The 72089-nt window shown below is 46.3% G+C and overlaps 1 protein-coding gene and 1 long non-coding RNA gene across 3 annotated transcripts in view; both read right to left on the bottom strand.

Moving 5' to 3' along the window:
- Window positions 1-30033: 30033 nt before the first annotated feature.
- Window positions 30034-53657, bottom strand: LOC146209931 (uncharacterized). Its single transcript, XR_014707724.1, has 3 exons — window positions 53588-53657; window positions 52837-53220; window positions 30034-30574 (listed from the first exon to the last, which is right to left on the bottom strand). It is a non-coding gene; the product is annotated as an uncharacterized LOC146209931 (long non-coding RNA).
- Window positions 53658-59164: 5507 nt separating this feature from the next.
- LOC146209930 (uncharacterized) overlaps window positions 59165-72089 on the bottom strand; it is a 21711-nt gene continuing 8786 nt past the window's right edge. The window contains exons 2-3 of one of the 2 annotated variants that reach the window (XM_084605263.1): window positions 68945-68983; window positions 59165-59571 (exon numbers count right to left, since the gene is read on the bottom strand). In XM_084605263.1, the coding sequence (XP_084461389.1) occupies window positions 59180-59571; window positions 68945-68983 (431 nt within the window). In that variant the 3' untranslated portion in view covers window positions 59165-59179. Of the gene's footprint in view, window positions 59572-68929; window positions 68984-72089 lie in introns of both variants that reach the window. The other variant, XM_084605258.1, reaches the window with a different exon arrangement.

Raw genomic sequence — 72089 nt, 5'->3', positions numbered from 1 at the left:
CTGGTCATCATAACTACATGGGGTGCATAGGCCTGTACAACTTTCAGCTTTTACCGCTTATTAAGCCTAATTACGATGCCTGCCACCCTCTCATTAATACTATAAAATTCATTTATATTACCCGCTACATACTTATTGACAAGGAAACCTACTCCTAGTTCTCGCCTCTCCGGTAAACCTCGATAGCACAGTATATGCCTGTCCTTCAGTAAAGTATATGCCTCATTCGGCTTCCTAAACTCACTAAGCCCTATGACATCCCATTTCATACCATCTAATTCCTCTAACAGCACTGCCAAACTAGCTTCACTAGCTAGGGTTCTAGCGTTAAACGTTGCCAGGGTTAGTTTAAAATGGCGGCCTGTCCAGCGGAGCCAGGATAGATAGATGGATTTATTGAAAGGAAAAGGCAGAGAGGTTGGCCCGAATAATTCAAATCTGGCCTGCTACTCTGCACTGGGGAAGGGGAAGGAGAGAAGAAAGAAGGTCATGATGGGTGACGATGTGGGAGAAGGCATATAAAATATATATATAGACACAGCAGCTTGCTTTACAAACGTGAATCAAGTCCGCTGGCGCTCATATAACGGCAAAGAGCGCGCACTGCCTGGACACCCTTCCCCTTGTCCTGCCAAGCGCCCAGCAGCAGTTCCTCTGACAGATGCCTCTTGTCTAAACGCTTCAAGGAAGCAGCTAGCACATTTCTTTCGTTCGCATACTCTGGGCACACCAATAATACATGGTCCACAGTCTCTGGGATGCCACAAGTTCAACATTCCGGTTAGCCCATCTGTCCAATTAAATGTAAGTACTTGCGCGTGAAAGTCACGTTTAAACGAAGTCTATGTATCAGGCATGTCTGATGACGCGGAATATCACGCGGAACATTAAATTTAAATGTTCGATCGAGCCTTCTTAGACGGATGTGTCGGGCGTCTGGTTGAGCCCAGTAAGCTGCTGTAGCAATATTCACATAACTCTTTAGAAGACACGTCGTATCCGCTCTTGAAAAAGGCACAGCTGTTTGGAAGCCATTGATGAGTACGTTTTTCGCTTCAACATCGGCCTGCTCATTACAATGGAGGCCGCAGTGGGCAGGGATCCATAGAAACATTATCATGTGGCCTTGCAGCTGGGCAGATGTGATGAGCTCCATAATGTTTAGTGCCAGGGACTGATAGGCACTGTGGCGTAAGAAGTTTTCCAAAATTTGTAATGCAGTCTTCGAGTCCGTCAATATACACCATTTTTGAGGTGGTTCCCCACATATATAGCGAATAGATTCCCGAATGGCTACAAGTTCTGCAGCGGTTGATGTAGAGGTATGTCCCAAAAGGAAATGCAGAGTCGTTTTCTGAGCTGGTATGACCACAGCTGCAGCGGATGCCTGTGCTGACACAGATCCATCGGTGTATACGTGAATATAATTGGGATATTCTGACCAGATGTGTGCCAGAGTAAGTTGTTTGAGTTCACTAATTGGTACCATTGATTTCTTTAGTATTCCGGGAACACGAAGGTGCACCAAAGGTTTATCCATCATCCATGGTGGTTGGGTGGGACGATATGGGAGGGCATATCCTGTCGGTACTTGCGACTGATGGCAGCGGAGTGCACTTGTAAAACTGCAGTCCGGCCTCTCATCCAGAATCTTGCTGAGTGGGTGAAAACGGTGTCTTGTAAGTGCTCGTAAATATACACGAACTGGTTCGTGTGACAAGCATATTGACATTGGGCGAGCGTGTGCATCTTCAATTGTGCCTTTGTTAGAGGTGCATCTCGGCAGTCCAAGGCATATTTTCAGTGCCTGCGCTTGCACGCTCTCTAAAGTCCGCAAACAGGAAATGCTCATACTAGAGAGTGCTGGGAGACTGTACCGGATGTAGCCAACAAACAGAGCCTCGTAAAGCCGTATTAAGGAGCGCTCAGCTGGACCCCATTTGATGCCAGCTATGTAACGAAGTACATGGAAAAAATTAATTAGCCTCTTCTTCACCATAGCAATATGTTTCGACCAAGATAGTCGGTGGTCAATAATTACTCCCAAGAATCTGTGCCTGGAGACGTATGGTATTACGACTCCATGAAGGGTAATCGGGTAGCGGCTGACACATTTTCCCGTAAACGCGATCACTGCACACTTTTCTGTCGTTAAAAATAAACCTTGACGCCGTAAGTACATCGATGTTGATGACACAGCTCTTTGCAGTCTCGCACGTAGTTCTGGGCGCGTCGAACCAGAGGCCCAGATGCAGATGTCGTCAGCATATGCACTTATGTGGATGTTAGTTGGCAGTTCACTCACCAAGCCAATTAGCGCAACATTAAATAAAGTTGGGCTGAGAACTCCTCCCTGTGGAACTCCACGACCGACCTGAAAGCGGGTAGTATCTCCTTTAGGCGTAGTCATGTAAACAGAGCGGCCGCTGAGTTAGCTTACAATCCACAAGTACAACCGGCCACCAACTCCCACGTCGTCAAGTCCATCAAGAATAGCTTCATGGAGGACGTTGTCGTAAGCTCCCTTTATATCTAAAAATGCAGCAGCTACTAGTCGACGGTGACGCTTTTCGTGTTGTACTGTCGCCACAAGGTCGATGACGCTGTCAATGGAAGAGCGTCCGCGGTGAAATCCAGTCATCATATTCGGATAAAGATCATTACTCTCTAGATACCACTCAAGTCTTGCCAGCACCATGCGCTCCATAACTTTTCCAACACAGCTTGCTAACGCAACTGGCCGGTATGAGGTAAGTTCGAGAAGAGGCTTTCCAGGCTTCAAAAGAGCAACCAGGCGGCTAATTTTCCAGTGTTCAGGAACAGTACTAGAAGCCCATATATCATTGAAATAATTAAGTAGTGCAGTTCTACCATCCTTGCCTAGGTTCGATAAAGTTGAATAAGTAATCCCGTCAGGACCAGGTGCAGATGAATGCCGACAAGAAGCAAGAGCGGCGTCTAATTCAGCTGTTGTAAAGGGCATGTCGTATTGATCATTCGGCGAAGGTGGTGCAAAAACCTCTGAAATTGGTAACTGTGCCTGGTTTGTGCCCACAACCATTTTACAAAAATCTTCAGCTACGTCAACTTCATTGCGGCGTTGGTAAAGGGCCAGGGCACGAAAAGGGTGCCTTTCTTGCGGAGGTGTGCGCAAGCTTCTCGCAACATGCCAGATACGCGACAGGGGCTTACGGGGATCCAGCGATGAGCAGAACTGTCTCCAACGTTGTCGTCCTAACCTCTCCAGGTGGCGCAAAACTTGTCGTTTAGCTCGGCGAGAAAGTGCGAGATCTTGCGCGGATTTCGTTCTTCTGTACTTCCTTTCAGCCCGCCGACGGATCGCGCGAAGCCGCTCGAATTCCACGTCAATGCTGGACACTGACACCGGCACACTAACATAGCGAGTGTTCTCACTGAGAGAGGAAGCAATGAGTCCCTCTATTTGAGATGGTGACTGGAGGTCCACGCTGGAAGTCTCCACCGCTGCCCTAAAGGCGGGCCAGTCTGTGTATTGCACAGGAGGTGAAATGGCAGGTGCAAACCACTTGATGCATATGTACGTTGGTATGTGATCACTCCCATGTGTTTCCACATCACTACACCAAGAAACGGAGGGATGGAGGCTTCTGGAAACAAACGCCATATCCAAGCAGCTGCTGTAGGTTGTTCCGCGTAGAAACGTCGGTGAGCCGTCGTTTATACTGACGAGATCTTTCGTATGCATAAAGTCTGCCAGGTCTCTTCCTCTATTGCTCATTATTGCACTACCCCATTGAGGGTGGGGTAGTGCAATACCCCACAATAATACGAGGAGCTGCACAACACTGGATTGTTGAAAATAGATATGATTTGTCCAAGCCCTCCCTCGGTGGAATATAAGCGCCAATTACAGAACATACTCGTCCTTTCAGGGTTAACGTCAAACAAATGTAGTGGTTCGTGTTGTGAGCTGCAGAGCATGGCGGACGTGTGCAATGCCTTGGCGTACACATACCAGCACTTTGCTTGTTTCGTTTGCTTCTCTAGTCCATACCAGAACATATCCAGAAAGGCGAAAAGCAGCCGGCATGTTGGGCTCACAGATCACAATCACAGGAAAGCGGTACTTCTGTACCCGCGGTCGGAAGTCACTCAGCCGACCACGCAGGCCTCGGGCATTCCATTGCATCACTACACTGCGGCGCAAGTGCATCGTCACAGAGGTGGGGTTAGTTTGTTGCGCCATTGTGAATTATTGCATGCCGCCAAGAGCGGCTCAAATGCGTCCAAAAGCTGAACAGCAAACTTTGCTGTTTGCGTGTTGATGCTGGAGAGCAGCACCCGCATTGAACGAACCAGCTGTTTCAGCATTTCTTTTACCTGCTGGCTGTCGGGGTTGTCGGAATTTTCAGTACGTGTGGCAACCAAACTGGGATGAGGCCTGGCGTTGGCTTTTGATGGTAGAGCTGGCCACTCAGCATCAGAGGCGGTAGGTAATACAACAGCCTCTGTCTGATCCTTGGCCTGTGACACTGTCTGCGACATTACAGCAAGAGTGCTCTTAACAGGATTAGACCTAATGTGTTTTGGCACCTGAGCTGACGTTAACTCTGAAGTTGACTTATCCAGGCTACGCTTGCCTTCCGATTCCTTGTGTCGGCGTCAGGAACGGTGCTTGCGACGACGAATAGATGCGGCCGCTTCTTGATGAGTCGAGTTATCTCTCACCATCTTTTTTAGTATACGTTTTTCAATCCGAATTTTAGGACAGTCCTTAGCCGTCGCTTCATGGGCACCCGAGCAGTTCGCACACTTGACAGTCTCCGTCTGGCATGCGTCATGAGGATGCGTACCGCCGCATCGACGGTAGGATACCTCGTTTCGACAAACGGCGCTCACATGTCCGATCTTGTGGCATTTGTGGCACTGAACAGGTCTTGGAACATGCATCCGAACTGGGTGTATCACATAGCCCACTTTAACGTGGGATGGGAGGGATTCAGTTTCAAAGACTAATTTAACGCACTTTGAGCGGCCGAATCGATGAACATCCACAATGCGCGCCGTAGATTTGATCAGCGTGCAGAGATCGCTTTCACTTATCTCGAGGTCAACGTCGGTGATTACACATGCAGTCGTCTTTTTCCCATGTGCAAGAAAGGAACGGACCGGCATGTTGCCTAGCGCACCAATTCCTTTCAGCTTGTCCACTGTAGACTGGAATTTGACATCCACGGTCAGGACATTCTTCCAGGGATTAATTCTGACTTCGTCAACTTCACCGGGAACCAGCTGGTCGAAAAACTGGGCCAGGTGCTGTCTGTTTATCACATTCAGATTCGCCGTTGCCGTTGTTGGTACGAAGGCCACGGAAAAGATCCCTTGCTTTTCAGCATTCTTCTTTGGTGTCTCACTCATTACTGATGTTCGGCGCAGCTTCCTTTTCAGGCGGCGCGACTGTACAGGCGTGTAGCTGTTGTCGGAATCCATCTCAGTCACTGTGGAGTCATCTGCCGAGTCTGGAAGCTCCACGTCCGCGACGTCGAGGTGACCCGTCGAGTACGCTGTAGCCTGTTCGATGGTGGCGGGTGGGCGCAGGGGTCGTGCGGCCGCCATCCCGAAGGATGTCGAGATCACAAATAGCTCACAGCGATATAAAATCCAGAAAAGTGGAAGAGCGCTAGCTTCAGACGTTCGGAAACCTCCCAGGAATTCTTAGCATCTCCTGCTGCGTCACAGATCTGACCGCCGCCGTGGTCAGTTGTTCCGCAGCCGCTGGTGACTTAGGGCCGGGGTTTTATGGATTTTATGACAATCAACGTTATTCTATTTTTTGTCTCTACATAAGTGCTGTTTATCGCGTTGTGTATTTTTATTTCTCTGTACTGTGCACATGGCCTAATGTGTGCCAAGTTTTGTCAATGGATCCGTCGACATCTGGTGCATCTCTTATGGGTTTTATATGCAACAAAATAAATTTTAATTTCACAAAACACTTGGCGTCTTTTCCGCAATACTTTTTGCAATGGCTGTGGCGCTTCTGCGTTGATGGCCAATTTAGAAAACTGGGAATCTATTTTTCGCGTTGATGCTGAAAGTAAATACAAACACTAGCCGACCATGTAAAACCAAAATAATGCGCCAAAAGGGCAGGGCGCAGCGCATGCTAGCATTCAAATCGCGTACCTTTTAGCAAGACCGGAAGTAGTTGCCGCCGGCCGCTTGGTGCGCTACAGTCAAATGGGCCGCTGGACCCTATGGGAGTGTCCGCTCTTTACCAATCTCTTTCGCTATGCCACGCCGGCTGAGAGAGAGGGGGCTTGAGCTTGAAAAGCCCACAAAACGGCGTCGCGCTCCCCGGAAGACTGGGGTTCGGCGCTCCGACTGGGCCGAGGCTTGAATGTCGGGTTTCTTGGCCGGAACGGCCGAGGAGCGTGTAGTCTTTCGGAGTCGCTTTGCTCATGATGCGACGATTGGAAGGCCCGGGCATCGGGCACCGTGCATTTCCTTTTTTTTAGGTTACCAAAGCGGCGCGCCAGGGTGGGAGCGCGTTCATCGCACAGCTCAAAGCTCGGCTACTGACCATGAGGGAGTGAAATCGACGCCGGCGCGGGCGTCGGGCGTGCGACGCGTTTAACCGTGCAAAAAACGCTCCATGCGGGCCACGCTTTACTGGTCGTCGGCGAAGGACGAACTTTGTTTTTTCGCCGTTTAGAAACCTCACCTCCAATGGTTGCTGCGTTTAGGTTCTCCCCTGCGGGGGCTTGAGGACCTTCCGCGCAGAGTGTCATCGTAGTAACTGCCAGGAGATTCTAAGCGGGCCCTGTACGGTGATGGGGACCTGAACCAACGGCTTGGTGGCGCAATGTCACCGCTACGTAGATAGTTGTTGATATCGTGCCGTGGTTCACCTGGGCTTGGTCGTGGAGCGTCGACTGCAAATCCGCGGAAACCGATTCGTCGGTACGGGCAGTCGCGCAGAACCTGCTCGGCCTCACCGCAATGGAAGCACAATGAGGGGTTGTTCGCAGTCCTCCAGGCGTCACACTTCCTGGTATGGGGAGGTCGTTGGACGGCTTGGCGGGCGGGAGCCAACGGGTGGTTTTCAGGAACAGGACGGTAGCTGCAAGGGCTTGGAAAGACATCACGTCGGCTCGCAGGGCGACGTAATGCAGCAGCGTAGTTCATTCTGTACTGAAACCTTCACAGCCGTCGCTTGAGGAATGCACAGCGCCTGCTCCAGCAGGCGCTGTGCATTCTTCACGAACGATGTCCAAGAGTGTTGCCACCTGAGGTTGTTGAGATGATGCCAGCAATCGGCGGGGCTCCTCTCGCACGATCTCTGTGATGACGCCCTAAAGGCTTCGTCCGCTCGCAGATGCGCTGGGGTAGTTACTTGAGTTGTCAGGTTCGAGCGATCGTTCGTAGCCGCGCATACGGGTGTCTATCGTCTTCTAGATGGTTGTCACCTGTTAATAATCAGAGGGTATTATTAACGATGCGCCCTTAACGGTGCGCACACTCCCAGACACCCTTAGAGTGAGTGGGGGTAGCTGTTCCGGTCGCGAAGGAGATGCCCTCGACCTGCGTGGCAAGCTCAGCCGAAATTCAACTACCTTGTAGTGACAGAAGGGGGTGGCCGTTTGGTGCCCAGCTGTCGCCGGTTCAAGCCAGAGTAAGGATCGAAGTCAGATGTAACAAACAAAACACAATTTATGCACAGCAAGAGACGATACAAATGATTACACAAGATCAATTGAAATGCACAGAGGAGAGGTTCACAGAATAACAAACGCTAAGCATGCAATTACAGAGGTATTCAATAACATAGAGGCTTTACAACACAGATGAAAGACAAGAGAGGTACATAAACAAACGCCACATTGTTCAACGGGCACTGTTGCAGTCCGACGCCTCAAGAGTCACGATGTGGCCGCCATACAAGACGAGCGCCGCTGCCTTGCAGGTCCGTGGGCTTGCCAGCAGCGGGTGATCCCCGGGAGTCCAGACGAAGCACTTGCGAACACGTCGCAACCACTGACCGACTGCCTGACTACACAAGCGGCGCGGTCTCTTTAAATAGGGCGGGTCGCGTCTGTCTATTAAAACGCGGCAAAGCTAGCCCGCACACCCACTTAGCTTCGCTGGTTAGAGCGCTCTCTTCTCCCGTCGAGCCGTCCGTCATCATTGGCCAGGTCCCATAGAAAGTTCTGGAGGTTTCTGGCATATTCCAGCTGGATGAGTCCGCGTGATCGCCGGGTGATGGGAAAGAGGGCGGCGGCGACGCGTACAAAGCTACGCGCTCTCTCGCGCGGGGAGGGAGGCTTTTCTCGAGCTTTCCATGCGACGCCGCGCGGGCCTCGCGCCATGCCGGCTTTATAAAAATGTGCGCCGATTTCGTGACACTGCCCCTCCCGTAAAGAATATTGTCCTAGAATATTCACAACAGCAGCCAGTTTGCCGCGATTCTCAAGAAGGTTTTGACGCCGTGGGCTGGCACACACGTTCGCACGGCGGGTGGTCATCTGGTAACTCCTCCAGGAATGTGCACGGCCAGGGTTCAAATTCAAGAGTCGACATTTGTGGTAAGCTGCCTCGTTCTGAAAAGCTGCTCACGTGACCTTATTCTGGGCTTAGATTTGACCTCCGGGATTTTAAGGTCTCGTTTTCTACTGAGAAAGCAGTGGCCCTCAGCAGTACACAGCGACCATTCAATGTGCTTCGAGTTTATGCGGACGGTGTCACGCTGCCACCCTGAACCAGCACCTTCGTTAATGTCAAATGCAATGCAATTCACGATGGTGACGCAATAGCCGAAACTAACCTCTCGTTACTGTTGACGCAGGAAGTCTGCGTGTCTCTCAGTTTGATCCATCTTAACTGTGGTCAGTCCAAGGTACTGGTTACCAATTTTTCGCACGAGTATCGACACCTTTTTCGGAATACTTCCGTAGCTTTCGCGGAACGCATATCTGAAGTCTCCGAGTGCTTGTCCACAGATACCGTCCCTCGACAACCTCAATATTAGCTCAGAGCTATCGGTGAGCCAGCGTGAACAGCTGTTTTCATTGTTACTCGAATTCAGAGAGTGTTTTGCATCATCGTCAAAAGTGCGTCAGACTCCCATTGCCAAGCACCAGATCGTGACGTTCGATGATGTGCGCCCAATTCACCAGCACCCCTACCGCGTCTCTTCGAACGAGCGCGAAGTTATTAAGTCACAAGTTAAACAAATGCTCGAAGATGATGTTATCCAGCCTTCAAATAGCCCATGGTCCTCTCCAGTCGTTCTAGTTGAAAAGAAAGACGGCACGTCACGTTTTTGCGTCGATTACCGCAAGCTGAAAGCCGTAACCAAGAAGGATGTTTACCCCTTGCCGCGGATTATCGACTCTCTCGACCGCCTTCGGCGTGCGAAGTACTTTTCGTCAATTGATCTGAAAAGTGGCTACTGGCAGATTGAGGTAGATGAGCGAGATCGTGAAAAGACGGCCTTTGTCACACCCGACGGACTTTACGAATTTAAAGTTCTACCTTTCGGACTTTGTTCCGCGCCGGCCACATTTCAGCGGATGATGGACACTGTCCTCGCCGGGCTTAAATGGCAGTGTTGCCTAGTCTACCTAGATGACGTGGTGGTCTTCGCAGAATCGTTTGCACAACATCTTAAGCGCCTGCGGTCAGTACTCGAAGCCCTTCGATCCGCTAACTTGACACTTAAGCCACAGAAATGTCACTTTGGCTACCGAGAGCTTAAATTCCTCGGTCATGTCGTAAGCGCTGCCGGCGTGAAGCCCGACCCTGACAAGCTTGCTGCTGTTGCGGAATTTTCGATTCCACGTGACAAGAAAGCTGTTCGCAGATTTCTCGGCTTGTGTAGTTATTACCAGCGTTTTATCGATAACTTCGCTGATCTCGCTGAACCGCGGAGACGCCCCTTTTGTTTGGAGTGACGAGCAAGCAGCTGCTTTTGCCGAGCTGCGTCTCCGTCTCTAAACAAGGTCTCTAAAGAACAAAAATCGTTGCGCGAAAGAGGTCTTTTGCAGCACCACTTTGAATAACTTCATCAAAAGCGCTCCGCAAACATTTTGGCGGTATATTTATGACCATCGTCACCCTTCCCCAGCCCTTTCTCAGCAGCAGAAAAGAAAAAAAAGCAGATTCATTCAACCTATGCTTCCAATCTATTTTTACACCAGACAATTTTCATCTTCATGAAAACAGGCTGCGCCCCACTAGCCATGAAAAACTGTCAGGCATGCCTATCATATCTGAGGCTGGACTGTTATCGCTGTTGATAAACTTAGATGAGAAGAAAAGCAACGGACCGGACGGAATCCCGAACTGTTTTTTTTTGAGACGGTACGCTGAGCGAGTCAGTAAGTTTCTTTTCCTTATATTTTCAATGTCGCTCCGTGAAGGCCGCCTGCCATCGGAATGGAAAATTGCTAAGGTAATCCCCGTGCACAAATCAGGTAACCTATCCACGCCGGCTAACTTTCGTTCTATTTCCCTTACTTGTACTGCTGAGAATTACTAGAATACATGATTTTAAAATATATTACTAAGTTTGTAGAAGAACATAACCTACTCAGTTCAAACCAGCACGGCTTCCGATCTCGTCTCTCCACAGTAAAGCAGCTTATAGAGACTGTTCATGACCTAACGTTCGGCATAAACAACCAATCCCAAACTGATATAATATTTTTAGATTTTTCAAAAGCCTTTGATCGCGTGTCGCATACTAAGTAGTTATATTGTCAGGCATGCGAACAGAAGAGAACAAGGAAGTGCAAAAAGAGGCTCTCCGGAATAGAAGTGGAAGAAGAGGAAGCTCACTATATCTTGGTTAGCACATCAGGCTAAGGGGCAGAACCACTTTGTAAATAAACCTTAACAGTGTGGTGGAAGGTGCTACAAAGATCACCACGGATTCATTTCTACCTCGTTCGAGCCGACGACTCGCTGGGCTCCCCCCTTTGACACCCACAATGATCCAAGACGGCGATGCACGGCAGCCAGGTCCAGAGGCACCCGCATGGCAGCATTACCGTGAGCCGCAGACCTTTTCTGGCAAGGCTGGCGAAGACGTGGACGACTGGCTCACCAATTACCAGCGAATGAGCAAGTACAATCGCTTGGATGCCACTGTAATGCTGGCAAATGTTTTTTTTTTCTTGACTCCACAGCCCTGACATGGTTTGAGAACTATGAAGCGTCCTTAACGAGCTGGGATTGTTTTGAAGAGGCGATTCGAAATTGTTTCGTTGATACCACGGCAAAACGGAAATGCGCTGAGCAAACTTTATTCCAGCGAGCCCAAGGGCCTGGTGAAACATGCACAATGTACATAGAAGAGGTCCTAAAACTCTGAAAAGCAGTGAATCCGAGCATGTCTGATGAAGACAGAGTTGGCCACCTCTTAAAGGGCATCGCGGTGGACGTATATAACTTCTTAATTACAAAAGAAAACTTAGATTCTCCCACGGCCGTGATCAAGCACTGTCGTACGTTCGAAACTTTAAAGCTGCGTCGCATAACCCCGAAGACTGTTGCAAGCGTGGATTCTCACGAGCATTCACATGAGCCTCCGCATTTGGCCGACATGATTCGCCAAATTGTCCGTGATGAGCTCTCCCGCCATCAAGATGTGAACCGCAGTGCAATCCCCTGTGATAGCTGCTCCCTGCGGGCAGCTCCCATCCAGCGCTCTTCTTGGCGTTCTACCGCTCCTCCTCCCGTACGTGACCACCGAAACGACTCATATGGCCCTGCTCCCCCAGCTCGTACCCACTACAGGGCGCCACCTCCTCCGCGACAAACCCAACGGCTGGACTTTGCTGATCGCTTCGATCCTGTTACCGAGGAGTATTTGGATCGTGCTCGTGAACCACCCGTCTGTTACCACTGTGGTATGCTTGGCCCCATATCCAGATTCTGCCGCCGCCGGAAGCCGGCACCACGCTACCAGCGCCAATGGTGACATCGCCGTTCTACCGTGAGTCCAGAAGACCGTGACCCGACCTATCCCCCTCCTTCGGGCTCCTACCGCTACGTACCACCACGCAACGACTCACCAGTTTCAGATCGCAGCCTGACTCCTCCTGCCCGCCGCTCCCGACAATCGCCTTCTCCCCACCGTTCTTCTCCGCCACCGGGAAACTAGCGGGTACGACCGATGGAGGTGCGGTCGCCAGGTCATCGATATTGCCAATTCCTCTACCGGTCGTTATGCTGAGGAACCGCTTGGAAGTGTTAGTGGATGTTGTTTCTGTTATGGCCTTAGTGGATACGGGTGCTACAGTTTCCGTGATGAGATTAGATTTTAAGAACCGTCTCGGCCGCAAAATTATGTTTGGCTGGGATAGAACTGTCATATTTCGAGGTATTGGGGGAGAATCGTTGCTTCTGCTTGGTACTTGTTATGTAAATGTAGCGATGGCTGGACACGAGTTTAGAACTGAATTTACGGTGCTCCCTCGCTCTACGCACGACACATATTCTAGGAGTTGACTTTTTACAGCAGTGTGGCTCAATTCTCGACTTCAACAGTGGCGAGATATCAATAAGCCCCAGCCTTCGATCGGCCCTCATAGAAGAATCACCGCGGGCGGTCCAAGTGTTTTCTGTCTTCGAGGATACCGTCGTTTCGGCGATGTCCGCCATCTTCGTCCCAGCTGTGTCTTCGGGTGCGGTTCCCAATGCCTTCGACGCTTCTGGTGGAACCCGCTTACCTTTCCGGTGCCAAAAAGAATGTGTTGGTGCCCCGCAGCGTTGTTCGAGTGAACGAGGGCCGTGCCACGCTTTGGACTGTCAACCATACCAATGAACCTGCCGTATTGCCGCGTGGTTTGAAACTCGCCGACTTTAAAGAACGCCTTTCTATGCACATCGCCGCGTTCAGAAACGGCGTTGCCCGTTCAACTAGACGTCTTGATCATGCTGATTCCCAGTTTCAGTCTATGATAAATGAATCGCTAAACACCAACGACCGCCGAATATTGATGGAGGTTCTTATGAAACATGCGGACGTGTTCGACTTTGCTCGAGATCAGCCACCACCGTTTCCTCCTTCCCGCACCCATCACATGATCGACACTGGATCTGCACACCCGATTAGACAGACACCATACCGTGTTTCACCTTCAGAACGTAAGATAATTGACGAACAGTTCCGTGATATGATGCAAAGAGGAATCATTCAGGAATTATCTAGCGCATGGGCCGCCCCTGTTATTCTCGTGAAAAAGAAAGATGGCACCTGGCGATTTTCTTTCGATTATCGCCGCCTCAATACTGTCACCAAGAAGGATGTTTACCCGCTCCCGCGTGTTGACGATGCCATTGACTGCGTCCATTCAGCTTCCTACTTTTCATCTGTTGATTTACGGTCCGGATACTGGCAGATACCGATGCATCCGAAAGACAAGGAGAAGACGGCATTCGTGACTCCCGATGGGTTATATGAATTTAACGTGATGCCTTCCGGCCTATGCAACGCTCCGGCTACCTTTGAAAGATTTATGGACACTCTTTTGCGTGGACTGAAGTGGCAAATTTGCATGTGTTATCTAGATGACGTAGTGATTTTCGGGAGGAGCTTCGCCGAACATAACAGCTGTGGTCCTTAACTGCATGGAGAAAGCGGGTCTCGTGCTGAACTCTAAGAAGTGCCGCTTCGGTGAACGCCAGATCGTTGTGCTTGGGCATTTGGTTGACAAAGACGGTGTTAGGCCTGACCCACAGAAGATTGAAGCTGCCAGCTGCGTCAAAGAGCCCAAGTCTGTAAAAGAACTCAGGAGCTTCCTGGGACTTTGCTCTTACTTTCGACGCTTCATCCCTAAGTTTGCTGACGTAGCCTAACCCCTCACATGCCTCTTGCAGAAAGATATTCCTTTCAAATGGACTCCTGAATGTGATTCTGCGTTTCGCCAGCTCAAGTTTCTTACCTCGCGGCCCATACTGCGTCATTTCAGCCCGAGAGGTCCCACTGAACTCCACACTGACGCAAGTGGTATCGGCGTGGGTGCTGTGCTCATACAACGGCATGACGGAAACCAACACGTTGTCACTTACGCAAGTCGCACCCTTAGCAAGTCTGAACCCAGCTATACCGTGACGGAGCAAGAGTGCCTTGCCGTCGTTTTTGGCGTACATCGGTTTCGCTCGTACCTTTATGGACGTTCCTTTACAGTCATCACCGATCATTATTTGCTTTGCTGGCTGGTGAATCTACGCGACCCCTGCGGTCGGTTGGCCCGCTGGGCATTACGCCTTCAGGAGTTCAACTTTACAGTGTCGTACAAAAGTGGCCGCCAACACGCTGACGCTGACTGCCTCTCGCGGCTGCCATTCGCAACTACCCTCTGCGATGACAACTTTGACGACTATCTTGCTGCCATTTCCGTACAATTTCCGGATCTTGCCACTTTCCAGCGAGAACAACGAAAAGATCAAGACTTGGTATCACTTTTTGAAAAAGCTCGTGATCCGGCATCTGCGAACCCTTTCTGCATTCGCGATTGTTTGCTGTATCGAAAAAATTACTCGTCTGGCGTTGCACGCTTTCTGCTAGTCGTTCCGGTTAGCCTCTACTCCTCTGTTCTACAATATATGCACGATGACATTACAGCTGGGCACTTGGGATTTGCCAGGACACTTACGCGCATTAAGGAACGTTTCTACTGGCCAAATATGCATCGAACGACTCAGCGTTACGTGAACTCCTGCGTGCAGTGCCAGCGGTTCAAGCTCCCCACGACTTCTCCGCCAGGCCACTTACATCCGGTGACACCGCCGACCACACCATATGAGCAAGTGGGCGTTGACCTCATAGGCCCGTTTCCACGCTCGTCCAAAGGCAATCGCTGGGTCATCGTGTTCGTTGATCATCTCACGCGTTACTGTGAAACTGCCGCCATCCCTTCCGCCACCGCCGCTGACGTCGCGTTCTTTCTTCTTCACGCTGTCGTCCTCCGTCATGGGCCTCCTCGTGTAATTATCAGTGACCGGGGCCGCCAGTTTACGGCAGATGTTGTGGAGCAGCTTCTGCGCTATTATACTTCCCAGTTGCGTCACTCTACGCCGTACCATACCCAGACAAATGGCCTTGTCGAACGTACAAACCGGACACTGACGAACATGCTTGCGATGTATGTTGACTCGCGGCACAAGAACTGGGATGACGTGCTTCCTTTCATTACTTACGCCTATAACACCTCGAAGCATGAGACAACTTCCTGTAGTCCATTTTTCCTCCTCTACGCCCGTCCGCCTCGACATTCTCTTGACACCATTTTGCCGTTCTCTCTCGACACCGAGCCGTCTGTTTCGAGCACCCTCTGCCGCGCTGAAGAGGCTCGTCGGGTCGCCCGATTACGCACTCTGGCCTCGCAGGAGCGCTCTAAGCAGCGCTACGATCATCGGCATCAGGATGTCTCCTACCTTCCCGGCGACTTAGTGTGGCTCTGGACACCTCTCCGCAAGCGTGGTTTGTCCCAGAAGCTGTTGTCGCACTACACAGGCCCATTTATTGTGCTCAAACGCATCAATGAGTTGAACTACGTCGTGTCTCGCCAATGTTCCCAAGGTCGCCCCTCTCGGAAAACACAGGTAGTTCATGTCGCAAGAATGAAGCGCTGCCACTCTCGCTCGGGACTCTGACTGACAGCCTAAGGGCTTTGTCTGCGAAGGGGGAAATGTCAGGCATGCGAACAGAAGAGAACAAGGAAGTGCAAAAAGAGGCTCTCCGGAATAGAAGTGGAAGAAGAGGAAGCTCACTATATCTTGGTTAGCACATCAGGCTAAGGGGCAGAAACAATTTGTAAATAAACCTTAACAATATAAACTAAAGAATGTATTTAGAGATGGACCGATTATTTGTTGGATTAAAGATTACCTTACAGATCGTTACCAGTTTGTACAACTGGATAATTGCACTTCAGACACAGTTCCCGCTCTCTCCGGTGTCCCCCAAGGCGCAGTGCTTGCTCCGCTTTTATTTTTGCTGTTTATCAATGACATCACAGAGGATATAAATTGCAATGTTCGCCTATTCGCGGATGATTGCGTGATTTACACTGAAGTGAAAAGCTATGAGGACCAAGTAAATCTGAGCAATGCCCTAAACCGCATCGCGCAGTGGTGCCTGAAATGGCAAATGGTTATCAACACAGAGAAAACAGTGAGCATGACAATTACCAAGAAGAAGACACCTTTAAGTTTTGAATATTGCCTTAACGGCGTCGCACTACGCAAAGTTAAGGAATATCGGTACCTAGGCGTATCAGTCACGTCGGATTTTAGCTGGTCATCGCATGTCCAGAATGTCGCTAAAAAGCTACAAACAAATTATTCCTTTTGAAACGTGTGCTGCGTCATTGTACACCGTCCATAAAGCAACTCGCATATGTCACTCTCATCCGTCCTGTACTTGAATACACCTAGCATAGTGTGGTTCCCGTACGTGAAAAACAATGTAGCAGTCTTAGAAAGCGTCCAGCGCAAGGCTTTTCCATTTATATTTAACAGTTATCGCCGCACTGACTCGCCTAGTGAATTACTACGTCGCGCCTGCCTCCCCACACTGTCTGATAGAGCAAAGGGGCACCGTCTGAAGTTTTTATTCCAACTGCTCTAAAATACTTTTAAGATACTCAGCCTTCATCCAAGTTAATCATTCAAGAAACACCCGTCATAAACACGCTCTCATGCTTCAGGAATTCTCATGCTCTAACAACACGTTCTTTTATTCCTTTTTTCCACTCGCAGTGCGCGAGTGGAACGCGCTTGACTCAGAAATAACACAACAGAAATCAACTGAAAAGTTTACCGAGCTTTTGGAAAAGTCGTTACTCCTGTCGAACACACCATGAATCTATCTTCTGCTAAATGTATTTCCTTGTGCTGTCTTTTTGGTTTCCATTGTTGCTGTAACGCGTGTGTACCGTTCTTTGTATACATTTATTTTGAAATTCTGAGTGCTGTATAGTTTTTTTCTTTGTACCTCGTCTTTGTTTCAAATTTTAGTGATGTGAGTTATCGATTCTGCCGCCTTATGTCCTCTGGTATATTTGTTTACTTCTTGCCCTGTTAAACCACAGTGTACCATTTTTTTTGTGTGCGCCCACCCCTGTTACAATCCCTCGGATTGACAGTATTTTGAAATAAATAAATAAATAAATAAATAAATAAATAAATAAATAAATAAATAAATAAATAAATAAATAAATAAATAAATAAATATGCATGCCAAAATCACAGTGATAAGGTCGCATGCCGGCGGCTTCTAGAAACAACAAATGGAGTTTTGAAGGTTTCGCGGCAGTACAATTTAGACATTAAAAATGTCAAGATATCTGCGGCCATGGCCAATACATGGGCCATCCAAAGAGGACTATAAATTCCGAAGGAAGAATCCTCATGCGTGCGCAGAACGACATCATTTACGCTCGCCAGACAGCGTTCACAATAAGGGCAAAGAACGCGGCAATTCCGAGTGAAACACTGAAAAGAGCCCGCGGCACATAGTTAGCCAGAACAGCAGATTGGGGTTTTTGGCGATTCATTATAGCTTAATAGTGCAAATAACGAGACGGAAACACAGGAGAAGAGGACTACACAACGAGCGCTGACTTTCAACAATGTATATTGTCACAAATATCCACGTAGAGGAAGCTCAGCTGAGAGCCTGTGGTCAGCGCTCGTAACATCCAACTGCGCGAGCTCCTTTCTCTTTCTTTACAAGCTTGTAGGCCAGCTGGCATTATTCCCTCTCCTCTAGAAACAACAAAATCACAGAAGCATCAGGTGCGGCATTACAATGTAATCAACGCCCGGTGTAACACCGCGGGATCACATATTGCCACTACGGCTAAATAGAACGAGAGGAAGAAGATGGCTTACACGGCATGAAAGAGCACTGAATAAGGGTAAAGGGGGGAGGAGGGGGGAGGCTCAGTTCGCAGGTCGAGTCGACGTTTAGAGAAGTGGACTTGTCTTCGTCTGGCAAAGCGATCATCACTGGCAGGGGTTTAAATATGCTTTTGCTTCGGAAGAAGAAAGGCTGGGGATGCAAAGAATTAGTGAGAAGGAAGTAGGTCAAGAAATGTGCAGGGGTAGAATGGGTGAGAAGGAAGTAGGTCATGGAAAAAAAATGAAAAATGTTTCTTCAGTGTTTATTTATCAGCGCGGAACCGGGAATCCTTTGGCCTGAAAAATAAATAAAACAGCACTACCAGGGAAAACTACAATGCGGGGTGGTTGATGTGTCGCCACCTAAAGCTGATTCGGTGCAGATGCATTTCCCCTTAAAAGGAGAAGGCATTCCAAAGGGTCCTGATGAGGAACATTTCATCAAGGGAACGATATAGTGAAGATATTTTCATTCTATAGAAGCATATGGATCAGAATCACTCCAGTCTTTCGGCTCGCGTCTTAGTAATCATCCCACTAGCATTAAATTCACTTGTCAGTCGTCGCAACTAAAATTCTACTTTCTCGACACCCCTGTGTCAGCGGAAAATGAAGAACCTAAACCTTCCTTGTTTAGAAAGCCAACCGATAAGCAACAACACCTAGATTTTACGAGTCATCATCCCAGACATTGTAAGCAAGGAATATTTTTAGACAGGCGACACGGCTTAGGAGAATCTGTAGCGGTAATAATAACTACCTAAACGAACTACATTAATTGAAAGCAACCCAAATTCAGAGGAACTATCACGAACTCCCTTAATGTGGGCCTCGAAAAAGCAAGAATTTCAAACCGCAAGATGTGCTCACGAAATGACCATGGGCCAACACTGAACACCAGCCTTCTTTTGTAACTAAATACCCCAATGCCATTCCAAACATAAATAATATTCCGCAAAAATACCACTGCACGCTAACTGCATAAACGCCTGAAGAAAACATTCCCGGAGGCAATGAGGGTAACATACTAACGTAACACTGAGATATATTCTCACTCAAAGGTATTCTAGTACATTCCACTATTCATAAAATCAGGTTTTAATCACCCATCTTCAAACATTGTCTATCTTCTAGAATACTATTTCTGTCATAAACAGTACATCGGAAAAACCAATGAACATAATGCCTAATTAAGGCCATCGGGAAGACACAGGCAAAAACCTCCCGAAAGCAGTTTCCCAGCATTACAATGAGAAAGACTATACTTTCGAAGAAATCAAATTATGTATTGTCCAGTCTGATTTTAAATCTGCAAGGGTGAGAAAATATAGAGAGGCATATCTGATCCATAAATTTATAGCATTGGAACCAGCACGAATAAATCTCTAAAGGAACATTACAATTCCTTAAATATATTCCCTCTGCACAATAAATATTCGGAAAAACAACCCCATATAGCGGTAATTGCACAGTTTATTCACTGTAGGTGTATGCTTTATCCCCATACGCAATAGCATAAGCTGCACATGTTTCTCTAAACATGTATCCTTCTTATCACTTTCTACTTGAGTTGGCCCTCGAACTTTTTTTTTGGCGTGCCAGGTGTGGTACACTGTGCGGTTATTATTCTGTGTCTGTGTACTTCTCCCCCCCCCCTCCACCCCCCTTTGTGGAAAGTTTTTAAGAATTGTTCGCCTGCAGATGCCCTTTGTAATGCTGTCCCCTTTTTAAGAAAGGTGTACCTGCACCGAGTCGGCTTTAGGTGGTGGGGGTGATTAATAATCCACCCCGCATTGTAGTTTTTCCTGTATTGCCGCTTTTATTTCTCTTTTCAGGCCACAGGATTATCGGTTCCAGGCTGAGAAATTCTAACTGAAGAAACTTTTTTTTTATATTTTTTTTCACTCCTTTACTACTTTGTTTTGCCCCACTCTTCCCCTCCCCAGCTTTTCTTCTTCGGAAGCAAAAGTGTATTTACATCCCTGCCAGTGATGATCGCTTTGCCGAGAAGAAGACAAGCACACTTGTCGAAATGTTAGCTCGACCTGCCAACTGAGGCTTCCCCACCTCTACCCTTGTTCAGTGCTATTTCATTGCCACTACGGCGTCACACATCACCGGGTAAACTAAGTTTTCAGTCGGGCAATTAGCACAACATCGGAGTGAGGTTGGTGGCGGCTTGGTTGGCTAATAGCTTCGTGAGCCGCTTCATATGTGACGTCCATTACTCGTCGCAGGATTCTGTATCGATCTAAATATCGGCGCATCAATTTTTCCGACAGTCAGGGCGTCTCGCAAGAGCTCAAGTCCAAACTTGTTCTCCAGGTGCATAACTGATGTGCCGGTGCCGAAGTTTGTACCGGCGCACATCCATAGACTGCTGATTTTGAATGTGGAGACATGGCAGTTGGGCGCTTCCTCAGTGCATTAAAAAAAAATAGCTCAGCTTTCAGCGCCAACGACGTGTCGTCAGAAGAACCAGGGATCATGGTGACCAACATCGTCGGGACGTCCCTTTTGTAGATAAGATGAAACGAAGAGAACCAAGTCGTTTCTTGCATGGCGGTGCTATACATATGTCACGTAAGGAAGGATCTCATCCAAGTTCTTGTGCTGCGCGTCTACATATATCGAGATCATATCGGCGATGGTTCTGTTTATTCTTTCCATCAGCCAATTACTTTGAGGCGATAAGTCGTAGCCTGGCGGTGGCTTGTGTGGCTGAGTTCGAAGACGTCTCGAATGAGCTGTGCCGTGAACGCTGTGCCTCTACGACAAAATTGGCAATCTCGCAACAAGTGCCCCTTTCGACCACCTTCGTTTCCGTATACCTCTTCAAATAGTCGGCTGCAACAATCACCCATTTCTTACTGGCTGCAGATCTAGGGAAGGGGTCCAGAAGATCGATACCGACTTGGTCGAATGGAGTAGCAGGTGGCGCAATTGGTTGCAGAAAACTTGCAGGCTTGAGCGGTGGTTACTTGTGGCGTCGGCATCGGCGGCAACCCCTGTCGCACTGGGGAACAGTGGTATCAAATTTCGGCCAGTGTAGCTCTGACGAACGCGAGCAAGCGTGCTGGCGAAACCTAAATATCCAGTCGATAGTTCGTGGATGTCGTCACGGAGATCTGAATGGACAACGAGAAGATAGGGTCGAGCTTCTCTACGTGAGTTCCATTTGAACTGAACACCGTTGTGGAAACATAACATAAAAAGAGACCTGCAAAGATGACGGGGCACATCAGCAGCACGACCCTCCAGGTGGTCAATAACAGGTCCGAGTTCTTTGTCTGCTTGTTGTCGCTCCATCACATGTGTGACATTGACCACACAAAGGAAACGACTTTGATCTGTCTTATCGTCTATCCCGTCATCACCTTGCTCTATAGGGGTTCGTGACAACGTGTTGGCATCTTCGTGTTTTTCCGATATTTATAGGCAATAGTGGAATCGAATTCCTGTAACCGCAGACTTCACCTTGCCAGGTGCCCAGATGGGTCTCGGAAACCAGCCAGCCAGCGCAGGGAATCCTGGTCGGTTATCACATTGAGAGGGCGACCATAGAGGCCAGACACGCTTTTTCTGATGTAGAATAATTCCACTAAGCGCGAGAAAGAGTGCGGCTCGCGTACGCGGTTACCCTTTTGATGCCAGTCTGATGTTGCACAAGTACAGCACCGAGTCCAGCGCCTCTGGTATCAGTGTGTATCTCGTGTCAGCTGCTTTGTCACAGGAGGTCTCTGCAGCCGTCCGCGTAACTCCTTTAAATCTCCTTGCTACTCAGCGGACCAGAGTAACGGTGTATCGTCACGTGTCAGACGAGTCAGCGGATGGGTAATCTTGGAGAAGTCAGGTATGAAGCGGCGGTAGTAGGCGTCGAACCCCAGGAATCATTTTACACTATTCTTGTTCGTGGGAACTGGCAATTTCGCTATGGCGGCGATTTTATCGGAACCGGGCTTGATGTCTACTGCACTAACTACATGGACAAGGAACTTCAACTCAGCGTAACCAAAGTGACATTTGTCAGGCTTGAGAATCAAATTAGCCAATCGAAGAACATGCAGACATATCGCAGGCGCTCAAGGTGTTGTTGAACAGTTTCAGTGAACACGACGTCGTCCATGTAAACTAAGCAAATTTGCCATTTAAGGCCTGCGAGCACCGAGTCCATCATGCGCTGAAAAGTCGCTGGTGCTGAACATAGGCCAAAAGGTAGTACTTTAAACTCGTAAACACCGGGGGTAACAAATCACGTCTTCTCACTGTCCCGTTCATCAACTTCTATCTGCCAGTACCTGCTTTTCAAGTCGATGGATGAGAAATGCTGAGCCCGGCATAGACTATCGAGGGAGTTCTAGATGTAGGACAGCGGCTAGACACCATTATTTGCTACGCTATGCAACTTACGATAATCAGCACAAAACCGCAGATGTGCGTCCTTTTTCGATAGGCGACGACGGGCTGGGGACGGCTGAATGACAATATCCGTAAGCATCTCCTGACTTGTGTTTGGATGGCCTCGCGTTTCTTGGGATAGGTACGATAAAATTGTTGCCGGATGGGTCGGACATCGTCGGGCGTAATAAGGTGGTTTTTGGTAACAGTGTACGATAATGATCTGCAAAGAGCTCCCAACTAATATCGATGCAATCGAGGGGGCCGGCTGGCGGGCTCACGCTTTCAGATGCAGAGCCGGCTGAAAATGCTTCGAATGGGTTGGCTAAGGCAATTGTCATATCACGAGAAAGGTGTCTGTTAATTTGAAACTTTAGTCACCAGGACAACAAGGGCAGTCTGACGACTGTCCTTGAAAAAGGTCAATGAGGCTTCGCACTGCACAGATACCGTGTACTATAAGCAAAGGTGAACACTTTCCCTCGGCGAGTCCCATCACGTCGACATAATTCGCAGACGACACACACAAAAATCTCTGGACCGGGTTAGAATCGAAACGTCATCCACGGAAATTCTGAGCGCCGAGCAAGACTGTGGAATGGCCGAGTTACGATCCGCGTTTTTCTTTGAAAATGTGACCGTGCTCCGCCTAAGGCCAATAACAGCCTCATTCTCCCGCAGAAAACCCACACCGATTATCAAGTCGCACGAGCACTCCCGGAGAACAAGGCATCTAACCACAGACTTGGTGTAACGAATTTGGACCCGAGCTGTGCACTGTCTTACAGGGGTGGCTAAGTGTCCACCAGCGGTGCGAATTGATGTGTCGGACCATGGAGTCGTAACTTTTCAAAGAAACGCAGCCAGTTTGCTGCTGCAGATGCAGAAGACTGCTTCGGTGTCCACCAGTGCGCTCAACGTCTGTCGATCTAACAAATACAGGTATGTTAACGGACGAGCGATTATCTATTTCCGGTGTGGTCGTGGTTGTCGTAGGGCTCATGGCAGTTGAAGTCTGCGTCGTCAGGGGGACTCCATCCCGATGATTTCCACCGACCTCTCCCCCGTAGGTCCTCGTCTTAGCTGCCCCAGTTTCGGCTAGGAGATCGTCCAGGTGCCCCACGTGAGAAAGTCTGGGATGATGATTTGGAGAGGCGGCGAGAAGGAGACCATGACAGCCGCTGCAGAGAAGGCATACGCTGTTCAATGACATATTATTCGATATCCCTTAGTCGTTGTCCATAGGGTGGTCGCCACGCGTTCGGGGGAAACCCTCAAGGCCTAGTTCATGGTACGGGCGCTGCCGGAAGAGATGACCCGGCTCGCCGCAGTGAAAATAGAGGGGTCTTCGGTCGGGGGCACGCCAGATGTTGGATTTGCACTGAGGCGGTGGTTGACTCGAAGTTTATTGGGCCGGCTGCACGCGTGGCAGAGGATCATGAGGCAGAGGCAAAATTGGTGCCGGAGTAGTGCAGTCGACACAGGCTGCGTTGGAGCTTGCCGTTTGCAGGTAGAAATGGCGCTGACAGCGGGGCAGAACGTCCCAAAACAGTCGTATATACCGCGGCATCCTGCACTCTGTTGGGTAAGACGGTTGGTCATCACCCAGTGACTGTGTCTTAATGGCTTGACATACCTAATCGCGAACGATATCGGCAATAGACGCGATCTGCGGTTGAGGCGCACCGCTAGGCTTTTGCAGTTCGTACCCCTACACATAACGTAGGAGTCTGCGTTAAGATTCACTCTTCTCTCTATAAGCCGGAATCGACTCCTCAAGGGATGCAGCGAAATAACGCCAGGTCTTTCAGTAGCGCTGGTCCGCTACTGAAGGACCTTCTGCATTGTCGATGCTTCGGACAGAAATTCGGCCACTGTAGTCGTAGGACAGCGCATGGCTAGCAAACCTGCTCTCTAAGTGGGACAATTTCTTGTCCTCCGACACGGCAGGATCCGCACGGCGGAAAAGTCACGTCATGTCTTCAACATGCATTGTTATAGTCTCGTTGGGCATCTTGAAAAGAGACTGGAGTGCCCGCTTAGCTTGTTCTCGGCGATCTGGACTAATATATCCCTCGAGAATGCGACGGCGAAACCCTCAGCAGGAAGACAAAACGGCTTAGCAGTTTTCGTCTCACGTACGAGCGCCGTATCCGGTCTGAAGACGCGTCTGAGCTTCCCTGTGTCGTCCCGGCGATTAAGAGCGAGAACTCGCTCGAATTGGGAGAGCCTGTCTTCTACGTCTTATTCTGGTTTACCGTAGAATGTCTTTGGTACTCGTGGAGTGTGCAGTGAGTACCTTGCGCTGGGTTTTGAGGGTAGTTACAGCGGTCGATTCGGGTTGCTGCGGCGCCGCACCTTGTATGGCTGCTCCGAGGATAGGCGCTGAAATCTACTCCAAAGATCAGTATTCGGGAGGCAGACCGTGATTCCTGCAGCTGACACGGTGAATCGGTGTCTCGACAAGCGCAGGGGTAGAGTCCAGGTCAAGAGGAGTGCGGGGCATATAGTACTGGGATTGTTAACCAGCAAACCATCAAATATATTGCCGCAATGTTATCTTACTGGCGCCGCCATGTGGCGAGCTCGGGAGACTGGCACGCGCTCGTCTTCTTCGCTCTCTGTGCTCGCCCGCCAGTCGGTTCCGTGCTTATCTTGTCGGTGCTTTTACTTAGTCGTAAGTAAACCTGCTGAGCCAGTTTCACTGGTTTCTGTGACATTTTTGGTGGAGCTTCTGGGTATCGATCCCATGTACGAAGAGCCTCTGGCTGCCCCCTACACCAATCTACACACCGTGGACACGACACCTGTGCACAAGGCGAGCCGTCGCTTGAGAGGCTTAGAACCCGAGTGTGGTCCTCTTGTTTCCCCACCGCGAACCACGATGACTACAGCGGCCATTTAGACCACTCAGCTTCCCGTGAGTGCCCAGCAGCTGCTCGGAACATTTGGCAACGATGTAACAAAAGAGATGGCCGAACTCGCTCTACAGTCCCGAGCACAGCGGCCTAATGAAAGCGTCGCCATGTTTGTAGAAGAAATGACTCGCCTTTTCAACCGGGCGGATCCGTCCATGTCGGAGGTGAAGAAAAGTGCACAACCTTATGCAAGGCGTCAAGGAGCACCTTTTCGTTGGCCCTTTATGTGACCCTCCACGTACTGTGGCTGATTTTACGAAAGAAGCAACAAGCATCAAGCGTGCCTTGAATCAGGATTTGTACATTTTGATCGCTCTGCAAACAATGCTGCCGTAGACTTCCACTTGCCAATGGCACGAAACGTCAAGGAAGCCCTTCGCGAACTTATCCGAAGCATCGTGCGCGAAGAGCTCGAAAGCTGCCCTCTCTCGAGCAACATCCACGTGTTAGGGGCATATCGGATATTATGCGCGAAGAGCTCCGTCAAGCAGTGCCATCAGTGCCATCAGTACCATCACCCCAGCCGCCTGCGCCACACATCGTGACGTACAGCGACGTGTTGCATACTCCTGCGCTTGAACCATCGGCACCCTGCAACCCTGCTCCTCCCGCTCGTCCTCCACCCCAATATCCAGTTTCGACTGGAGTCTCCGCTTACAGGAGTTCGACGTCAGTATTGTGTACAAGGGCGGCAAGAAACACAGTGACACTTACTGCCTATCCCGAGACCCTATTCCGTGTTCTTCAATTGAAGCAGATGACTCCGTTTTTCTCGGCGCTCTCACGACGCCAGACATCGCTCAACAGCAGCGAGGCGACACCAAACTGCGGCCCCTCATCGATTACCTTGAACGAACCGCCTCATCGCCGCTTCGCCTTTTCACGCATGAACTGTCGTCGTTGTGCTTGCATGACGGCGTCCTCTACAAGAAAAACTACGCTTCCACAGACATTAAGTATCTGCTGGTTGTCCCAACGCCGCTCCGTACCGACGTTTTGCAGGCATGCCACGACGAGCTTTCTGCCGGACATCTCGGTTTTTCTCGCACCTTGGCACAAGTAAGACAAAAGTACTACTGGCCCAAGCTTGCCGCCATGGTTCAGCACTATGTTAGGACGTGCCGTGATTGCCAACGTCGGAAGATACCAGCTGTCAAGCCGGCCGGCCTGCTGCAGCCTATTGCTCCTCCGCGAGTACCTTTTCACCAAGTCGGTATGGACTTGCTCGGGCCATTTCCTATGCCATCATTGGGCAACCGGTACATTATAGTCGTCACAGATTATCTAACCCGCTATTGTGAGACGAAAGCTCACGTCTACTGATATTGCGAACTTTTTCATCTTTAATCTAGTCCTTCGACACGGTGCACCTGCGATCGTTTTAACTGACAAACTCGGTGGCACTTGTCATCGCAGAACAACAGCTTACCACACTCAGACAAATGGCCTTACTGAGCGACTCAATTAAGTCCGTCGCCGATATGCTTTCTGTGTACGGCGACGAAGACCATAACAACATGGACCAGATACTACCGTATGCAACATTTGTGTATAACATCGCAGTCCAGGAAACGACCCGCTTCATACCGTTTCGCTTGGTGTACGGTCGCGAGGCTGTCATTATGCTGGACGCAATGCTACTGCCAGATGTTGCCCACTCATCGATTGCCGGTGCCGACCAATTCGTGCAGCGTGCCGAGGCCGCTCGCCAGCTGGCTAGACTGAGAGTCCGGACACAGTAAGTTAAAGATGCTCGACGTTATAACCTTCGTCACAGGGAGGTAATTTACTACCCTGGCGATCAGGTTTGGGTGTGGACACCTGTTCGCCAGCGGGGTCGCTCCGAGAGCTTCTGCGCCGCTACTTCGGCCCGTACGAAGTACAACGCAAACTCAGTGACGTCCGCTACGAAGTGATCCCACAAGGAACTGTTCGCTCATCCCGACGGCAAGCACAATCGGAAGTCGTACATGTCGCCAGGATGAAGCCCTTCTACTCCGTCTAGGTCAAGCTACACGGTTTTTTTGTATCCTTTAACTGCTTTATGTGAACGCGGCATCCTCGCCCACTACGGTTATCCTCGACTTCGCCACTCGGCATCGGGACGATGCCTTTTCCACCGGGAGGGGCAATGCCGCAATGTTATCTTACTGGCGCCGCCATGTGGCGAGCTCGGGAGTCTGGCACGCACTCGTCTTCTTCGCTCTCGGTGCTCGCCCGGCAGTCGGTTCCGTGCGTTATCTTGCCGGTGCTTTTACTTAGTTGTAAGTAAATTTGCTGAACCGGTTCCACTGGCTTCTGTGACATTTTCACATATATCGAAGTAGAGGAAGCTCAGTTGAGATCCTGTGGTGAGCGCTCGTAGCACCCAACTGCGCGGCTCCTTCTTTCTCTACCAGCTGGTAAGCTAGGGGGCAATATGAAGTTAAAATGATTTATGACATTTTTATCCGATTGGATTCTGATGTATGAGTGGTTTTAAAGATTTGATAGCAGTTATGCTGAGAGTGACAAGGAAGATAATATTAAGCGCATTCCATTCTTGACAAGTCAACAGTATATTAGCATACAAGTGGCCAAAAAATTATGTTCGTATCATCTGTATACTATAGCTACCGAGAACCTAAACCTCTCACACTTTATTAAGCTAACGTGATCCCATTCCATAGCTGTCATTTACCATTAAACGCTTGAAACGTTGCGGTTATTATAGAATAAATTTCAGCGTGTAACTATGAAAAGTAGACATTTAGACAAAAGGGCTTACAACTAAGACAAACTCAAATGTGTCGTCGTATAGACTGTACGTATTGAGAGTCATAAATTGCAGTTCTAAAGAACTCAAAGGAACGGCCGCCAGTTTATGTTCCATAAATATAGAATAATTTACTCTCTCTAAGGGTGCAGCAACATAGCACATTATCGAATATCGTTAAAAATTTAGTTGGCGTGCTTTTTGGGAAAACTATCAATCAGATGGCGTAAACTTCTATTTGTAGTAGATCTGAGTAAGGCTGACGTCGCTCACTCTAGTCTAATCTGCGCATGACCCAATACGTCAACACACTGTATATATACGCCTTCTTATCGGGAACAAAAGTTGTTCATCACGCGATGCGGGGCAGTGCACTATGTCCGCCCCGTCGACGCTGCTCCCGGCCCCGAAACCATTGAATACCTCGGAAGACGCATGGACTGCATGGAAAACATGGAAAAGTGAGTTCATGCTATTTTCTACGGCCCCCCAGTTAAGGAAACAGCCTAACGAAGTGCAAGCAGCAACGTTACTTGTAACATTCGGCGAAGACGGAAGGAAAACCTATAGCACATTCAAATTCTAAAATGAAGAAGAGAACAGCGTCGACATTTTGCTTAAAAAGTTTGAGGAATTCCACAAGCAATCGACTAATTTGACATTTCATGAGTCCCTCTTCGGATCGAGAGACCAAAAGCAAGGGGAACGTTTTAACAACTGGCTGAGAGACTTAAGGCTGCTAGCAAAGAACTGCGAGTTCGGAGACTTGGAAGACCACTTGCTCCGCAGCCGCATTATCTTGGGAGTGCAGGACAAGTGTTTACAGCAAAGGCTTGTAGCCGAAAACCCGTCGTATGAGAAGACAGTCGCAATGTGCTGAGCCCACGAGCAAGGAATTGAGCAATTTAAGGAAATCAGCGAAGGCACAGAAACAGCAGGCGACGCAGTAGTCCGTGCTGTCGGCCCGCGAAAGCGACCTTGTAGTCGTTGCGGTTATTTCACTCATCGTGGCGTAACATGCCCGGCCCAAGGGAAGGTCTGCACAAAGTGCGGTGGGCGTAATTAGTTCGCCCAAGCATGCAAAGCATCTACGCCCCGTCATAACACAGGTTCGAAAAAGGAACTGCGCGAACTGCAAGGCGAGGATAAAGGTAATTTCATTAGACAAACGTTGACCGTCGGCGCTGTAGCCTAAGACCATTGGAGCGACGTCAGCCTTACTCAGATCTGCTACACCATTGAAGCAGTGAGACTCGAACACGCGGTTTCACTCTCTGACTTAATTTTTGTTGCAAGATCGCGTTCAACGCAGTTTTGCCCCCTAGTAATATAATAAAATAAAATCCCTTTGGATGCATTTGCAGCTACAAGCCCGGCCTAATATTTGGAGGGCCAATCGTTTTGTGATTTGCATTTCTCTCGTAATGTATCCGATGCTTTCCTCATTTTTCTCCATTGATTTGTATGGAATTGCTCTTCGCTGTGCCATATGCTTTGTATGCGTGTATCTACATTTTGTTCTAGCTGCCCTTCCTGCGCGTGTATTATCGTCCGCAGTACTTCGATATAAAATAAAATAAATATATGAACAAACAAACTGTGTTAGGCTCTGGCTAAGAATCTTTCGTATTCAACAAGTATATGTTATGACCGCTCGCTGATTCAGTTCCTGGCCTGTATACTGTCCTTTCAGAAAGTAAAACATCATGTTAGGTATGTTTCTAACTTAGGTCTGGCCGCAGCCTCGATACTCGTCTTTAGCCATGTACGTAGTTGTTGAATGTTTTAGCTATCGTTCTCAAAAGACAAGTCTTCCCGCATGATTTCTAACCAGCAGTAAATATTACATGCGAAGATAGAGCGATATGGCGGCGAAGAGTAAAAACACTCGTTAGCATTTAAACATACACCTCACTATTTTACACATTAGTGCCCCCCGTCTAGAGTGATTTCATTATCGCACAACTGCCACTTTCAAGGGAACGATTCGATTTTCAAGGATTATCTTTCGTCGGTAAAAAATCTATATATAAAAGGCAAACAGGGCATACGAGAATGACAGGACATAGCGAAACTTTCTAATACCTTTATTAGATTTAGGTAACAGTTTATTAGGGAAGAGATCGGGGAGGCATCGTTTTGAAGGTTTTTCTTATCCTTTGAGTTTTGCTTCCCGTGGTGTCAGCGAGTGTTTAAACAACAATTTTCTGTTTCAATCAATTGGACTCATTGGAAAAATATGTGAATTTCAAAGCAGAACGCTAAAGTTTTGAACATTAGTACTTCGCTTATTCCCGCGTCTTAATACTTCTTCGTTTTCGTCCATGAGCCGTGCTCACAGAAGTTGATCTATTCCTAATCCTTTCTGAAAATTGCTGCTCCATGACTTTCTTCATGTCTTGCTTTACTGTTCTGTACATGCGCTCAGTAAAATTGTGCCACACATAATCAACGATGGTTATGTTCTTCCAATTAAGTCTGTAGGCCGGTGTGAGGTATTGAGAGATTGGTGTGTCATTGAGGAACACGCTGAAGTTGAACTCCTTGAAAGGTGGCGATGCAGTCGTTTCGAGCTTGAAATCTGTAACTGTAACATTCGTGAGGTTCAGCCCTTAAAGGAGAAATAAAACCCAATGTTAGACTTTAAACGTAAATTAAAAGGCCCTATGACAATACAGTGCCATATTTATTGTATATTGATAATGTTAAGCTCTTCACTTGTCAGATAATTCTTAGAATGTATAGAGAGGTTCTTTTGCTGTTTATCGTATATTTTGCTGTCGAACAGTACGACAGCGCACCGTCTGAAGTTTCGTATATTTTGTGCTCATGGGAACGGATCAGCTGCCCTATTATAGTAATGTCTTTGCTTCATTCGCTTCTAAGCAAACGAACTTAATGTTCTGAAAGCTAGCTCATCATGACCTCAAGAGCAGAATACATTGGCCGCATATGACTGCTGTTGTTTTTGTCGTCAATAAAAATGGCAGCAGAAAAACAGAACGCATGTACATCTTAACTCTGGGTGCGTACTGGTGGCAAACCTTGCGTAAATTTATTTCAAGCGGTAGCAGTCGCGCGCCAAGACCTATGCGAAGACAGCACTCACGCCTCTGCACTGGCCACACATCCTTTTTTTCTAGGGTCTATAACAACCTCTTTGTCACCTACCTGTTTTAATTGTTAGATTTCTGCTTCCCGTTTTAATCCCATCAGTTTCGGACTTTTCGATGCATGCTCGTTTAATTTTAAGTGTTAAATATTAATTATCAAATTATATCTAAGACTCTTCTTGGTGTAGTTACGTCCACATCACAGTAGCAGACTGTTTAGACAACCTATAAAGTTTACATCCGTCAGTAAAACTCTAAAAGAAAGATGATTCTTGGCTCACCTCATAGGCTTTTGCGCAAGCTACATATACCTCTTCATTTATTTATTTTAAAAGCACTGCCAGCCTTAATTGTAGGCCTTAGGTAGGAGTGAGAAATACAATGATATGATCACAACACAGAATACATGCAAAATAAAAACATTCTCAACAAAGGTTGCACATAAAAAAAAATGGAAAGAAATCAGTGCTGCTTATGCACTATGGCTGTAAAATACACAATGAAAGCGTGGAAATTACAAATACGTTCTGTCGTGTCGTCTCTTCATGTTTTCTGTAGGCTAGCTGATCCCGCTGAGCGAACGTCTTGCAATGCGATCAACATTTCTTTTCACAAACTGAGGAATTCGCTCGGAACAGCTCCTAACAACGCTAGATATCTAAAGCTCCGCAATTTCTAAAACGCACCTGTCCTTTTAACGCGACAGCGTTAAGGGCTCCGTGTCGCAGAAAAGTCGGTGTCGTCGTCGGCGGCCGCCGTCCCGCGTCGTCCGGGTGTTGGCCGTGAGCGAAATATCCCAGAAGCATTAATAAATTAAAAAAGTAGGAAAAATCGCCGACCTGAGGAATCGAACGTGGGCCTCCGGGGTCACGCTAACAACTCCACCCCCAGCTATTTTTTTTTTCTTTATTGCCTGGTCTTGACACGAGAACAAAATCAGCCAAAAATCACTCAAATGCTATTTACAGACGCTATTTACATAAGACACACTAAAATTCACGCATACACAACAAAGGCTCTAGTCTTGAGAAACACTCGGGAGGTTCTGCTGTAGCTTTCTGGGTTGCCAAATACCTGTCCATGCTTTCCCGAAAATAAATTATGGCAGGCCGTGCATCTTTACCGCAATGGTAACCCGCCATTCTTGAGCGCCATATACAGTGGAGGCCCATGAGCATAATTAAATCAAATGGTACCCTATCCTCTCTTTCTACGCATAAGTACCGAATGCCATGTGGGTGTAGCGGAAAATCTTTCATTAGCATTCGTTGCAATATCTCCCAAAAATATACTCCTTCCCAACAGTGTAAAAAACATGGTCTATGGTTTCTGGCTTCCTGCATATTAAGCAGTGTGATCCCCAGGGTATGAATAATCCTTTTTTTTTTTTTCCAAAAATGTTTTCACCGGCAAGGTTCCAGTGGGCAATTTAAAAAAAGAAGGTTTTTGCTCCTGGCGTCACCTGCATTCTTTTTGCCCTTTTTAAAACATCTGCACCTGGGCCTCCATCGTATAAGGCCCTGTACAAAGGCACAGGGAATATAATGTCACACAATGCATGGTACAATTTCCTTTGTTTTACAGTAGACAAACAATCACTTGAGAACCGCTCTGAAAGGAACCGAACACTTGCTGCGACTTCTCTGTAAAAGCCCTTAATCCCTGCGGAAAAATCGTCCGTTGAAACCACGTACCACGTACCGGAACCATGGAAGAATGCAAACATTATCCTCATTCATAAGAAAGGGTACTCAAGGACCTTAAAAACACAGACCAATCAGCTTACTGCCTGTTACGTATAAGGTATTTACTAAGGTAATCGCTAATAGAATCAGGACAACCTTAGACTGCAATCAAGCAAAGGATCAAGCAGGGTTTCGGAAGCGGTACTCTACTATCGATCATATTCATACCATCAACCAGGTGATAGAAAAATGCTCGGAATATAACCAGCCCTTATACATAGCATTCATTGATTACGAAAAAGCATTTGACTCAGTTGAAACCTCGGCGGTGATGTAGGCATTGCGAAATCAGGAGGTAGACGAGCCGTACGTGAAAGTGCTGGAAGGTATATATAGTGGCTGCACAGCAACCATAGAGTAAGTAAAAAAATTTCCATAAAGAAAAGAGTTAGGCAAGGAGACACGATCTCCCCAGTACTATTCACAGCTTGTTAGAGGAAATATTCAGAGACTTCGAATGGGAGCAGTTAGGGATAAGGCTAGATGGAGAATACCTCAGTAATCTGCGATTTGCTGATGACATTGCCTTGCTAAGTAACTCGGGTGATGAACTGCAAATAATGATTGATGACCTAGGCAGGAAAAGTAAAAAGGTAGGCTTAAAAATCAATATGCAGAAGACTAAGGTAATGTTCAACAGCCTCGGGAAGGAAGAGCAGTTTACGTTAGGTAGTGAAGCACTGGAAGTAGTTGGCGAATATGTGTACTTAGGACAGGTGGTAACCGCAGATCCGGACCATGAAAAGGAAATAAGAAGAATGAGATTGAGATTGAGAATAAGATTGAGCATTTGGTAAGCACTCGCAGATTATGACTAGCAGCTTACCGGTATCGCTCAAGAGGAAAGTATACAACAGTTGCATCTTACCTCTACTCCCCTATGGGGCTGAAACGTGGAGGCTAACCAAGAGGGTTCTACTTAGGTTGAGGACAACTCAGAGGGCTATGGAACGAAAAATGGTAGGGGTAACATTAAAAGATAGGAAGCGTGCAGAGTGGGTCAGAGAAATAACTCAAGTTACTGACATTCTAATGGAAATTAAGAAGAAGAAATGGGCATGGGCAGAACATGTAGTGCGAAGAGAGGAAAATCGATGGTCGCTCAGGGTAACAAACTGGATTCCACGGGAAGGAAAGCGTAGCAGGGGGCGGCAGAAAGTTAGATGGGCGGATGAGCTTAAGAAGTTCGCAGTGACCAAGTGGATGCAGCTATCACAAAACCGGGTTAATTGGAGAAATATGGGGAGGCCTTCGCCCTGCAGTCAGGCTGATGATGATGATGATGACTGCGGTAGCAGCCGCCCCAGTCTGACTTGGCATACGGTGCATAAGAACGGGTCCCGGTTGTGTTTCTAAAAAAAAAAAACAAAAAAACAAAAACCAACTGACCAGCTGTCGAAAATACAGGTGGCTGAATCCTAGCCCAGCATCTTTTACTCGTCTGAACAAGCTTGTCCGGTTACAGCGCTCTCATTCAGATGCCCAGACAAATACAACGAAATTGCTGTGCACCTTCTGAATATTTAACAGTGAACAGTGCAACGCCTGCATAACATACCAGAGCTTACTGATAAAGAACAAATTGCAAACTCTGGCCCTTGCAAAATTAAATAGGTTGGTCCCTCTCCACTTTTCAGCTTTGTCCTTTATCTCTTTAGCCTGCCCTCTCCAATACTGTTCACTGTCACGGTAAGCCATAAGCGGAATTCCCAAGTACCTATCTGGGGTCGTCGTCCAAGGCACACTGGCAAACCATTCAGGCGTAGATGGCCACCTTCCATACCAGTCCGAGCCATTTCGACCAGTTAACTCCACTACCGGTGACGCGAATGAATTCGCGCAAACACTTCACAGCTTGGCATATGCCTCCGCTCGTGATCGGTAAAAACAGCGATGTCGTCTGCATACGCTACCAACATTACTTCGGCTGCTTGTACAATGAATCCCTGAATGCTATTATTCTTAAGTATTTTCAAACAAAGGGTCTCTGTATAGATGCAAAATAAAAGAGGGCTGAGGGTACAGCCCTGGCGTACGGAACGCTGAACGCTGATGGGGTGCCCTAAACATTCGTTAACAATCAATCTTGTCGTGCAGCTCCGGTACGCCAAAGCCACGCCCTCACGGACAACAGAACCGACATTCACATGGTCTAAAATGGCAAACGTTAGTTCGTGAGCGACACAGTCCAATGCCTTTGCTAAGTCAATCTGGAGAAAGGCCACCCGACCATTACGAATACCATGCCAGTATTCTAATACACTGCGCGTTTTATGAATATTGGTGAAAATGGAGCGCCCTTTGATCCCACACGTCTGATGAGGCGCAACTATGTCTCTAATCACGGTTTGCAGCCTTTGCCCTAGAACCTTCATAAAAATTTTGTATTCCACGTTTTTGAGCGCTATTGGCCGGTATGCAGTAACCAGTCTTAACTTACTTATTTCCTTTGCTTTCGGAATGAGCACAGTGTGGGACGACCCATATGACGGAGGAAGAGCCTTCTCTTTGAAGGCTTCGTTAAAGACAGTTAGGACAGGGGCTATTTCGTGTTTCAGAGCTTTATAAGAAGTCGCACTGAACCCGTCCGGTCGAGGGGATTTACCGGGGTTTAATGTATCAATTGCGTGCTCCACCTCCGTTTCTGTTATGGCCAGTTCTAATCTGTCTTTTATTTCGTCGTCGAGACGCGGTAGCGCAGCTAGAAACTCATCCTTAAATGTAATAACATCTACCGGGTGTGATGCGAAGAGCGCCTGGTAATGCTCGAAAAACGCTGTTTTGATATGATTGATGCCTGTTGATAATACCGCTCCCCATTCTATTTCTTCGATGTGATTCCTTTCGACACAGGCTTTTTCTAAACCGAGCTTTCTTTTCGTTGGCGCTTCGCCTGCAGCTGCGTCTTCAGTTTTTGCCCTAACCAGCGCTCCCCGGTAACGTTGTTCCTCGATTAGCTCTAGCTTTTGTTTGGTTTTCCTTATGTCCTCCATTCATTCACCCGGTGCTCGGCTTTCCTGTTTTACCATTTTAAAATTAGATGGTTTGAAATGGACAAAGGCGCGCCTATTGATTGCGGTGTTTTCTCAGAAATGTCCCTTAGAGAAGTGTATTGTGGCGTGTAATAATACTTATGAGCATGTAAATTACAGAATTACAGAACACGCAGTTAAGCGAGTGGCAAATTACTTTTCCGCTGCACTTCCTCTTCGCTTGGCGTGCACGTAGCGCCATCATGCGTGTGGCGCACGGAATAAGATAGACAGGGCATGGCCTCTGAGATCTTCATCGCGCTGACTCGGATCGGCAAAGATGTTGCCGACGGACTAACACTGCCAACTGAGGCCCGCGCGTTTCGGCAAGGCAGTGCATCTACGCCCAGAATCACGTTTCAGAACACGTAATTACCAACATGCAAACGAGTGTTGTATCATGTGAACTACGTCTTTGTGTCACTCAAAAGCGCGACAAGCAAATGAGTAGACGGTGCGAAAGGGGCGCGATAACCCTGTCGCGTTCCATGGCGAAGCTTAAGCGTCCTCCAAATTTTTTTCACATTTCTGAAAGCAACCAATATTGTAAGGTATAAAAGGCAACAATTTGAAGTAACCGCGTTAAATGTTATAAATATAGGGCGCAAATATTGCGCAATTATTTAGGTAAGCCTAGGGTAGTCGCATAGAAACATAGATTACACGCACGGTGTCCAGAAGCAAAAGGCGACAAGAAACAGCTTGCTGCAAGAGCCGTAAACTAAATAGATGCTGAATTTAATGCCTTCTAACTGCACGTCTGCTACTGCCTATCCAACATTTAACAAATTATTCTGATGTTTGTATAGGCCCAGTTAGATTTTGTAGAATAATGGGAGGTTGTCTACGATCGCCTGTCTTCAAGTAGCTTTCATTAACCTGTTATCCAGTCAAGTGCTGCAGCAGATTATATGACATCGCTGATAAATAAATCGTTGCTTGCCTTAGCACTCGTGCAATTTCTCATTGCTATTTCTACCTTTCGGAGCAGCCCCATACTTAAACAGAGGTGAAAAAAAATACCTTTACGATATCTGACATATGACTTACAATACTTCAATTCTCAATTGTTCACTCTTCTCAGTTTACTCATATTTTAATAGAAAAGGAAAGAAACAGCTTTACAAGGCGTGTAAAACGATATCGTTAAACTATTGCAATTATCAGAATAAGTTTTTGTTTCAGGCTCATGTTTGAGTAGCGTAATCGTGGATCACAGCTCAAGTTAAATTCGGCATTGGGGTTGCTGAAATATTATTTACAGCAAGTACAAGCTTCTCGGACATCTTTTAATTGCGAGGCAACTATGGAATATCGTGAGATACACTTTAAATATATTTATGGAAATAGTCTCATCTTTGGGTGTGTATACGTAAATGTTTTTTTGAAAGTTTTCATGCAAGACCCATGGGCTGCGGTCAGGGAACATACCTTTTAAGAACACATTGCTAAAATAGTTTAAGCTTCTGATACTTAAGCAAAATATTGCTTCCGACTATTGTCCTGAGCTCGAGACGAGTTATTAAGACTTTTTATGCAACACCAAAAGAGCGCATTTTGAATGATCGTGTGGCAAGTGTGCAAATATTTATTATGCTTTCGATGCGTATCGAGCCTTCCATTCTGAAGAGTGTCCTGCGCTCACAAAAATGCCTGGCTGCCATTAGAAGCCAATGTGATGTGTTTCAAAAATTGGTAGCTAGAAATTAAAAGCCTGCCGAGCGAGGATTTTAGTGCGTGCTTGATGGAGTCCTGATGTTAAGATATTTATCAGTGAGAATTTTCCAAGTAATAACTATATTCGATCATATTGTGGAAGAAAGCCAGGTCGAGACTGCAAGGTCGAGACGATAAGGCAAGGGATGCCGTGTCTAGCGTTTATTCGGATGGACAACCGAGGCGCGTGCCACCGGTGGCACCGCGGGATGATGAAGGTGATCATGGTATGTACACGTGAAAGAAGATCCTTGGAAGGCTCGCACAATTTCCCCGGGGGGTCGGAAGCAGTCAGCCTGGCCGCTCTTAAGCAACTGCTGCATCGCGGCGTACAAATGTCTTCAAACGAGACGCATGAACTATCTCAGTGCCAGGGTGCCGTCGATCGGCTGGGGGATGAATAGGTGTCACTTTGTACTTGACTGGGGAAGTCCATGACCGTGTATGGACCAAGGTAGCGGTGATGAAATTTATCACTAAGGCCAGGAGTGCGGAGAGGTGCGTAAAGTAGTACTTCGTCACTAGGACGGAAGGAGATCTCACGATGAGTAGAATCGTAGCGACTCTTGCAATCTTCCGGCACGTTTCTTTGTTGAGGCGAGCAAGGTGACGGCATCTGGCGACACGGGAAACAAACTGGGCAGGTACTGATGTGGAGGAACTGTCGGACGTAGAGAAGAATGAACTGTCGAGAATTGTGGTGGGAGGGCGGTCATAAACGAGGAGAAATGGAGAGTAACCGGTAGTCTGCTGTACTACTGTATTATAGGCGAATGTGACGAATGGTAAAATAGTGTCAAAATTTCGATGATCCGGTGTAATGTACATTGAGATCATATCCGATAAAGTGCGATGAAATCGTTCCGACAGACCGTTAGTCTGAGGATGGTAGCTTGAAGTGGTCTTGTGAAGGGTGCATGATGCGTGGAAGACTTCGGCAACGACTGTCGATAACAAGGTCGTTCCGCGGTCACTTAGGAGCACCCGTTGAGCGCCATGCCGCAATACAATATATCGCAAAAAGAAATTTGCAACCTCTTGAGCCGAGCCAGTGGGAACAGGTGCTGTCTCCGCGTAGCGCGTAATGTGATTCACAGCCGTAATGGTCCAATGGTTGCCCTGACTGGAGAGAGGCAGGGGACCATATAGGTCGATGCCGATTACTTCGAATGGTGTGGCTGGACAGGGAAGGGGTTGTAAGAGGCCAACAGGTGGAGATGTCGGCCGTTTGCGACATTGGCACAGGGGGCAGAAAGCGACGTATTTAGCTACAGTGGAGGACAGGCCAGGCCAGAAGAACCGTCTCTTCACGTGGTCGTAGGTTTTGTGAAAACCTAGGTGACCTGCCACAGCGCCATCGTGTAGAGCCGCTAGGATACTTGGGCGAAGCACACGCAGGAGGACTGGGATCCAGCGGGTTCCCTCAGGGCAATACACGTAGAGGAGTTGGATGCCATCTTCGAGCTTGAAGTTGCGTAACTGTTGGCGGAGCCTAGCATTGAGTGGGTTCAAAGCGCCTTTAAGGCGGTCGATGATATGATGGCAGTAGGCGTCGGCTAGTTGCTGCGACCGGAGAGCGTGTTTGTTGTTAGAGGTGTCAAACGAAACTGCTGTGATATGCGTCGGAGGAAGAGAAAATCGACTTTGGTCAGAGGAGGAAATACATTGCGTAGAAAAATTGCAGGTTGAAGGCGAAAGTGGGCAGCGACAAAGCGCGTCGGCATCTTGGCGGTGGCGACCCGATTTATAAACGCCGTTGATATTGTACTCTTGTAGGTGTAGAATCCAATCACCAAGTCGACTTGTCAAATTTTTCAGCGAGGACAACCAGCAAAGAACATGGTGATCGGTCACAACTGTGAAGTGGCGACCATATAGATAAAGACAAAATTTGTGAACCGCCCAGACGACAACAAGACATTCCTGCTCGGTAATTGTATAATTTTGCTCAGCTGGAGTCATTGTGCAGCTGGCGAAGGCAATCACTTTCTCACAGGAAGTTGCCTTGCGCTGTAGAAGTACAGCGCCGAAACCGCGACCTCTGGCATCAGTGTGCAGGATGGTTTGAGCGGTGTCGCTAAAGTGGCCAAGAGCAGGATCTGATGTCAGGGCGTGCTTGAGGTTCTTGAATGCAGTTTCGCATTGTGCATGTCCACACTAAAGCGCTGCGCGCTTTAAGTAGTTCATGAAGGGGAGCAGCAATAGTTGCAAAATGTCTAATAAAACGACGGATATAGGATTACAGGCCGAGAAAACTGCGCAAATCTTCAGTCTGTTGAGGACGAGCAAAATTCAGGACCGCCATAATTTTTCAGGGTCTGGACGAGTGCCGTCATGGCTAACTAGATGTCCCAATATTTTAATTTCATTCTGTGCAAAGTGGCACTTCTTGGTGTTGAGTTGAAGGCCTGCTCAAGCGAGACATGTGAGAACTTCATTCAGGCGCGTAAGATGGTCGCTAAACGTTTACGAAAAAATAACAATGTCGTCCAAGTAACATAAACAGGTTCTCCATTTTAGTCCACGAAGTACTGTATCGATCATTCTTTTAAATGTCGCCGGTGGGTTGCAAACGCCGAAGGGCATAATATTAAACTCGTAAAGTGCATCGGGAGTTGCGAAAGCAATTTTTTCTTTCTCATCTTCGTGCATAGGTATTTGCTAATAACCAGAACGGAGGTCCAAGGTCGAGAAATATTCAGCGCCTTGGAGAGAGTCATGGGCGTCATCGATTCGCGGCTTCGGGTATACATCTTTGCGGGTAATGTTGTTGAGTGCACGGTAATCAACACAAAAGCGAACCGACCCTTCTTTTTTTTTAACTGATATTACTGGAGAGGACCATGGGCTTGTTGAGCGACGAATAATATTACGACGGAGTATGTCATTTACATTTTCTTCAATAACTTTTCTTTCAGAGAGAGAGAACCCCGATAAGGCCGTCGGCGAACGATAGAGTTACCTTCAGTAAAGACGCGGTGGTGTGCAACACTAGTCCGTCCCAGTGGTGGGGAAGTGGCATCAAAATGCCTTGGTGATGTCGAAGAAATGTCAGCAGTTCTTGGCGTTGATTAGGCGTGAGGTTCGGATTAATTGTCTTTGAGAGATCAGGAAGAGAGACGTCTGTCGAAACTCGCTGCTGAGGTAGAGGAGCGGTGAGCACCATCAGGGATAAAGGTTGAACGTCCAACGTGCAAGGCAGAGATGTTCCTTTTTGGAGCACGAGGGATTCACGTGAGGTGCTAGTGGCCGCTACTGTTCCTGAGCCGTTGCGGAACTGGACAAGTCTTGACGGGAAGGCGATGCCTCGTGCAAGATGGCGATGATATGGTGCGATGAGTACGTCTCCGTCAGTGATATGATCAGAAACAGCAGTAAAGTAGTTCTTCGCACTGATGGGGCAAAACAGTATCAGCTGCAGCAATGAGGGGATAATGTCGTTCAGAAAGGTCAGATGCAAAATCACTGTCTGTCATAAGGATGACACGGTCGTCACCGGAAATTAACGCTGAAGCCAGTTGAGAAAAAATCCCATCCAAAAATCATCAGATGCGCACAAGGTGAGAGCACAGCAAACTGCACTTGGTGGCGGACGCCGTCGATAACAATTCGCACAGTGTACTTTGCGAAGGGCGCAGAGGAACGTCATTGACTGCACGTAGCTGAGGCCCATCATATGGTGTCGTCACTTTTCGTAAGTGGTAGCACAAATCAGCGTGAATAACAAAATTGCAACCCCTGTATCAATCAAAGCTTCGACCAATAATCCTTCAGCGAAAACAGATATCATATTGTACGGGCGATCAAGAGGACTTTTAGTAAGTTTGCAGAGTGAAGTTTGACCCAACTGCATCACTTAGTTTTCCGAATGGCGGATAGGAAGAGTTGTTGCGGGACGAAGAGGAGAAGAGGAAGAGGAAAAGGAGGAGCGGTATGGGGATGGGGAGCGGCGTCGAGATACATGGGCTTCACTAGGCTCAGACGAGGACACTGGAGGTGGAGAGGACCGAGGAGCCGGGCTGGGAATAAACCTGCGTTGATAATATGAAGTTGAGGGCAGATCAGATTCTAAGGCGTCGTAACCACGGCGCTCGTTCTCAAGGCGGCGGTGACGGAAGCGGGATATGTGTCCTCTAATGCCACAGTAGTAGCAGACTGGTCGGGAGGGGCGCCAATGTGCGCAATAAGGTGATGCAGGTTGAGCCGTCGCCATTGCATTGATGTGATTGTAGGGCGGTGCCAGTCGGGGCGGCGGAACAAAAGGAGGGGGGATGCTGCGACGTTCGCGTAATTGGTGCTGGGTGGGGTGCAAGAGGGTCGGGTCATTGTTGCCAGCTCATCTTTAATGATGCTGCGGAGACAGGCGCCATAAGAAGGTACGGAAGAATGATCGCACCCGTGCCGGCGACAGGTTTGAGGGCTTGGAGCTCCTCCCGGATGATGGCTCGAATCAGTGCCCGTAGATTGAGGTCAGTAGAGGTCGGGCCAGTAGCGATGCCGGGCTGCAATTCGGAAGACTGCAGCTGGTCGATGTGTTGGCAGGTCGTAATAATGGCGTCAACAGTAGAAGGATTCTGGGCAATTAGGGTGTTATAAGCCACAGAATTAATTCCTTTCAGGACGTGGTGTACGCGTTCAGGTTCCGGCATGGTTGGACTAATACGCCAGCAAAGTGCAAGTATGGCCTCTATGTAAGACGCATATGACTCATCGGGACCTTGGAGGCGGGAAGCGAGCTTGTTCTTCGCGATCTCAGTCCGAACTGCCAGGTCTGCGAAGTATTGGCGGAACTGCTTCTTGAATGTGGTCCAGTTAGTGGTGTGGGGTTCGCGGTTAATAAACCAGGTTCTGGCGACCTCAATGAGGTAGAAAGAAACATTCAGAAATTTTAGAGAATCTTCCCACCGGTTCTAGTTACTGCAGCGTTCATAGGTGTCCAGCCAGTCATCGACGTCTTCATCGCGACGACCAGCGAACAGCGGCGGGTCGCGTTGTCGTGTGGGCACAGTCGGAGGAGGTGGTGCAGCCGAGGTAAAGGGTGCTGCCGGTTCGTGGGTACTCTGGTTAGACATAATGATGGTGGCAGGCAGTAAACAGCGACCGGAACGTAGCTCCAGCGAGAGGCAGGGTACAAGGAAGCAAGGGGATCAAGTCTCACCTTCAACACTTGTGAAAGAAGGCCAGGTCGACACGGCAAGGCAAGGGATGCCGTGTCTGGCGTTTATTCCGATGGACAACCGAGGCGCGAGTGCCGCCGGTGGTGCCGCGGGATGATGACGATGATGATGATGGTATGTACACGTGAAAGAAGAACCTTGGAAGGTTCACATTATGAAGGATTTCCTCAAAAAAAAAATTGGCTGTGGCTTAGCTCGGCTATGCCAGGATATACGTATCGAAAGCTTAAGCATAGCTTGGTTAGCCTTGGTTAATCTTTATTGCACGTGCAGGTTAGTGTGGTTGCCTGGCTAGGTTTCTTCGGCTTGTCGCCTTCGCCTGATTTCATTCCAACGCATAAACTTGCTTGTTTAAGCCTTTCCGACTCGATTTACATGGCTCTAAACATGGCGGCGCAGACGAACCAACCGCTTTTTATACAGCGTCGCTACGCGCGCCAGCTGCTGTCTCCCCTCCTACCTCTCCGGCTGCACGCCAAGCGGCGTGGCGCACGGCTTCTTCTGCAGAGCATCTCCGCTGCTCTCTTCGCCTTCTTGCGCAATCTGTTGCTATGCACTCTGATGTCATGCGCAGCACGCATGTTGCTCCCCTCCGGTTTCCGCGCATGCGCACTAATGGCCTGTCTTACACACGGCGAAATGTTCTGGTCGTATAGACCGTTTTCGCGGCGAGGAGGAAGATAGCCTCGAACCGGAACGCGCTGCGCGGCTCCTCCTGTCTGGTATGTGGGGACGCGCGCGCGGGGAGGGCATTCTACTGAGAAAGGGCACACGTTGCAGTCTTTTGCACACAGAGTGTCTTGAACAGCTGCAAAGTGTCTACGCCGATTAGCTGATGGGAGCGATGTGCTTTCTTTCCCTGTTCTTTCTTCTTTCGCCCCTTTCTTTCCTTCATTTTCCTGATTGTTTCATTTCCGCCGGCCGCAGAAATTTAGCTGCTAAGAGCTGCCGCGGTTAACGCAATCTTTTTTTTTACTCAGTTGTTTGCATTAACAAAAAATAACAACCAAAAGGAGATGATTAACAGAAGATAAAAGATTAACAGCGGTGGTATGCGCGTGTGATGCTCTATACACTGTTCCACTTAAAACTCACTCAATTGGGCGAAGACGAGCAGCTTCTGAATTTCAAGCGCCAACCGAAAATGTTTCGCTTTGGCAGCCTGTCGTGCGAGTTCTAAACACTGTTTGTAGAGTATGGACCGGAAAAACTGAATACCCGTGCAACAACGGCAGACTTTGGGCAATAAGCGGATGATATTCCTTGCGGCAAATATTTACGAGATGCCGCTAGGTAAATAACTATTTCGATTCATTCACCTGAGGTTAATGCAAGTATGAAAGAACCTGTCCCACTTGAAGACAACGATATACTAATAAACTGGTTGTCAACTTATTTAGTGAAACAGCGCTAAAATATATATATATATATATATTTTTGAAAACACGCATCTCGTAAGATTTTGCTGCCGATAATAAATGGGAATATGATCATAGGAATAGCAGCGATTGCTTGCAGTAAGCAAACCTTGCGACGAAAAATGGACTATATAATTGTACAAAAGCAACTTTGGATGAGGTCATTATGGGACATAATTTAAGGTTCCTATTTCATAGGTATCATTTGTCTATTTTAACTTGTATTTTAATGTCAGCATGACGGCAGCGTCAGACAAAACGCAACTAACGCCCAGTCAGAGAAATTGCAGGATAGCAGCTTCCGCTGTTGACAAGTCATCGCCAATCCCCGGAAATACCGGCAAATAGGTGGTTGAGTCATGTAGGCAATGCTGAAATCCGATTGCCTGGTAGTGGACGCTTGAACGGCCCTGCCTGATTGTCACCCAACAAAAGTAGCCAGGGTAGAGTAAATGGATCCGAAATGGATAATGGATACTTAAGAATAGAACCCCAGTGGAGGTGTGGGAACTTCCGCAGTAGCCGCTCAAGCAGTAAAGAGTATATGAATGATCGGTTGACCCAACAAATCTAGCGCGATTAGCATTGCTCCTAAACGGGACATGAAACGGCTACATTCGCTTTCTTTCTTTCCTCAAATTGTTACGGTACGCTGTCTCTAGAAATCATTTAAGAATTAAAAGTAAATCGAAAGCTGAAATCACTGCCAGTGGTGCGCCGCCGCCTCTCTTTGCCACATAAAAGTTACACACTAATTGTTATCAGGCTTGTAGCCTTTCGCCGACCTGATCAGGAGCATACTTTTTCGTCATTTTTGACCGAATGGCTTCGCTACTACTGAAAACTTCTTTTTCTTTCAGCTAGGTACTTTCAGAAAGCAAAAATTTGCACGTGAAAGCTCCAAAATGTCGATTTCCGCTACCTGTCGCCTGTTCCGCGGATGGGATCCCACATACCAGCATGGCGGTTGTTCACAGCTCGGCCGCTAGATGGTGCCACATACACATAATGGTAGCGCCCATGATAAAACGGTCTATAGGGGACCCAAGCATCGCAGTGCGCGCTGCGGATGGGTGGATGGAATATAGGAGCGTCCCCTTTGAAACGGGGTGGCAGCAGTAGCTATCATGCTCATTTTTCTACCTAAATCTTTATTATTGATTTAGATTGGCTAACTAAACCATCATTTTAATTATTAAATTTTTGTTTCTACATTAGTAACATTATGTCACTTCTATGCTTTTAAGCCACCAAATTTCCAGTCGTTTTTTGCTAGTTTCCACCGCCGGTTTATTCACCCGGCCACTAGTATCTCTAAACCCCAGAGCTTCAGGAACAGTGACTGCGCCTGCGGGTGCCAATGCACAGCGCCCTCTCCGGCCAACCCCATGTAATTGGTCTGGCAGAGTGGATATCGCCTGTAGACTTTCGTGTCTTTGCAGTTTCTGCACGCGGGAGCAACTCGCTTGCGCGCGCTCGCGCTGTTGAAAGCTGTTTGCGCGCGCCCTGACCGCAATCTATTCGCTTTGCATGCGCTTGCATTTCCGTGCTGAAAGAAAGCTGTCTTGCGCGCTCCTGCTTCTACTTTTCAAACTCGCGCTTGGACGAAGTGGTGTTTGAAGCGAGTGTGCAGCGATGTACACGCTTCGGTGTGGTTTTAAGAAAATAGCCGACAGCGGTGGCTATTTTCGCAGCACAAATGTCAAAAAGGGAGAGCTGTTAGTCAGCCATGTGCATTCTGTTCAATAGATTATAGAAGATAAGCTGTTATCGTGAAGGCTAAGTGTGTGTCGCAGGTGAGCGACCACATCGCGTGCGACGTGGGGGGAATCCTCGTCGCGCTGAGGTGTACGTTAAACACTACAAAACTAAACGAACATGTTCACTAAATTGTATCCTTGCTTACAGGTCATTTTATATATCCAGCCTTGGAGCTTCAGTGTCTGCTTTCTAAAGAAGAAACAATCTGTGTCTGAGCATGAGTTGCGAGGCAGCATATCCTAGCTTGTTCTCTTATTTTAGTTTTGCTTTTTATGTCGTGGGTTCGGAATGAACCAAACGGCCTCTGTTAAGTGACATGTTTCTTTGCAGCTAGCATGGACATGCCCTGAAAAGCGCCAGCTTGCGATTTCCCGTGCTAAGTGTACCTGCAAGGCCGGAATTCAGGGGCGCTGCAAGCATGTTGCTGCTGTGTGCTGTTTCATAAACTCCCACGAAGATGAGTCCTGCACAAGCCAGGCACAACAATGGGGCAAACCCAGCGGCAAAAATCCGAATTCCTCTTTAGAGAGCATCTGGGCCTTATTGAAATGGGTATAATAAAAATGAAATACTTGCCTCAAATCCCACGTTGTACACGATGTGGTCGCTGACATGCGACACTCACTTAGCCTTCACGATAACAGCGTTGTCTTCTACAATCTGCTCAACAGAATGCACATGCCTGACTAAAAGCTCTCCCTTTTTGACATTTGTGCTGCGAAAATAGCCACCGCTGTCGGCTATTTTCTTAAAACCACATCGAAGCGTGAACATAGCTGCACACTCGCTTCAAACACCACTTCGTCCAAGCGCGAGTTCGAAAAGTAGAAGCAGGAGCACGCGCGCGACAGCTTTCTTTCAGCACGGAAATCCAAGCGCGCCAAAAGCGCGCTCAAAGCAAGTAGACTGCGGTCAGGGCGCGCGCGCGCGTGCGAGCAGCTTTCAACAACACGAGCGCGCGCGAAGCGAGCTGCTGCCGCGCGCAGAAGCCGCAAAGATACGAAAGTCTACAGGCGAGCTGTTGCGACAGCCAACAACACAACAATACACTACCCCACATTTCGAGCGTCACGGAACCATTCCAGCCATGCTTTAAACTCAGCTGTGACACCTGTTTGCATGCCTGCGAAGCCACGGCGGCGGGCCGGCGCGAGCACTCACAAAGAGAGGTAACGCGAACGACGCGAGCAGCACACGAAGCCACCAGAACACGTTCGGTCAAGAGCTGCCGCGGCCAACCCATGCTTCAAAATTTTTCCGCTTGCGGAGGAGCGCGCGCTGCAGTCGCGCAACCAAACTAAAGTCCTTTGAACCAAACTTGAGGTTGGATTCCCTATACACGCTAGATGGGGAGAAGGTGGTTGCTAGGCAGCGGCGGTTAGATCGGTGCAACCACGGTGAAAATTTGTGCCACAAGCGAAATCGTTGCATCGCGGCCAATATAGCTTTCGCTACAAAAAAAAAAGGGGGGGGGGGGGGATTCTTAAGCTTTGCCTTAAAGGCCCACTGTCCACCCTCCGGCCAAAAATATTTTCTTCCCCGGTGACTGTGAGACTTCGCCCCTACAACGCAAGGCCGCAAAATGTTTTTGAAAAGAGTAACTAACTAATAACGCAGTTACAGCCGCCGCAATCACCCGATTCTGTCATGCTTCTCTCCTTCCGTTCCCTCGCAAAGGTTTTTTCACTCTCCTGCCCGAGGTCGTATAGCCTCCGCAAGACAAATTCCCCTTCCTCCTCCACGTTTGGCGGGAGGTGGGGCGTGGCACTCCGCGAGCGCGAAAATAAAAAAGAAAAAAAAAACGGCCGAGGGAGCGCGCGCCGCTGGATTCAGTCTGGCCGTGGCGAAGGAAAAGCGCGCAGCGAGCGGTAGACACCCATCCTTCTCCCGTCAGTCAGCGAGACGGACCAATGGACGTCGTTCGCGGTACGTACGTCATTACTGTGGCCCGTCGGGCCAGTGCAGGAAACGGGGAAGCTGGCTTCGCAAAGGAGAGCATGAGAAAGCTTTGAATTGTGTTTTTGATGCTTTGCGGCGCGCGTATCACTAGCATTTTGCACAGACTATCTCTTGTACCTGATAGAAACACTGGGCTCCTTTGCTTAAAAGGGCCTGCCCTGGACAGTGGCCCTTTAAGGGTAGATGCGAAGGTCCTTTAACTCCGCCTTTTCATTTTGCAAATTCGTTTAAATTGCTCTTGTGCTCATATCATTTCAATTTTATAATACGCTTTAAACTCACACGTTGGAAAGTCACACGCACCACAACGCTTTCACTATAGGTGCCCTTCTAACGCGATTGCTACCAATGATCTTTTGCTGCCTATGCGTAGCGTGCCTGTCTGGCATGCAGAGGACCTGCGTTCGAGCTCGAATGGCGACGAAGTTATTTCATTCCACTACTTTTAATTTCTCAGATATCTCAATTAGAGGGACCTCCGCGCCAATTTCGGCTACATTTATACCCTTGCTGAATCTGTGCTATAGCTCTATTTTTAATGTGAGGCGTTGAAATTAACGCATGAGTAATGTGGTTGTGACGTCATATCCCTGCTGACAAGCGGGGCCGCCTACTGCAACGATCACTTCTACAAAGATGGCTTTTCGGCCGAACGAGCTCTATACGCTTCGCTTAGCGCCAGCGCCTGACATACTCAAGTTTCTACATTTATAAGTTAAGAAATACACATTAGATAATGAAGACGTCGTAATAGCCCACGTTGTTTATCTTGCCCTAAACCGAATGACTGTGTGCCAGCGTTGTGAACTTAATCTGTCTAGTTTATTTCGCGAATTCCCCGTAGACATGATATATTTTTAAGTATTTTGCATACTCGGCCAACCGACAGTTTAAAGTTTGGAGAGATGCCTAGATTCTCTCATTAAATCCCGGACAACGATTAATTTGTATTCTAGTGCTCACCTCCTCCAGAACAACACCCTGAAATGAAGTTTTGTTTTCATTTCTTTGCATTGCAGACATTGGGCTACTATTATGAAATAATACTGCGTGCTTATCATCATCATCATCATCATCATCATCATCATCATCATCATCAGCCTGATTATACCCACTGCGGGGCGAAGGCCTCTCCCATATTTCTCCACTTAACCCGGTTCTGTGCTAGCTGCATCCACTTGACCCCTGCGAACTTCTTAATCTCATCCGCCCACCTAACTTTCTGCCGCCCCCTGCTACGCTTTCCTTCCCTTGGAATCCAGTTTGTTACCCTCAGCGACCATCGGTTATCCTCTCTTCGCACTACATGTCCTGCCCATGTCCATTTCTTCTTCTTAATTTCTACTAGAATGTCGGTAACTTGAGTTATTTCTCTGACCCACTCTGCACGCTTTCTATCTCTTAATGTTACCCCTACCATTTTTCGTTCCATAGCCCTCTGGGTTGTCCTCAACTTAAGTAGAACTCTCTTGGTTAGCCTCCACGTTTCAGCCCCATAGGTGAGTACAGGCAAGATGCAACTGTTGTATACTTTCCTCTTGAGCGATACCGGTAAGCTGCTAGTCATAATCTGCGAGTGCTTGCCAAATGCGCTCCATCCCAATCGTATTCTTCTTGTTATTTCCTTTTCGTGGTCCGGGTCTGCGGTTACTACCTGTCCTAAGTAGACATATTCGCCTACTACTTCCAGTATTTCGCTACCTAATGTAAACTGCTGTTCCTTCCCGAGGCTGTTGAACATTACCTTAGTCTTCTGCATATTGATTTTCAAGCCTACCTTTCTACTTTTCCTGTCTAGGTCATCAATCATTATTTGCAGTTCATCCCCCGAGTTGCTTAGCAAGGCAATGTCATCAGCAAATCGCAGATTACTGAGGTATTCTCCATCTACCCTTATCCCTAACTGCTCCCAGTCCAAGTCTCTGAATACTTTCTCTAAACAAGCTGTGAATAGTACTGGGGAGATTGTGTCTCCTTGCCTAACACCTCTCTTTATGGGAATTTTGTTACTTTCTTTATGCAGAACTATTGTTGCTGTGCAGCCGCAATATATATCTTCCAGCACTTTCACGTATGGCTCGTCTACCCCCTGATTTCGCAATGCCTGCATCACCGCCGAGGTTTCAACTGAGTCAAATGCTTTTTCGTAATCAATTAATGCTATGTATAAGGGCTGGTTATATTCCGAGCATTTTTCTATCACCTGATTGATGGTACGGATATGATCGATAGTAGAGTACCGTTTCCGAAACCCTGCTTGATCCTTTGCTTGATTGCAGTCTAAGGTTGTCCTGATCCTATTAGCGATTACCTTAGTAAATACCTTATACGTAACAGACAGTAACCTGATTGGTCTGTAATTTTTAAGGTCCTTAGAGTCCCCTTTCTTGTGAATGAGGATAATGTTTGCATTCTTCCATGGTTCCGGTACCGTCGATGTCACCAGGCACTGCGTATACAGGGTGGCCAGGTTTTCTAGCACGATATCCCCCCCGTCCTTCAGCAAATCTGTAGTTATCTGATCCTCTCCAGCTGATTTCCCCCTTTTCATAGTTTCTAGTGCTTTCTTGACCTCGTCCTTCGTCACTGGTGGAACGTCTCACTGTTTTTCCCTACCGCCAATCTCATTACGGTCCTGACTACTTTGGCTACTGTAGAGATCTGTATAGAACTCCTCGGCTACTTTGACTATCTTTTCCATATTAGTGATGACGTTGCCCGTCTTGTCCCTTATCGCATACATCTGGTTTTTGCCAATGTCCATTTTCTTCTTTACCGCTTTAAGGCCTCCCCCGTTCTTTACAGCATGCTCAATTTTCTCCATGTTATACTTCCTAATATCGGCCACCTTGCGCTTATTGATTAGCTTTGATATCTCGGCCAATTCGATGTGGTCTGTTGGATTGGAAGCTTTCATACTCTGGCGTTTCTTAATCAAATCTTTCGTCTCCTTAGACAGCTTACCGGTATCCTCTCTAACTATCCTACCGCCTACCTCTACCGCGCACTCAGTAATGATATCTCTGAAATTATTGTTCCTTGCCTCTAGGGTAATGTCGCCATCCTCAGTTAGAGCTGAAAACTTATTCTGTAGCGAGATCCTGAACTCTTCTGCCCTCCCCCTCACCGCTAATTCGTTGATGGGTTTCTTTCTTACTAATCTGTTGCGTTCCTTCTTCAGATTTAGGCTAATTCGGGACCTCACCATCCTGTGGTCACTGCATCGCACTTTCCCGATTACCTCTACATCTTGCATAATGGCGGGGGTTGAACACATTATGAAGTCGATTTCATTTTTAGTCTCTCCGTTAGGACTTTTCCATGTCCATTTCCGGTTCTTCCGCTTGCTGAAGAAGGTATTCATGATTCGTAAGTTATTGCGCTCTGCAAACTCAACTAGTAACTCCCCCCTGCTATTCCTAGAACCAATGCCATAGTCACCTACGACCTTGTCTCCTGCCTGTTTTTTCCCTACCTTGGCATTGAAATCGCCCATTAGTACAGTATGCTGCGTCTTTACTTTTCGCATTGCCGATTCTACATCTTCGTAGAAGCTTTCAACTGCCTGGTCATCATAACTACATGTAGGTGCATAGGCCTGTACAACCTTCAGTTTATACCGCTTATTAAGCCGAATTACGATGCCTGCAACCCTCTCATTAATACTATAGAGTTCATCTATATTACCCGCTATATACTTATTGACAAGGAAACCTACTCCTAGTTGTCGCCTCTCTGGTAAGCCTCGATAACACAGTACATGCCCATCTTTCAGTACAGTATATGCCTCATTCGGCCTCCTAACCTCACTAAGCCCTATGACATCCCATTTCATGCCCTCTAGTTCCTCTAACAGCACTGCTAAGCTAGCTTCACTAGCTAGGGTTCTAGCATTAAACGTTGCCAGGGTCAGTTTCCAATGGCGGCCTGTCCAGCGGAGCCAGACTTTCTTAGCACCCCCTGCTGCGTCACAGGTCTGACCGCCGCCGTGGTCTGTTGTTCCGCAGCCGCTGGTGACTGAGGGCCGGGGTTTTATGGAGCTTATCATAGGAGGTTGCTTATCAGTTGATCAAAATATTTTTTTACTTGCATCGTAAATTGGCTTTTATAAATTTGATAGTATATTTAAAAAAAAAAACGGCAGCATACTGAAAAATTCGCTTTTGATTAATGGAGACCGGTAGGGTTTTGAAATCTAGCTTAACTTGCTGACTGCTTTGCTTTGACCGTCTAAGTCTATTTACATTGATGGCAATCTAAGTTACCTTTGTCTTAAATTATCATTGCCATTAATAAACTATGAAGTGTAATTCCGGCCGGTGATTGAGATCTGCAATTCCGTATCAGTAGCCCAAGACTTCTCAAATGCGTCTTGCTTGCAGCGTTTTTTGGGTACTGCGTTAGACTACTGCGCAACCTGGGCGGTCAGTTTTTCCATGTGTCGAACAGGCAGTATTTCACGCTGCGCAAGCGACGTCGTCACGTTCACATTCGTCCTCTCCACTTGCAAAGTTAGGCCTCCTTCAAAAGTTTATAAGCAAAACATAAATGAAGAAAATAACCTTCAATAAACTTAGCAAACTGTGACAAAGTAATGCTAAACGAGTGCTAAGCATTTCTTCTGCATGAATATCCATGTTAACTTAAACTAAACTGCCGCCTAATCTTTCCTCTGGTGACTTCCTTTAAGTTGGCTGCGACACCTGTGTGGCTAATGCAAGAAAAAGGAAGTGACGCATGAAATCGGTTGGATGATATTTTACCACATATAGAATCTTAGGCACAGGTTTCAGTTCTCGAATATTCTTTCTGCACTTGTTTAAGGTACTAAAAATATTGTCTTTGAATGTTAAAAAATCGCGTAAAAGTTACCTTTTGAGTGATTCAAGTGATTAAAAAGTTGTATTTGGGATGTTGAAATTTCCACTGTATATTCCAAGAAGTTCACTTACCGCTGCTGCCTTGCCTCATGTACGCTGATATGTCGGCAGGATTGTACCACTGTTTAAAATAACTTTCCACAGTTACGTTAGTGAAGAAGGTCTGGATGGCTTCTTTTCCGTAATAGAGGAAAGAATCATACGTAGCAAAGGATCCGTCAATAGGGATGTGGCAGGACATGAAGCCACCATCTTGTGGGCCGCATTTTCCGACGCTTTCAGTATTGTATTTTTCTGTACTCCGCATGTGCAGTTTACCGTTGGTCAAGTTGAATCTGAATTGAGTCCCATTGAGGTTACGAGGATCGTAGACGGCAAAGTATCTATGCGGCATGTCAAGGCCTTCATTCTCCGGAACTAGGTTTCCAAATAGCGTCTCCAAGTTTGATTGAGATGCTGCATATAAAACACAAGAAAAATATTGATCATAATCAACAAATCAACACAATGTTTTATCACTAAACCTCCCTATCGCTCTTCTCGTGTCGACCATCACCATAACTGGATCTATTTTTTGCCGTACTGACATGTTTTTGCATTCTTTCATCTTTGCGCATCGAAAGAGTGGACCCATCTTCCCAATGCCGTGGCTTGTATACGTGATTATGCTGCCTATCGTCAGTCAGTGATGAGGGCGGTTTTATCTGATGTGAATAGTTAGTTCTTTGTGCTTTGTTATTTTCTTCGATTTTTATACTTCTTTTTGCTATAATCGTTGAGTTGCTTGGGTGGCATTTGTTACTGTTGCTGGTCTTATACATACCTTTTTCTGCATTCCCTTGACTGCTTGGAATATTGTATTTTCCTAGATTTTACCTACACTGTTGCCGCTTAAAAAAAAAAAAGAAACATTTTGTTGCGTTGTCTGCTTGCCCACTCCCCTCTGTAATGTCTTAACGCTAGAGGGTATCAAAAATAAATAAATAAATATTGTTATTTGAGCCTATTACACATGACAACGTGCCAGCGAAAATAGACACTCACACGGGCACAGAAATTGATTGATGCAACATCGCAGTAACGAGGAAGTACATAGAAGAGGACGCGTACAGCGCCGTTTTTCTATTTACGTCCTAATTCCTTGCACTGTATTTTATTAAGCATGGCGCATTAAGCATGGAATCCTATTTCTCACCCTAAGCGACAGTTGGTGATCCTCTCTTCGCACTACAAGTGTTGCCCATGCCCATTTCTTATTCTTGATTTCCACTACAATGTCAGTAACTTGAGTTATTTCTCTCACCCACCCGGCACGCTTCCTCTCTTAATGTTACCCCTACCATGTACCGCTTGGTGCTAAGGGCAAATTAGCAGGGAATCCGCAACATATATTTTTTTGGAAACAAGAGTCAAATATTTATGTCCAATCATTCATATCACTTGGCATAGATTTTACTGCCACGATCTAATGGTAGGCTCACACAAACAGCGTCCACACTACGCTTTTTAAATTTATAGGTATAGTTTGTCGTAATAAATACATTCTACCACTAAAAAGAAACCTTCACCTTTACTATGCATGCTTTTACACATTAATTAGAGTAATGCTATATTGTGCGGGGAAATACCACTATGTCAAATTTGCAAGAGCTTTTTGTTCTCCAGAAGCAAATCCTTATTACAAATTCCTCCTATGGCGCCCCAACGCGTTCCATGCGAATAAAATGATAAATAATTCTAGTTCTTAGGCTGTTCGAGTACAGGTTTGCTTGCTTTTGTAACAAAAAGATGGCACGAACTGAGTACTTTTTTGTCCCGCATTGTACAGATAGTGCCAAACAATACGCCCTATACTATAAGAAACCCTGAAATAGTGGAGGCACCCAGGTACAGAACAAACTATGGTTTTGTTCTGTTGAAATATATACCAAGGTTAAATTATGTATATACTGCCAAAATGTTTGAATATTTAACTGCAGAGTAACCTAAACAAAATGACTTTTCTTCTCTCTGGAAAATATTCATTGATTAGGTTGTATTGACAAGAAATTCATCTCTTTGCCATTTATATCCTTTTCCTTTTCATTCTATATTTCCCCCTCTGTATTTCAGCACTATATATCTTCTTTTTTAACGCGTGAATTGTTAATTCTATGCAGCGTGAACAGCCGCTGCTCTCATTGTTGACTTTTACGGGTGGGGAAGCCTGTCGAGCAGTCATTACTGTTTTTTTTTTCGTCACCCACGATTTTGGTAAGGCAAAAGCGGAATGAACGTTCATTAATTCGTTCGATCGTTCGTTCGTTCTTTTCGTTCATTCATTCATTCATTCATTAATATATAACTAATTAATTAATTAATTAATTCATTCATTCATTCTAAGCACAAGGTGTATATTGGTGCTTTCGTGTTTTCATGCATAATTTTTTTATTATTTCTCACGCGTTGATACTTTCTAGAAACCAGAGATTAGATTTATTTAGAAAGATTTGATTTATGATTTATGATTTGAAAGCTATCGATTCTGTGAGCTTGCCCCTAAAAAGAACCCCGTTATCTTGCACTGACCTGTGCTGAACAAAACGCATCGGAATGTTTTTGGAAAACGCTTTGAGATCGACATTTATTGTAATTTGATATCAGTGAACAGTAGGGGAATGTTGAGTGTCATTTGAAGTAAGGCGCGGTTATTCAGTCTGTCGTAATTTGTGTTACATACTTTGTCATGTATTGATGTATAAGGTCTAATATATTCGAACTACGGCGAAGCATTAAAGTAATCAATACCATTTACTAATGTACAATAATGGCAGCGTTTGGGCGAGTTGGTTAGACATCTTAAACCTGGAAAGCGCATAAAAAACACACGGACAACAGCAAGAGACCGACACACGAGAGCTTACTTCCAACTGATTTTAATTTCATGCGAGAAGCAGAATATATGTACACTTGAGATCACATGCGCATGCGAAGGAAAAAACTCGAACAGGAAAAAATATTATCTGGCTGCACATGTAAAAGATGAAAGATATGCAATCTTTTTTTCGGACAGCAAAATCGACGCACCACTTGCACAATCATCGCCAGTTCCTGCTATCTCAATTGCCTCAACAATTTCGCGCGTTGTTTTACACTTGCTTTTATAAAGAACTTCACATAGAGGAAAGAGAGGACGACGATTCTTCTTGCTTTTGCACTTGAGTCAATGAATGCTCAAATGCCCACCTTTTTTGTTGTCCACAGCGTAATTATGTTCATCTAATCTCTCCTTTAGGCATCTACCAGTCTGGCCTATGTAATATTAACCGCAAGGCAATGGCACCTTGTACACAACCCCTAATGTAAATTGTATTGATAAAGGCCTAGAGAGGACTAGGTGAGATATTTTACCCATTCACAAAATATCTCCCCTAGTCCTCTCTAGCCCTTTATCAATACCGTTTACTACTGTAAATTGTATTGATAAAGGCCTAGAGAGGACTCAGTTCAGTTCAGTCGTTCAGTCGTGTCCGACTCTTCGTGACCCTATTGACCATGTCACGCCACGCTTTCCGGTCTCTCACTATCTTCCTAACATCACATAACTTCATCTGCAGTGCCTCGAGGATGCCATCTAACCATCGCGTTCGCTGCCTACCCCTTCTCCGGCAACCCTCAACCTTTCCCAACATCAAATCTTTCTCCAGCGACTCCTCTCTTCTCATCAGATGACCAAAGTAGCTGAGCTTTAACTTTAGAATTTGACCCTCCAATGAGCAGTCAGGGTTTATGGTCGACAATATTGACTGATTTGATCTTCTGGCAGTCCAAGGAACTCTCAAGAGTCTTCGCCAGCACCACAATTCAAACGCGTCAATTCTTCGGCGGTCAGCCTTTTTCACAGTCCAACTCTCGCATCCATACATCACAACTGGAAAGACCATAGCACGAGTTATACGGATCTTGGTTGGCAGACTAATGTCTCTGCTCTTTACTAGGCGGTCAAGGCTAACCATTGCTCTCTTTCCCAGAAGCAGGCGTCTCCTAATTTCATGGCTGCAGTCTCCTTCCGAGGTAATCTTGGAGCCCAAGAAGAGAAAATCTGTCACTGCTTCCACTTCTTGTCCCTTGATGCTCCAGGACTTGATAGGGCAAGACGCCATGATCTTTGTCTTTTTAATGTTCAGTTTAAGCCCAAACTTCTCACTCTCTTCTTGTACGCGCATCAGAAGTCTCTTGAGTTCCGCTTCACTTTCTGCAATTAAAGTGGTATCATCCGCATATCTAAGGTTGTTGATACGTTTTCCAGCAATCTTCACTCCAGCTGAAGACTCGTCCAGACCGGCCTTCCTCATGATGCACTCTGCATATAGGTTAAATAGGTAGGGCGACAGTATGCAGCCTTGCCTCACTCCTTTCTCAATCGGAAACCAATCAGTAAGACCATGCCCAGTTCTGACTGTGGCCTCTTGCCCTTCATACAGGTTCCTGAGGAGACAGATGAGGTGAATTGGAACTCCCATCTCTTGGAGAGCTTGCCACAATCTGCTGTGATCTACGCAGTCAAACGCTTTCGCATAATCAATAAAGCAGAAGTAGATGGGTTTCTGGAACTCTCTTGCTTTTTCCATGATCCAGCGAAGGTTGGCAACTTGGTCTCTAGTTCCTCTGCCCTTGCGAAACCCAGCTTGCACGTCCGGAAGCTCCCGATCCACATACTGCTGCAGCCTACCTTGGAGGATTTTCAACATCACCTTGCTAGCATGCGAAATAAGCGCGATCGTGCGGTAGTTGGAACAATCCTTGGCACTGCCTTTCTTTGGAATGGGGATGTAAACTGACCTCCTCCAATCCTGTGGCCACTGCAGGGTTGTCCAAATCTTCTGACATAATGTATGCAGAATGTTAACAGCGTCATGGTTGAGGTTTTGAAGCAACTCAGCTGGAATGCTATCAATTCCGCTAGCTTTGTTCTTAGCAAGGCTGGCTAAGGCCCATTCAACTTCACTCTTCAGGATGCCCGGCTCAAGATCAGTTATCACAACCGTCTTATGTTGGGTTTGCACATTCGAGTCCTTCTTGTACAGTTCTTCTGTGTATTCCTGCCACCTCTTCTTTATCTCTGCGGCTTCAGTGAGGTCCTTGCCTCGTTTGTCCTTTATCACGCCCATCTTAGCACAGAAGTTTCCTTTATTGACAAGGAAACCTACTCCTAGTTGTCGCCTCTCTGGTAAGCCTCGATAACACAGTACATGCCCATCTTTCAGTACAGTATATGCCTCATTCGGCCTCCTAACCTCACTAAGCCCTATGACATCCCATTTCATGCCCTCTAGTTCCTCTAACAGCACTGCTAAGCTAGCTTCACTAGCTAGGGTTCTAGCATTAAACGTTGCCAGGGTCAGTTTCCAATGGCGGCCTGTCCAGCGGAGCCAGACTTTCTTAGCACCCCCTGCTGCGTCACAGGTCTGACCGCCGCCGTGGTCTGTTGTTCCGCAGCCGCTGGTGACTGAGGGCCGGGGTTTTATGGAGCTTATCATAGGAGGTTGCTTATCAGTTGATCAAAATATTTTTTTACTTGCATCGTAAATTGGCTTTTATAAATTTGATAGTATATTTAAAAAAAAAAACGGCAGCATACTGAAAAATTCGCTTTTGATTAATGGAGACCGGTAGGGTTTTGAAATCTAGCTTAACTTGCTGACTGCTTTGCTTTGACCGTCTAAGTCTATTTACATTGATGGCAATCTAAGTTACCTTTGTCTTAAATTATCATTGCCATTAATAAACTATGAAGTGTAATTCCGGCCGGTGATTGAGATCTGCAATTCCGTATCAGTAGCCCAAGACTTCTCAAATGCGTCTTGCTTGCAGCGTTTTTTGGGTACTGCGTTAGACTACTGCGCAACCTGGGCGGTCAGTTTTTCCATGTGTCGAACAGGCAGTATTTCACGCTGCGCAAGCGACGTCGTCACGTTCACATTCGTCCTCTCCACTTGCAAAGTTAGGCCTCCTTCAAAAGTTTATAAGCAAAACATAAATGAAGAAAATAACCTTCAATAAACTTAGCAAACTGTGACAAAGTAATGCTAAACGAGTGCTAAGCATTTCTTCTGCATGAATATCCATGTTAACTTAAACTAAACTGCCGCCTAATCTTTCCTCTGGTGACTTCCTTTAAGTTGGCTGCGACACCTGTGTGGCTAATGCAAGAAAAAGGAAGTGACGCATGAAATCGGTTGGATGATATTTTACCACATATAGAATCTTAGGCACAGGTTTCAGTTCTCGAATATTCTTTCTGCACTTGTTTAAGGTACTAAAAATATTGTCTTTGAATGTTAAAAAATCGCGTAAAAGTTACCTTTTGAGTGATTCAAGTGATTAAAAAGTTGTATTTGGGATGTTGAAATTTCCACTGTATATTCCAAGAAGTTCACTTACCGCTGCTGCCTTGCCTCATGTACGCTGATATGTCGGCAGGATTGTACCACTGTTTAAAATAACTTTCCACAGTTACGTTAGTGAAGAAGGTCTGGATGGCTTCTTTTCCGTAATAGAGGAAAGAATCATACGTAGCAAAGGATCCGTCAATAGGGATGTGGCAGGACATGAAGCCACCATCTTGTGGGCCGCATTTTCCGACGCTTTCAGTATTGTATTTTTCTGTACTCCGCATGTGCAGTTTACCGTTGGTCAAGTTGAATCTGAATTGAGTCCCATTGAGGTTACGAGGATCGTAGACGGCAAAGTATCTATGCGGCATGTCAAGGCCTTCATTCTCCGGAACTAGGTTTCCAAATAGCGTCTCCAAGTTTGATTGAGATGCTGCATATAAAACACAAGAAAAATATTGATCATAATCAACAAATCAACACAATGTTTTATCACTAAACCTCCCTATCGCTCTTCTCGTGTCGACCATCACCATAACTGGATCTATTTTTTGCCGTACTGACATGTTTTTGCATTCTTTCATCTTTGCGCATCGAAAGAGTGGACCCATCTTCCCAATGCCGTGGCTTGTATACGTGATTATGCTGCCTATCGTCAGTCAGTGATGAGGGCGGTTTTATCTGATGTGAATAGTTAGTTCTTTGTGCTTTGTTATTTTCTTCGATTTTTATACTTCTTTTTGCTATAATCGTTGAGTTGCTTGGGTGGCATTTGTTACTGTTGCTGGTCTTATACATACCTTTTTCTGCATTCCCTTGACTGCTTGGAATATTGTATTTTCCTAGATTTTACCTACACTGTTGCCGCTTAAAAAAAAAAAAAGAAACATTTTGTTGCGTTGTCTGCTTGCCCACTCCCCTCTGTAATGTCTTAACGCTAGAGGGTATCAAAAATAAATAAATAAATATTGTTATTTGAGCCTATTACACATGACAACGTGCCAGCGAAAATAGACACTCACACGGGCACAGAAATTGATTGATGCAACATCGCAGTAACGAGGAAGTACATAGAAGAGGACGCGTACAGCGCCGTTTTTCTATTTACGTCCTAATTCCTTGCACTGTATTTTATTAAGCATGGCGCATTAAGCATGGAATCCTATTTCTCACCCTAAGCGACAGTTGGTGATCCTCTCTTCGCACTACAAGTGTTGCCCATGCCCATTTCTTATTCTTGATTTCCACTACAATGTCAGTAACTTGAGTTATTTCTCTCACCCACCCGGCACGCTTCCTCTCTTAATGTTACCCCTACCATGTACCGCTTGGTGCTAAGGGCAAATTAGCAGGGAATCCGCAACATATATTTTTTTGGAAACAAGAGTCAAATATTTATGTCCAATCATTCATATCACTTGGCATAGATTTTACTGCCACGATCTAATGGTAGGCTCACACAAACAGCGTCCACACTACGCTTTTTAAATTTATAGGTATAGTTTGTCGTAATAAATACATTCTACCACTAAAAAGAAACCTTCACCTTTACTATGCATGCTTTTACACATTAATTAGAGTAATGCTATATTGTGCGGGGAAATACCACTATGTCAAATTTGCAAGAGCTTTTTGTTCTCCAGAAGCAAATCCTTATTACAAATTCCTCCTATGGCGCCCCAACGCGTTCCATGCGAATAAAATGATAAATAATTCTAGTTCTTAGGCTGTTCGAGTACAGGTTTGCTTGCTTTTGCAACAAAGAGATGGCACGAACTGAGTACTTTTTTGTCCCGCATTGTACAGATAGTGCCAAACAATACGCCCTATACTATAAGAAACCCTGAAATAGTGGAGGCACCCAGGTACAGAACAAACTATGGTTTTGTTCTGTTGAAATATATACCAAGGTTAAATTATGTATATACTGCCAAAATGTTTGAATATTTAACTGCAGAGTAACCTAAACAAAATGACTTTTCTTCTCTCTGGAAAATATTCATTGATTAGGTTGTATTGACAAGAAATTCATCTCTTTGCCATTTATATCCTTTTCCTTTTCATTCTATATTTCCCCCTCTGTATTTCAGCACTATATATCTTCTTTTTTAACGCGTGAATTGTTAATTCTATGCAGCGTGAACAGCCGCTGCTCTCATTGTTGACTTTTACGGGTGGGGAAGCCTGTCGAGCAGTCATTACTGTTTTTTTTTTCGTCACCCACGATTTTGGTAAGGCAAAAGCGGAATGAACGTTCATTAATTCGTTCGATCGTTCGTTCGTTCTTTTCGTTCATTCATTCATTCATTCATTCATTAATATATAACTAATTAATTAATTAATTAATTCATTCATTCATTCTAAGCACAAGGTGTATATTGGTGCTTTCGTGTTTTCATGCATAATTTTTTTATTATTTCTCACGCGTTGATACTTTCTAGAAACCAGAGATTAGATTTATTTAGAAAGATTTGATTTATGATTTATGATTTGAAAGCTATCGATTCTGTGAGCTTGCCCCTAAAAAGAACCCCGTTATCTTGCACTGACCTGTGCTGAACAAAACGCATCGGGATGTTTTTGGAAAACGCTTTGAGATCGACATTTATTGTAATTTGATATCAGTGAACAGTAGGGGAATGTTGAGTGTCATTTGAAGTAAGGCGCGGTTATTCAGTCTGTCGTAATTTGTGTTACATACTTTGTCATGTATTGATGTATAAGGTCTAATATATTCGAACTACGGCGAAGCATTAAAGTAATCAATACCATTTACTAATGTACAATAATGGCAGCGTTTGGGCGAGTTGGTTAGACATCTTAAACCTGGAAAGCGCATAAAAAACACACGGACAACAGCAAGAGACCGACACACGAGAGCTTACTTCCAACTGATTTTAATTTCATGCGAGAAGCAGAATATATGTACACTTGAGATCACATGCGCATGCGAAGGAAAAAACTCGAACAGGAAAAAATATTATCTGGCTGCACATGTAAAAGATGAAAGATATGCAATCTTTTTTTCGGACAGCAAAATCGACGCACCACTTGCACAATCATCGCCAGTTCCTGCTATCTCAATTGCCTCAACAATTTCGCGCGTTGTTTTACACTTGCTTTTATAAAGAACTTCACATAGAGGAAAGAGAGGACGACGATTCTTCTTGCTTTTGCACTTGAGTCAATGAATGCTCAAATGCCCACCTTTTTTGTTGTCCACAGCGTAATTATGTTCATCTAATCTCTCATTTAGGCATCTACCAGTCTGGCCTATGTAATATTAACCGCAAGGCAATGGCACCTTGTACACAACCCCTAATGTAAATTGTATTGATAAAGGCCTAGAGAGGACTAGGTGAGATATTTTACCCATTCACAAAATATCTCCCCTAGTCCTCTCTAGCCCTTTATCAATACCGTTTACTACTGTAAATTGTATTGATAAAGGCCTAGAGAGGACTCAGTTCAGTTCAGTCGTTCAGTCGTGTCCGACTCTTCGTGACCCTATTGACCATGTCACGCCACGCTTTCCGGTCTCTCACTATCTTCCTAACATCACATAACTTCATCTGCAGTGCCTCGAGGATGCCATCTAACCATCGCGTTCGCTGCCTACCCCTTCTCCGGCAACCCTCAACCTTTCCCAACATCAAATCTTTCTCCAGCGACTCCTCTCTTCTCATCAGATGACCAAAGTAGCTGAGCTTTAACTTTAGAATTTGACCCTCCAATGAGCAGTCAGGGTTTATGGTCGACAATATTGACTGATTTGATCTTCTGGCAGTCCAAGGAACTCTCAAGAGTCTTCGCCAGCACCACAATTCAAACGCGTCAATTCTTCGGCGGTCAGCCTTTTTCACAGTCCAACTCTCGCATCCATACATCACAACTGGAAAGACCATAGCACGAGTTATACGGATCTTGGTTGGCAGACTAATGTCTCTGCTCTTTACTAGGCGGTCAAGGCTAACCATTGCTCTCTTTCCCAGAAGCAGGCGTCTCCTAATTTCATGGCTGCAGTCTCCTTCCGAGGTAATCTTGGAGCCCAAGAAGAAAAAATCTGTCACTGCTTCCACTTCTTGTCCCTTGATGCTCCAGGACTTGATAGGGCAAGACGCCATGATCTTTGTCTTTTTAATGTTCAGTTTAAGCCCAAACTTCTCACTCTCTTCTTGTACGCGCATCAGAAGTCTCTTGAGTTCCGCTTCACTTTCTGCAATTAAAGTGGTATCATCCGCATATCTAAGGTTGTTGATACGTTTTCCAGCAATCTTCACTCCAGCTGAAGACTCGTCCAGACCGGCCTTCCTCATGATGCACTCTGCATATAGGTTAAATAGGTAGGGCGACAGTATGCAGCCTTGCCTCACTCCTTTCTCAATCGGAAACCAATCAGTAAGACCATGCCCAGTTCTGACTGTGGCCTCTTGCCCTTCATACAGGTTCCTGAGGAGACAGATGAGGTGAATTGGAACTCCCATCTCTTGGAGAGCTTGCCACAATCTGCTGTGATCTACGCAGTCAAACGCTTTCGCATAATCAATAAAGCAGAAGTAGATGGGTTTCTGGAACTCTCTTGCTTTTTCCATGATCCAGCGAAGGTTGGCAACTTGGTCTCTAGTTCCTCTGCCCTTGCGAAACCCAGCTTGCACGTCCGGAAGCTCCCGATCCACATACTGCTGCAGCCTACCTTGGAGGATTTTCAACATCACCTTGCTAGCATGCGAAATAAGCGCGATCGTGCGGTAGTTGGAACAATCCTTGGCACTGCCTTTCTTTGGAATGGGGATGTAAACTGACCTCCTCCAATCCTGTGGCCACTGCAGGGTTGTCCAAATCTTCTGACATAATGTATGCAGAATGTTAACAGCGTCATGGTTGAGGTTTTGAAGCAACTCAGCTGGAATGCTATCAATTCCGCTAGCTTTGTTCTTAGCAAGGCTGGCTAAGGCCCATTCAACTTCACTCTTCAGGATGCCCGGCTCAAGATCAGTTATCACAACCGTCTTATGTTGGGTTTGCACATTCGAGTCCTTCTTGTACAGTTCTTCTGTGTATTCCTGCCACCTCTTCTTTATCTCTGCGGCTTCAGTGAGGTCCTTGCCTCGTTTGTCCTTTATCACGCCCATCTTAGCACAGAAGTTTCCTTTGATATCTTTGATTGTCTTGTACAGAGCTCTTGTGTTCCTTAATTGGAGAGGACTAGGGGAGATATTTTGCGAATGGGTGTACTCTTGTGTCGTATGAGCTAACTGCACGACGCATTAGGAGTCAAACTGCAGATACATGTTTTTAAATTCATCCGCAGTTTGTCAACCGATAGCTTGAACTTTATCTTATCCGGTTTTGCACGCTCTATCAGTTCTGCTCTTGCCTCGAGGGTTGCAAGGGAAACGTCATCGCAAATTGCAAAATCTGTTTCCTTATGTTTTGGCCCTTAAGAGTGGATAAGTGCTTCATCCATGAAACGGGTACACTTTCCAATTTATTACCGTCCTCTCATTAGAGATATATTTTAGTAGGCGGGGAACTCGCTGAAATTGCTTGCCAGTAGTCGTAGTTCCTGACTTTTACAAGCCGAAGTTTAATATTTCGGTTTGAACATTGCCCAAACGCCTTTTATTCATCTTCGGTTAAAAAAAAAAAAATATTTGAGCACCGTATCCTATTCGCTGCATTGTGAAACCTTGACACAACGGCTGTCAGTTGATCAGAGGCGAACTGTACGTTTGTTTTTGTTTTGTTTCTTTCCTTGTTGTTCCACTTAAAGCGTTGGCTGCTTCTAATGTTGCTAACTTAATACTAATAGCTGAACTTTTTTTTTTTTCACTTGCTGCCTGCATTTATTTAGCCCCTTTTCTATTTCAAGTAACAAAGCATGGCCTTCTTCAAGTTTACTGGACGTTTCAAGGGCGTCGGCAAATGCATCACCTTTGCCATTTGGCATAGAACCGGGGCTTGATTCTGTCATCCGAGACTATGTGCAAAACGGTTCGTAAGCCGCAAAAAACTTCTACCCGAAAAACGCGAAAATCCTCTTCAGCATGCTTTCAAAAGCAGGTGGGCATGATATAGCCAGACGTCAGAAATTGTTGTCTGGTGAAAGAAGTCACTAATGACGGGACTTGTTTTACCTGCACCAGTGTGGTCAAATTCTTCCTTGGTGCAGAAATACGTTTCCGGCAATACTCATTCCGCCGGCATTTGGATAATTCTTTTTTATCTAGTGAGGAATTGCGTAACACCGGGCTTCGCAGCGCGATCTAGATTTTCTACATCTGCGACAATGATGCATATGAATATCAGTGCTACTTGGTGCTGCTTATTAATAAATATAATTAGCGCTTCATTTCAATCAAGCGCCCTTCAATGCAATGCGAGGCCACCGCCCACCCTATATATAAGGTGATCGCACGAAGTTTCCAAACTATCGCACTTAACACACCCTTCCAAAAGATGCAGTGGCAGCGCGCCCGACACAGAACGGAAAGGTCAATGGCTCGATTCCCTCTCAGCCACTTTTTTTTCACACAATAGTGCTTAACTTTCTTAGGAGGCATTTCTCTGCGGCGTTTGATAAGCGTTCATTTCTACATATGTTCATATCTAAATTCTACTTAGCCTTATTTATAATGCTTATAATGCCTGGAGGGCCAGTATATACACACGGGAGGAAAAGTGTCTAAAGTTAAGCAAAATAATGAACACATAATATTAGAAGTGCGTACAGGGGTACAAGTTGAATACTTCAAACGCACAAAGATTCACACACACTTAACAAGAAAGCACATTAAAGAACTGCAAAAAAAAAAAAAAAACATTCAAGAAACGTAGCTTTTTTTGCCAGTTGGCGTACAGTTGAAGGTAAAAACCAGCGAAAAGAGGACGCGTTGACAAGGAAAGAGTGTACAAGGACGGCGCTGGACGCACATGTGCGTCAGCGCCACCGCCACAGAGAAAAAAAAAAGCAATTATTGCTAGCGCAGGTGCTAGCACGTGACAAAACTATGCCCCATTCATAAAATTATATTCTCTTGGAGAAATCCTGACGGAGCAGTCATTGACGCATTATGTGCCTAATTTCTTGATTTTGAAGGCTTCCAAGATTTCTCGATCCATCTGTGTTTTTCCACGGCCGATGATGCTGACATTACTAAAAAGGGGGATACAGTTATCACAACTGTTGCAATGTTTCGGCAGATTGGCTGTGTCATCCGGCTTCAGTGAAGTGCAGTGCTGCCTTAAGCGGTCATTATTACACTGGCCAGTTTGGCCAATGTTGGCCTTACCCCATGGTAGACAGTACACAATATCGGTTGTACATCTGGTGAACATGGTTCGGTGCTTGATATTGCAGATCATTTTTGTGTCCTTATTTGCAGTGAAACAGGCTCACACTGACGACTGTTTTGTGGGCGTTGAAAGACAACCTTGACTCCGTATCTCATGGTAACTTTTTTCACATTATGGGATATTTTGTGGTATACGGTATTAAAGCCGCTCTTGGTTCCTGACATGACGTATCTTCATTGTGAGGCATGTGATGCACCTTTAGCTTACTTGATAGTGATTCAGAAACAGAAATCAGGCCCTGTTCAGGATAATCCGCTGACCGCAGGCGACAAACCTACGCAAGGAAACTTGTGCAGAACGTGTCGGCAGCTTTTTCGCAAGACATTACATAGGCAAATGTTGGATATTCCCCCTTTTACCAGCTTAGAATGGGACGAGGTGTAGGGCAACATGCTTTTCTTGGTACGGAGAGCTCCTTTCCAGCAAACGTGGATATATCGTCAGAATAGGTGAGGAGTAAATATAAAAAATATGATGCTGTTATCAAGTGACATCTAATGGGTGAAGCTGAAGTCAGTGGAAGCGTCTTTAAAAACGGATAATGGGATTAGAAAGTCGTCGACATACCAAAAACCGTAATAATTCAAGCGTCAGTGAGCTGGTGATAACACACAGTGTCAAACTAGACTGAAATATGTGGCAAAGTACGGGAGCCACACACGAGCCAATCGGAATCCCCTGCTTCTGTACATACATTCGGTCCTCATGCTCTACGACAATAGACGACAGGTAACGTATTAGAAGTTCCAGAAACGAGTTGACAGTCAAGCCCGAACTGTTGTCGAAAGAAACCGCCCCTCGGCTGTCGATGAGGTCACGCACAGTCTGAAAGAATTTCTTGTGGGGAACAATAGAACCTACGGATATGGTGAAATTGGCCCTCACGGAAGCACTAGACAAAAACTCCACAAAGCTTGTTGAGGTCTGGACGCCAAAGGAGTTGTCGGGTGCGAAGGTGTCCAGCGAACGATTCAAGAACATTCTGACCGTCTCTTGCCATGAGCCATCCGCGGTGACGATGGCCCTGAGGGGGCACCCGGTCTTATGCGTTTTTGAAGCAAAGAACATCCTCAGGACATCTGTCTTCTCTTTCTTTCACTTCTTTTAGTAAGCCCTCAAGATTGAGCTTTTTCAAAAGCTCAATAGCACGACTTTTTACTTTTGACGGCTTAGCGGTCGCGGGCTTGAAGTTCTTATTAATAGCGTCGTGAGCTTTAGCGGATAACACGGTTGTGGACATTACAACAAAACCGCCCTCCTTATCGGATAAGGTCAAACTGAGGTTTTTAAAGAGCTCAGTGATATAACGTAGGTTTGCTTCATTGGGCACCGCGTGTACCGTTCTTCAAAAGGCAGGGAACACCTTCTGCCAAGCATATGTCCCTTTCATCGGCGAGGGCGTTTGCTGCGACACGGCGGACTGAGGCCAGGAGTTCTCGCTTCATTACAGTGGGTTCTAGGGTAAACGTAGGGCCTTTTCTCAAAAAGGCGTCCATGTCAGGGTGAACCAATGCCCCTTCAATATACACTGCTTTACCGATGGCCTGGCCGTTCTGTTGTTTTCGGCAGAATTCGGCGAACAGATGTCCAATAGGATTCAGTGAGTTGAGAAACAAGACGATGGTGCTGTCGAAACCTACCGGCAGTAAACTGACCAATTCTGTGTTGAACGCAAATGAGGCGAAGCCAGTCGCGCAGATAACCCCCCTGTCTCCACAATTCAGTCTTGAGTCTAGAGTACCGGTCTTTTGTTTTCGTGCAGCCCCGCGAGCTTCTCTGCTTCCAAGGACGACCGGATGAGGATGCGGAAGACTGGCTTGACCTGTTCGAACACGTGTCAACGAAAACGCCTGGAATGAGGAAACGAGGCTAAAACAAGCCTACGTTGTTCTTCGGTATTCTGCCCGAATTTGGTTCGAAAATCGTGAGACATTTAAGAGGGAGTTCTTGACCGCTTTTGTGAAAATCGTCCGAAACGAGAGAGCCCAGGCCCATCTTCAATCACGAATTCAACTCTCAAATGAGTCAGTCCTGTCTTATGTTGAAGAAATGAAACGCCCTTTTCGTCGGGCCGACCTTGATATGAGCGACGAGAAAAGGGTGAAATTTCTGATGCGAGCAGTAAAGCAGTCGCTCATTGGCTGCCTCGTCAGGACCTCGCTTAAACCCGTTGAAGAATTCGTTACGGAAGCCTCCAACATTGAAGCTACCCTTAACACCCGCTCTCGATATACAACCGTCCAGTGCAAGCCTGCTGACTAGGTAAGCGACGACCCGTGAAATCGCGTCATTGGCATGTTGGTTTTCCCACCACATTCGTCTTCCTCCGTGCAGGACGTATTGCTCGGACCAAAAAGTGACGACAGAAGTATTTATTTTAAATAACAAAAAAATACATAAACTCTGCCGCAGCGACGCGGCATCAGGCAACATACGTGCTTTCACTTCACCTGTTGACAGAATCACAGCGAACATCAGGCAAATGACTCCTGAAAAACAAAACAAAACAATAATAAATACGGATTGTGAAGGCAGGCACAAGCGAACGTGTTTGCAAATTCCCTTTACAGAGACAAGCAGCGAGAGAGACCACTATATATGATGAAACCGGTCGCAAGTGCCAGCAGAGCAAATGCAACATGCAACATCATGAAAGATAAAAAACACAAAACATAATTTAAGCATGAGTTTTTTTGTGTAAGAGGGCCTATTTTTCGAGCCTTTTATTTTGAGAATTTGAAGAGATATGGCTGATAATATTCTAACAAGCAGTTGACACAGAAGCACGGAATATGTGTGGGGATTTTCGTCACCAATCGCAGTCGGCCAAGAGGTTCCTCGAAACTTGATCCAAAGATGATGACTTCATCGAGATGCACATGTTATGACTGCTATTTGAGCCCCGAGAGCACGAGATAAGTTGGAAGGTGGATGGCGCGGAAAAGAGTCTCAAGGCTTCATAGATACGGGGAAACAGGCATATTCCGATATGCCACGCATGAGCGTGGATTATTGTAGGACTCCTAGACTCCAATTTGGCGTGGTGCTCTTAGGCCATACAGGCCCGCTCGCACGGCTTGGCAAAGCGGCTCTTTATCGATGTTTATGTTGGGTGGTCTTTCACATTACACTGTAGCTTACTGCTGTACGCTAATGAATGTGTGCGAGAGAAATGATGTGCAAATTATGAATTAGAGATTACGTGACTAGCAAACGGAATGTAAATTAATAAGGAAGAGCAAGAGGAACCGCAGGCGTGATCCGTTAATGATATTGTTACATATATGCCTGCGTCATTGAACGGTGAAGACTGCGATCAACAACAGTGAGACAGAAGGAAGACGAAGGTGTAGAAACGGTAGACGGTGCGAAGAGAATGTTTGGCGCTTGCCAGAACATTCACACGTCATCAGCCGTTGTGTTTCTTGAGCTAACCTTCTTGCCACGTATCAATATCGTGTCATGCCACCAAAGTCGTAGCTTAAGTATGCCCCAATTGTTTTAACGCAGAAGCCCTACTGCTTGCATTGTTGGATTTCTCTGGGGTGGCTGTGAAGCTCCTTTCGCGCCAGTGCTCGAAAACAAAAAAAGACTCCGTGCCAGTGGTTTCGAAACATGACCGATGCAAAGAAGTTGGCTTCGCAGGCTACTGCGTTAGACCCCTGCGTCATCTGCCTTTTATTGTTTATTGCATTTATTTCACAAACAATACAGACTGGCCTAGTGGACATTGAGGCACACCCTGCAGTCATTAAGTAGTTTGGACTCCACAGATGAACTACAACTGCGTCGCGGATAGAAAAAGATGTGTCGATTTGAAATATAAAGAGAGAGGTCGATCCGAACAAGATGTTCTTTAATAGAAGTTATAAAATAAAGTGGGGAGTTCCACTACTGCAATGCCCACTGCCGGGGAGCGAGCCTAGAGAGGCTCCTGAATCATCCCTGGGAAGTAGTGGAAAGGGTGGAGGAGAAAGGAAAATGAATTGAATTATAGGGTATATAGGTATAGGAGTTAGGAGCGAATAGGGACAGCGGAGGATTTGCCAAATGATCTTACTGATTGAGTCGAGATCCCTTTCTGGACTAGGGCGAGGATTCGCTTTAGCCGAATGTGCGGCCCTCGGGCTTCAAGCGCATTCTACCACCGCAAAGCGTTTGCCGGGTCTCCGACGTCTGTTAAAGGTCTCCTAACGTCACGCCGTTCTTGGAGTTCCCCGTCCCCCAAGTCAGGTTCCCCCACCCCGGCCCTACTTGAGATACTAGAGCGGTGGATGTCGCCGTCGTGAGGAGGTTTCATTCCTAAGTAGTAGGCCAGCCGCCAGAGTTCGGACTCTGACGCAAACTGATGGATCCTCTTCCCTGAGTTTCTCCCCACATAGCAACATCATCACAAACTGAACCTACCTATTGTATCGTGAAGGTCTCTCCCATATTACTCCAATTACCCGGTCCTGTGCTAGCTTCAGATCCTTGAACCCTGTGAACTTCTTAACCACAACCGCACTCCTAACTTTCTGCCTCCCCCTGCTACAGTATCCTTCCCTTAGAATTCAGTTTGTTACTCTAAGCGACCATCAGTAATCCTATCTTCCCACTGCATGTCCTGCCAATTGCATATCTTCTTGATTTCCACTAGAATGTCAGTAATTTAAGTTATTGCTCTGGCCCACTTAGCACGCTTCTTACTTCTTAATGTTACCCTTACCATTTTTCGTTCCATATCCCTCTGCGTTATCCTCACCTTAACTACAACCCTTTTCGCTATAGTCTCCGCGTTTTAGCCCCATAGGTGAGTACAGGTAAGACGCAACTGTTTTATATTTCTTTTTTGAGCGATACCGGTAAGCTGCTAGTCATATTCTGTGAGTAGTTGTCAAATGCGCTCCACCCTGATCTTATATTCTTCTTATTTCCTTTTCATGGTCGGGAACTGCTGTTACTACTTGTTCTAGGTAGACATATTCGCCTACTACTTCCATTGCTTCGCGACCTAGCGTAAACTGCTGTTCCTTTCCGAGGCTGTTGAACATTACCTTAGTCTTCTGCATATTGATTTTAAAGCCTACCTTTCTACGTTTTCTGTCTAGGTCATCAATCATTATTTGCAGTTCGTCCCCCGTGTTACTTGGGCAAGGCAATGTCATCAACAAATCGCAGGTTACTGAGGTATTCTCCTTCTACCCTTGTCCCTAACTGCTCCCATTCCATGTCAATAAATAAATAAATAAATAAATAAATAAATAAATAAATAAATAAATAAATAAATAAATAAATAAATAAATAAATAAATAAATAAATAAATAAATAAATAAATAAATAAATAAATAAATAAATAAATAAATAAATAAATAAATAAATAAATAAATAAATAAATAATTAAATAAATAAATAAATAAATAAATAAATAAATAAATAAATCAATGAGTTTATTTTCGCATACAAAGTACAACGAAAAAGGGTGACAGGAGAAAAAGCTGCTTTGACTGAGCTCCAGCCACCCAGCAGCGTTGATGAACGATGCACTATTTAGGTTTATACATAATTTGACTTCATTAATTATACATACTTATACAAAATACAGAAAAATGAACA

This window comes from Amblyomma maculatum, chromosome 1 (assembly GCF_055883805.1).
Source record: "Amblyomma maculatum isolate TAMU_Amacu chromosome 1, ASM5588380v1, whole genome shotgun sequence".
Lineage (NCBI taxonomy): Eukaryota > Metazoa > Arthropoda > Arachnida > Ixodida > Ixodidae > Amblyomma > Amblyomma maculatum.
This window is presented reverse-complemented; position numbering and strand designations above follow the sequence as displayed.